General features: G+C 32.5%; 3 long non-coding RNA genes across 3 annotated transcripts; all 3 read left to right on the plus strand.

The window, feature by feature from the left end:
- Positions 1–346: 346 nt before the first annotated feature.
- Positions 347–20323, plus strand: LOC127720661 (uncharacterized). Its single transcript, XR_007990915.1, has 6 exons — positions 347–1022; positions 1370–1481; positions 13487–13588; positions 14267–14573; positions 18295–18401; positions 20231–20323. It is a non-coding gene; the product is annotated as an uncharacterized LOC127720661 (long non-coding RNA).
- A 1228-nt stretch (positions 20324–21551) lies between these two features.
- Positions 21552–31542, plus strand: LOC127720662 (uncharacterized). The gene is made up of 3 exons (XR_007990916.1): positions 21552–21647; positions 29069–29287; positions 31497–31542. It is a non-coding gene; the product is annotated as an uncharacterized LOC127720662 (long non-coding RNA).
- A 24-nt stretch (positions 31543–31566) lies between these two features.
- On the plus strand, positions 31567–34322 carry LOC127720659 (uncharacterized). Its single transcript, XR_007990913.1, has 3 exons — positions 31567–31739; positions 32994–33101; positions 34212–34322. It is a non-coding gene; the product is annotated as an uncharacterized LOC127720659 (long non-coding RNA).
- Positions 34323–72089: the final 37767 nt, after the last annotated feature.

Consider the following 72089-nt stretch of genomic DNA (forward strand, 5'->3'; position numbering starts at 1 on the left):
TTTTGAACGTAAATATTCATTGATAAAATAAAGGTCAGGTGACATTTTTTAAGGAAATGCAGATGAAAAATAAATATACAAATAGGAATTTCAAGTTATTAATATAATTGTAAATATCATATTTATGTTAGAGAAGTTTGGTGAATTAAAAGCTTTTATGCGTGGGCATAATAGTTTTCAACCTATTTTATCACAACAAGGTATTATTATTGATATATCGTAGAAAATTGTTTTACTTCATTTCATTACAGAAAGCTCTGACACTTATAGTTTTAATACATCATAAAATATTGCACATAAAAAGAAAACAGTATGATTTTTTTTTTTTAGATATGACATCAAAAGATAAAACGAACTATTTCAAGTTGGTTGCATTAACGGTTAATATTGCATATAATGTAATCTGGAAATATATAAGCGAAAGAATACTTGATTCCTTAAGTTTTGAATCATTTCTGAATGTAAAAAAGGAAAAGCACAAGTTGGTTCACTTGTATGAAACAAAAGATTGCTGTGAATGTTTGTCGGAAAAGATAAATGGACAAAGATTGATATCAAGAAAACAATTACTCCTATTATATAATTCAGATGAAACACAGCAGATTAAAAGTCACATTAAATATACTGGCGGGAAAATGTCCCAAACATGCATCTGTAATTATTCTGCAATAGAAAAAATTAATGTGAAAATAGTTGATATCACACTCGCCAACCATATAATTCAGCAATGTGGAAAGCACGAGTTAGGGGTAAATAATTGGATAGAACAAATCAAAGACGTGCGAAACGAAATTTTCCATTTATCAGATATACAAAAATTAACAGACGAAAGATTTAGCCGGAAATGGACAAAATTAGAAGGATCCATATTGGGAATAGCGCAACTAATAGACACTCATTATGCCGAGCAAATTAAGAACAATATTCTGCAAACAAAAACGCTTTCTTTTATTCCTGATTACATGTTGAAGTATGAGATACTATGTCGTGACTACTGGAAACATAAATGTGCTGAATTTGAGGTAAGATATTGAGGTATGGTCATATATTAAAAAAATAGTAATTTGTTTTTCACAGGATGGTCCCTAATTGTTACTCAAAAACTATAACGCAAACGCTTAACCATGAAAATTGTATTCTTAAAAACTATGTCGGCTCATGATTAATTTTTTTTCAGTGTAATTTCCATTGAAACTTTAGAAAACATGATAATAATAATGATAATAATAATAATAATAATAATAATAATAATAATAATAATAATAATAATAATAATAATAATAACAATGATGATGATGATCGATATAAACTTGTTTTATCTTTTCATATTACTTGTTTTATCTTTATATGTATATGATACTTTATGAAGAGAGTGCAGATTCTAGAAATTGAACAAAAATCAGCCGAACTTCACTTTCATGTGCCAGAAATTTTCAATAAATCCATGAAAACAGACTGCCAGACAACCATGAACAAAATACGTAAATATGCAGAGTAATAGTCAATAACAAATGAGTTTTTACTTCGAAATGCGATATGATAACGGGACTTCAGATATAAAAGGTTTGAGCTTTTCAAAACACCGCCATATGCCGTACAAGTATATGTCTGTCCAAAGCCAGGTTCATATAATTCAGTGTTTGTCGTTGGTTACTCTTGGCATATTTGTTGTATCAAGATTAAGTAGTTTGTTTTTTTTTAGTTTATATAAAAAAAAAGATGTGGTATGATTGCAAATGAGACAAATCTTCACAAGAGACCAAAATGACATAGAATTTGACAACTATTGGTCACCGTACGTCCTTCAACAATGAACAAATAATTAGATTTTTTTACACGCATTCATGTCACACACAGTATTTTTTTTCCTCATTTCATGGTATGTGATGGTTTTGCGAATTTTTGAAGATCATACGGCGATATATAGTTACTAACATCCACGTACTTGGGTCTCTGGTGAATATCTGTACCTATTTTGGTAAATAGTTTAAACATATTTTTATATAATTGCAATTTACGAATGTTAAATTTGAACAAAATATGATATTCATTTGTCTTGGCTTTTTAGTGAATCATCCAAAAACGTCCTTTTAATTAATGTAAAATTGAGAATGGAAATGGGGAATGTGTCAAAGAGACAACAACTCGACCATAGAGAAGACAACAGCCGAAGGCCACCAATGGGTCTTCAATGCAGCGAGAAACTCGCGCACCTGGAGGCGTCCTTCAGCTGGCCCCTAAACAAATATGTATACTAGTTCAGTGATAATGGACGTCATACTAAACTCTAAATTATACACAGGAAACTAAAATTAAAAATGATACAAGACTAACAAAGGCCAGAGGCTCCTGACTTGGGACAGGCGCAAAAACTGCGGCGGGGTTAAACATGTTTTTTTTAGATCTCAACCCTACCCCTATACCTCTAGCCAATGTAGAAAAAACAAACGCACAACAGTACGCACAGTAAAACTCAGTATAAGAGAAGTCCTAGTCCGATGTCATAGGAAACAAAAGAAAATAAACAAAGTGACAATAATACATAAATAACAACAGACTACTAGCAGTTACTGACATGCCAGCTCCAGACCTCAATTAAACTGATTGAAAGATTATGTCTTCATCATATGAATATCAGGCACAATCCCTCCTGTTAGGGGTTTAGTATTATACCGTCATAAAATATATGAGAAGAACATAACCCGTGTCATGCCAACAACTGGTTTGAGAATAGATGTGTTTAATTCCGATGCAAAGACCTTATAAGTGAATCAATATTAAAGCCAAAATATGCAATCTTTAATGACCTGACAACAGTATCGTAACTCTATCCCTTCTTAATAAGTCTGTTTAAAGGTTTTGTTAACTTTTGAGGGGAAAACTGACATTTTTTGTGCTTTGTAAAGAATATTACCATAAAAGATTTGATGTGAAATACTCGAACGTATAAGATGTCTGCATGTTGAGTTATATTTACGAATGATGTCCTTATACCGATGATAAAATTTAGTAAATGTTTTGACTAGTTTATGATATCGAAAACCCTGGTGTAATAATTTTTCAGTAATACATAAATTTCTCTCGCTAAAATCTAATACGTTGTTACATACACGAGCAAATCGTACAAGTTGAGATATATAAACACCATAAGATGGTGACAAGGGAACGTCACCATCTAAAAATGGATAATTAACGATAGGAAATGAAAAATTATCTCTTTTATCATAAATTTTGGTATTAAGCTTCCCGTTAATGATATAGATATCAAGATCGAGGAAAGGACAGTGGTCATTGTTAGTATTAGCTTTATTTAAAGTAAGTTCAACAGGATAAATTTCTTTAGTATACATACTGAAGTTGTCATTATTGAGAGCCAATATATCATCCAAATATCTAAAAGTATTGTTACATCTTTGTATCAGATGTTGTTTCAATGGGTCTTTGCTGATTTTAGTCATAAATTGTAACTCATAACAATACAAAAACAGGTCCGCAATAAGTGGTGCACAGTTAGTCCCCATTGGAATTCCGATAGCTTGATGATATACGGAATCTTCAAAGCGAACAAAAATGTTATCAAGTAAAAATTCAAGAGCAGATATAGTATCAAAGCATGTCCAATTGACATAGTTCTTTTGTGTGTTGCTACTAAAAAATGACCTAAAAGAGTTTGAACATATGTGTATTCGCATTCCGACTTTTTAAATGCCCATTTAATTAGGTGTGTGAATTTTTTTCTTAATAAGAATATGAGGCAAAGTGGTATATAGGGTAGAAAAATCAAAACTTTGGACAGATTCAAAATCACCAATATATGCATGCAATTTATCAAGTACTTCAAACTAGTTTTTGACACTCCAAAAGTAATTAATTACACTATTTTCAAAGGCTTTATTTGAACAATTTATTATCAGGTTTTTGATTGTACCAAGTGTACTAGTAAGTAGAATAGACAATTTAGTAGTGGAACAATGACTTGAAGACGAAATAAATCTATATTTGTAAGGTGATTTGTGTAGCTTCGGAAGCCAGTACATAGTTGGGACTTTCATTGTATTTGGTTCTGCTCGTAAAATTCTGTGCATTAAAAATGTACAGAATGCACTTAAACTTCGATTAAAAACGTCCAGAGAAACACACGAAAGAGAGCATAAGATACCAAAAGGATATTCAAACGCAGAACCACTAATTCGGACCTGGCCTGATAGAACATACAAGAAAGAAGAACATATTTAAGCAAAATAGTTCCTACGCATAGCTGTAAATTTGTCAATAAATAAAATATTTGGGCAATTTTTGGTATGAAATGAAGCTTAAGGGCTTGGGACCACTGTTAAACATTGTTAAAAGTTTCTAACAAATAAGTAAAAAAATTAAGTAAAGCTAGGAGGGGATATTTGCCCTGTTGTTTAGATCAGAAGTACCTGTTTTTGCGCTCTAATATACAACTAAAGGTATGTTGAATATTTCAGCACACATCAGGGTAATGTCTAGTTTTGACATGCAATGTCACTATATTTGAACTTATACCGGAATCACACATCAACGTAAAGCACCGACGTACGCCGGGCGTGGTCAAAACCATGTACGCTGCCAATACGCTAGTAATTTTGGACGCATTCAACTTGTCAATCATAACTGTATCGTGTGCACAGCGAGCTTTAAGCGTGTTTAGGGCGTACGAGAAGCGTACATACTGTAAACCAACTAATTTTCGCGAGCGATTTATTTTTCGCGACTTTCGCGAGAAGAAAAATAACGCGAATATAAATCGTCGCGAAAATTTAAAACTGGGATCTTTCCTTGTCTAATTACATCAAGTACATGTGAAAATCACGAAATTGAATCGCCGCGAATTGGGCTAGAAAGGGCTAAACGCGAAATAAAGTATCCGCGAAAATAAGTTGGTTTACAGCTAGCGTTTATCGGGAACGTATGTTTGCGTATGTCTGGCGTTTGTCTTACGTAGATGAAATGCACGCTACGAAGGAAAAACGTCCCTTGAACGTATTTTTGACGCGTTCCGGTCGTACTTTGGACAATTATCCGTGCTTTCGGCGTGTCTGGGATGTGTGATTATGGGGTGTTTGTACTACTTCTGGATACACATGGTCTTGTGTTCCCAAATTTTGTATAATAATTCATTTCGAAATGCCACCCAAAAGAAAGAGGCAGAGGTAAATCAGTTCTTGGTCGTGGCTTGGGCCGTTGGATGATGAAAACGTCAGGAACAAGAAAGAGAGTGCAAAAAAAAAGAATACTGGGGACCAGATTCAACAAGTCAGTCAACCAAGTCTTTCATGTTCAAGTCGTCCTGTTATTCCAGTTTGATTTTTGTCTCGCCTGCTTCGAAAGACGCTGGAGGCGAGACATATGTATAGCTATTCCTGCGGCGAAGGCGGCGGCTGCGTTAACAAGTTGGTGAAAGCTTTATAACTCAGAAGGAAGAAGACCTAGACCATCCATGTTTTATCTATATATGTCTTATGTGGCAAGCTTTCTGTCCGTCACATGTCAGATGTCCTTGACCTCATTTTCATGGTTGAATGACTTTGTTTATTCTGCGACCATTTTTCGTGATAAGTTCAGTTTCTCAGCACATAGAATACCTTGAGTTATGGTAATAGGTCTATAGACTCCTCAGTAGGTGCCCATGTCAGTCTGACATATGTCACTAAACCATGACCTTATTTTCATGCTTCAGTGATCAATTAAGAATTTTATATTCCGAAATGCCAGTAAGCAGGCGAGACATTTTAGCGTGTCCACTCTTGTGTAGACTTTGCACTGCAGACTTTCCTCGTTTACCATGTATCGCAATATTGATGTGCATGAAGTCATACTGTTCCTGTGTACATGGGTGAATTAAGAAGCATGAAAGAATGTTTTCAATTATAACCAAGTCAAGTGAGTGTAAACATAACGTATTAAACCATTTTACAGATGTGATCAATTTTTTAATTATTATTCATGTCTCATATCATTCTGTCCTGCCATGCATCTGATACAGGAGGCGAGTTTATCCAGTGCTTGATAAGGTTCCTCTGCATTCTCCCTCTCTTACTGTCAATATTAGCTGCTGTAACATTCTGGGTATCCTGCAGATTCGGTCTCTGCCTCCAAGCTCCTGGAATTAAATTCCTGTTGATGGGTTGTTCACAGTCTAGGTGTTGGTCCTGAAGCCCAGGATAGCGAATTCTCATCAGATTGTGTAGAATAATGCATGTCTTCACTATCGGACGAACTGTTGATGGGGAATGACCCATTGTTGAGAGGAGAATTCTGAATATGTTGGCAAAAATACCAAAGGCGTTCTCACCAACACGCTTTGCTCGTTATAGTTTATAACTGAATATACGTTCTTCTCTGTCCATTGTCCTATGAGAGTAGGGTTTCATCATCGTCGTTCTTAAGGCAAATGCGGGAACGTCTTCGGTATCATTTGGAAGAGGCTCGGCATCGGGGAAGCATATGCTTCCATCTTCAGCTGCTTCTCTTAATTCGGACTCATTATACATCTGAGCATCAGAATAGGCACCGTTTCCTCAAATGTATGGATAATATGAAATCATCGCAAAATGTTTCATATATGAAGAAATATAAAATCTCATGATAACTTTTTACAAATGCATATATGTTAATTCTTGAGTGACTTACATGTATGCTAAAATAAATGTCATAAAAAAGTGAAAGAGCAAAACTACAGAACTCCAAGGAAAATTCAAAACTGAAAGTCCTTTATCAAAGTCAAAATCAAAAGCTCAAACACATCAAACGAATGAAAAACAACTGTCATATTCCTGACTTGGTAAAGGCATTTCCTTATGTAGAAAATGGTGGATTAACCCTGGTTTTATAGCTAGCTAAACCTTTCACTTGTATGACAGTCGCATAGAATTCCATTATATTGACAACAATATGTGAGATACCGAGGTTAACTAATTTTGCCATGGATGACACATGTTTCGACTTTTTAGGTTTCGTCGGATTCGTTCAATATATATATATATATATATATATATATATATATACAAGTCTAAATTGAAAACAACGTTCACACCTATGATTGCGTTGGATAAAAACCGCAATTTTTATACGTGTGCATGCAAAACAAATTTCTTGTTAGAGAGGTCTAAATACAGCACAAACAACATTTTCCAAAAGACCAAAAAAGTGACAAAGTCTATTTTCACAAAACGCATTTGACTAACAGGTCGAACAACAAATGTTCTTAAACCCTGCTGACTGCCTTTGGCGATTGCCAAATAAACGGATCACCGATGTAATAAATGGATCTTTATTATAAATTTAATACAAAACAGAAAACAATAAACTTGCGGAAAAGATGGTATACCGCAAACAAAAGGTGCAAAGGTTTTTGTACACCATATCAGGATTTCGAAAATTAATGTCTCTTCAGTGATGTTAGGAATCGAAACGGTGTTCGGAAAGCCATACAATTTACCTCAATTCAGAATAGACTCTTGAATTTTGAGGAGTCAAAATAGGATGAACGGATTTAAAAATATATATATAAAATATATATATATATAAAAGTCTAAATTGAAACCAACGTTCAAACCTATGATTGCGTTGGATAAAAACCGCAATTCTTATACGTGTGCATGTAAAACAAATTTCTTGGTAGAGGGATCTAAATACAGCACAAACAACAATTTCCAAAAGACCAAAAAATAAGTGAAAAAGTCTATTTTAACAAAACGCATTTGACTAACAGGTCGAACAAATGATGTTCTTAAACCCTGCTGACTGCCAGTAGCGATTGCCAAATAAATTGATCACCAGATCTAACAAAAGGGATCTTAATATTAATTTAATACCAAACAGAAAACAATAAACTTGTGGAAAAGATTGTATACCACAAACGGATCACCACTGTAACAAAATGGATCTTATTATTAGTTTATTACCAAACAGAAAACAATAAGTTTTCGGAAAAGACTGGAATATATACCGCAAACATGAGGTGCAAAAATTTGTACACCATATCAGGATTTCGACCATTAATGTGTCTTCAGTGATGTCAGGGATCGAAACGGTATTTGGAAGGCCATATAATTTACCTCAATTTAGGATAGACTATTGAATTTTAAAGAATCGAAATAGGATGAACGGATCATATAAACCCGAAGGAAAATATGATACAAGCAAAAAAAAATATATATATAAAAGTCTAAATTGGAAACAACGTTCAAACCTATGATTGCGTTGGATAAAAACCGCAATTTTTATACGTGTGCATGTAAAACAAATTTCTTGGTAGAGGGGTCTAAATACAGCACAAACAACTTTTCCAAAAGACCAAAAAATAAAAGGTGATAGATGTATATATATATATATATACACGAGGATATGTTGCTTCGTTTGTGCTGCTCTTTGATTTCCCTTTGTTTTATAGATTGGACGCTTTGCATTTTACGAAGTTGTTACATTAGGTTCTGAAACAGTATTACAAGCAATACAATTTATAAGTTTTTTTCTAACGTTTTAAAGGACTTTTATATAAAATTATATAAATATCTTACCTCCAACATCTGCCCATATAAACTTGTTATCACCATCAACCAAAGCTAGCATGACTATGTAGAAGAATCCCTTATAGTTGTGGTATAATGAACCTGAACGAGCCTGTTTCTTTATGGTAATATGCTTTCCATCCAACGCTCCACAGCAATGTGGGAAATGCCATTTGCGCATAAATTGATCAGCAATTGCTTTTCATTACTCTGGATCATTTGGAGGAGTCACACCATCATCTGTATATTCATCAATAATTGCACTGCATACTGACTACAGACAAGGTGTTACTAGGAACTCTCCAGGAAAATTTCATATCGGCATAGGTCGATTCAGCAGCAAGATGGCGAAGAGTTGCGGCTAGTTTTAACCAAGGATCTAGCGGTTCTCTTTGAATATACAAAACGGAACATTTAAAATTAACATTATAATTGTTTACATTCATTGTGTAATACCATTTTATTTTATTTACTTTTCTAGATTTAATATTGTGTACTTTGTTACGTATTACAGCTTGCAATTGCTTATTGATAATTTATGGACGTTACTCGATTATCAGACAGTCGGACAGTACTATTGCGTACTGATTATTTTACTGTATTCGTAATGACAGAAAACGGACAGTTTTTTAAGCCATAACAAAAAAACCTACCGGATCCATGTATATTGTTTGGAAATCCTATGCTGGATCCTCTGAAGAACTTCATCGTACATTTCTACGGGCATTCACATAAAATTCTTGAAACTGCTTTGATCTTCTTGTCTAAGTTCAAGGAAAATGACATCTGTATCAAACATAAACTTTTAGCTACCTCTTTACAAGCACAACAAAATACAATGAAAGTTCCAACTATGTATTGGCTTCCGAATCTGCATAAACCTTCTTACAAATATAGATTTATTTCGTCTTCAAGCCATTGTTCCACTACTAAACTATCTATTCTACTTACAAGTACACTTGGTACAATCAAAAACCTGGTAATAAATTGTTCAAATGACGACTTCAGTATGTACACTAAAGAGATTTATCCTGCCGAACTGACTTTAAATAAAGCTAATACTAACAATGAACACTGCCCTTTCCTGGATCTTGATATCTTTATCTTTGACGGGAAACTTAATACCAAAATTAATGATAAAAGAGATGATTTTTCATTTCCTATTGTTAATTATCCATTTTTAGATGGTGACGTTCCGGATCCCTTGTCGCCATCTTATGGAGTTTTTATATTTGAACTTGTTCGATTGGTTCTTGTATGTTAAAACGTATTTGATTTCAACGAAAGAAATCTCTGCATTACTGAAAAAATTATTACACCAGGGTTTTTGATATCACAAACTAGTCAAAAAATTTGATAAATTTTATCATCGGTATAAGGACTTCATTCGTAAATATAAATCAACATGCATACATCATATACGTTCAGGTATTTCACATCCAATATTTTATGGTAATATTCTTTACACAAAGCACAAAAATGTCGGCATTCATCTCAAAAGCTAACAAAACCTTTAAACAGACTTATTTTGGAAAGGATATAGTGACGATACTGTTGTCAAATCATTAAGGATTGCATATTTTGGTATTAATATTGATTCACTCATAGGGCTTTGCATCGGAAATAAACACATTTATTCTACAACCAGTTGTTGGCATGATATGGGTTGTGTTCTTCTCATATATTTTATGATGGTATGATACTACACCCCGAAAGGGAGGGATTGTACTTGATTTTCATATGATGAAGACCTAATCTTTCAATCAGTTTAATTGAGCTTTGGAGCTGGCATGTCAGTAACAGGTAATAGTCCTTTGTTCATTCATTGTCATTTTGCTTAGTTTCTTTTGTTACCTATTTTGACATCGGCATGGACTTCTTTTAAACTGAGTTTTACTGTGCGTATTGCTATGTGTTTCTTTTTCTACATTGACTAGAGGTATAGGGGGGGGGGGGGGGGGGGTTGAGATCTCACAAAACATGTTTAGCCCGCCGCATTTTTGCGCCTGTTCCAAGTCAGGAGCCTCTGGCCTTTGTTAGTCTTGTATGTTTTTTTTAAATTTTAGTTCATTTATATGTTTTGGAGATAAGTGTGACGTCAATTATCACTGAACTAGCAGACAATTTTATTTAGGGGCCAGCTGAGGACCACCTCCGGGTGCAGGATTTTTTCGCTGAATTGAAGACCCATTGGTGGACTTCAGCTGTTGTCTGCTCTTTGGTCGGGTTGTTGTCTCTTTGACATATTCCCCATTTCCATTCTCAATTTTATCAACTAATAGTTGGTCATACAATCCGAACTGCTTTCTCTGTGATACCCACGGTTGCTGCCATAGATGTCTTCGCAGACGTCTTCGACGCCTTCTAATACCTTATAGGTATTGGTGCATGTTAAGGTGAATTTGGTCTACATGTTGTAGAGTCATGGCTAGAAGATATACCCTCCTGAATCTCTCCAGGCAATCCATTATAGCAAGTGCCAAACTGAACACTGCTCAACCTTTATATACCATTTTATACATGCACTTGGATATGCAAATTGACGGACATATGCCACCATAAATGTCAGAGCAAGTTTCGTTGAATGTCAGAATACGTTTTTGATACGCCACAGGTGCGTATTATACGTTCATGGAGCGCTGAAACTACTCCAGGCGTATGTTACAAACACTCTCCGCATACGTCCAAGTAAACGTCGAACGATCTCAAACTTATCTGTAGCATTTTTCAACGCGCTTGTAACGTATGTAGTACGAGCGTGTAGCGAACAGGTATACGCTTGACAAACGCTAGAGCTAGATAAAAAATTTTATGCTGCATAAAATGTCCTGGAGTTAAAGCGTTCACCAAGCGTATACCTATGCATTTCGACGTACTTCAAACTTATGCAACGCGTGTCTAACGATTGGTTAGCGTTCCTCTTGCGTGCACCTAACGTATACGGACTAAGTCAATTTTCTCTGTACGTCTGGTGCATGTCGGTCTATACGCCAATGTGTGACGCCGGCATTAAGACTTGAAATTGCAGAATTTAACATAGAACGCAATGGGGCTATGAGTAAGTGGTTTTGTTCCTATTACTGAAATGCACGTGAAATATAAATTTATGAAATTATACCCAGGAGAATCAAAATTTATCACAGTTTTTGTAAGAAATAATGTTGAATTAACATTTATGAAAATCCTAAAACTGCTACAATACGCTATTTCAGCCATTTTGGTCATTTAGCGTGCATACAGTTAAGACTTAACCTAAACTAAAGTTTAACTTAAACTAAAGTTTACATTTTTGCATTACTCTAGACTGATATATAGTAATAAGAAAGCTTTTGGTCAAATTATCTTATGATTTTTTATGTTTATTGGGACTCTTATTGTATCATTTGATTACTTAGGAAATAAGCATATACTTATATAAGAATTCCAACTGTCACATCAAATAAAATTTTCAACCATTTTATGAAGCTTTCTAGTTCAGATAGATAAATTGTTCTTGTTTATCCATGTTATTGCATATTAGTATAGTTTTTTATATATAAAAAAACACCCCACTTCCAAAAAGCAAAGAATTGGAAAAAAAGGGGCGACATGATTCTCAATTATATATGTTATGTTTGGCTACTACATTTATGCTCAATGAACAATATCTGATAAGAATAAGAAATATAGGTGAAAACATTGTTATTTGAGTAAATATTAACACATGAGAACTGGTAATAATGGAAAGAGACTCATATTGGTTACTATTATCATCCATTTGCAATTTTCTTTGTATATCGCATATGTTACTACCAGTCAAATTGAGCTTGAATTCAATTGAATAGTGTTTGGACTAAAGCTTCATGGGGTTTTCTTTGCTAGAAATAGATCATAGGGTCATAGAAGGAAATAAAGTAAAGTAGAAGTCAATATAGCAAGTTTGGTGCTGTTATAGGTATAGAACCACTAACTTAGGCCCGGTCTGAAAGAACACAAAAGAAGTAGTAAACATTGAAACAAAATAACATTGCTGCAATGTTGTCAATAAGTAACATATTTGGGTAATTTTGGTATGAAATGAAAGCGTAAGGACTTGGGATTACATGAGAACCCTTGTTGAAACTTTCTTTTTTATTATAAAAAGAAATATAAAATCAAGATAAGATGTGATATTTGCCCTGTTGTTCAGATCAGAAGTATCTGTTTTAATACTTCTAAGCCTCAGCGAACCAGAGCGCTCAAATATGCAATTTAACCTATGTTGAATTTTTCAGCACAAGTCAGGGTAAGGTATAGTTTTGACATTAAATGACTGTCGCATTAGCTATGAATACTTGAAAATCCAGAGTTTAAGAAAGAAGGCAATGGAGCTATGAATTAGTGGTTTTATTCCTTAAGTCGAAAAAAGCCCTGACATTACCTCACTAAAAGTTAGTATATCTTTCTGGTGGGGTTCGTATTGCTTAGTCTTTAGTTTTCTATGTTGTGTCATCTGTACTATTATTTGTCAGTGTGTCTTTTTGTTTTTGGCCATAGCATTGTCAGTTTGTTTTCGATCTATGAGTTTGACTGTCCCTCTGCCAGGCTCTGGTATCTTTCGTCACCCTTTTTCAAACAATCAATTATTTTTATGATAGGCCTATGCTTATTATTATTATTTAATTGCACTCTGTATATTTCTTTCTCATGTGTATATGTTCTGCTTATTTTATACTTCCCTTAAGAATTTGTATACTACTTTAACAGTTTTCCCTTTGAATACTGCTGAACGTGTCCTCATTTTTATACAGTTAACTTTTATGTGAAAATTACAAGGGACAATTTTGTTAAGCAAAATCTGGGATATTATTTGCATTTGTAAACAAAACAAAAATACGTATAAGTAGAAAGAAATATTTGTAATTTGAATCTAAAGCTTCAAGAAGTGATAATTACTGCTTATAATATAATATTTCATTTTACTTGAACAGAAACCTTTGGAACCATGGTTGACAAGATTAATATAATGATCAACATTTTTGGAAATGAAGAGAACAGGGAAATATTAAAACCCACAGACTTAGAAGGAAATGGTATACATTATCACCAAGGATTAGAATAGATAACAGAAACGGGGAATGTATCAAAGAGACATCAACCCGACCAAAGAACACAAAATATACCAAGGTCACAAATGGGTCTTCAGCGCAGCGAGATAATCCCGCACCCAGAGGCAGGCTATAGCTGGCCCCTTAACAATGATATATACTAGTTCAGCAAAATAGACGCCACTCTTAACTCCGAAACATACAAATGAACCAAAATAATAATAAAAAAAAACAACACAAGACTAGAGGTTCCTAAATTGGGACAGGCGCAAAAATGTGGTAGGGATTAAATATATTTTGGTAGATCTCAACCCTTCCCCTATACCTCTAGCAAATGTGGAACAAACAAACACAGCAATACGCACATTAAAACTCAGTTAGAAATATGTCCGAGCGCAATATTAGAATAAGTAACAGAAGAACCTAAGGAAAATGACAATGATCAACATAAATTAACAAATGACTTCTGCCCAGCTCCAGACCTCATTTAGACTGATCGAAAGATTATGTTTTCATCATATGGTTATTTTAATATTTTAATATTTCTTTGATTGATTAAGAGGGTGCCCTTAGATGAAAAATCTCTAATGAAGTTATCTTTTCAGCAATCAAAACAATTTAAAAACAAACTCTTAATTGTGATCATTATGAAAATTATTTCAGACGTACAGAGAATCCACATACCAGTATTGTTACAACTTGACCTACCAGAATCATGGGATAAACATAAAATTTTTGAAGCAGTAGATGAAATGAGATTAAAAGGAACCCCCGACATGAATATAAGAATTAAAACTATTTTAACTGATGACCTCGACATGATTTCAGAAATAGCTAATACGATACTACGCAATGTTCACGAACTACGTTCAGAAATAAACAAAATTATGTCTAGTATGTTATCAGAAGCCGAAATTACCACAAAGTCATGATGAAGTGGGATTTAACTTGAAAATACCAGACAAAATAGGTAAATGCTGTTTCTATTATTTTAAAAATGTGATCTTCTTTCATTCTGAGAGGTGTAGTTATATACTTTTACAACCGGAAAACCCCCCAAAAAGCGCGTAATAGAAAGGTCCAATTAAAAAGCGCTTTGCTCACACCAACCTGTTTTAAGAGTTGACTTCATCTTAGAACTAAATCGTAGGATCTGACTAAAATCCGATTCAATATGTTGAAATAAATGTTACAAGAGATTTGATTATAGCTATAAGAAATAAAAAATATATCTGTCGTTGCTGAAATAAAGATCAACACATTTTTACTATATGCAATATACAACATGTACAAGCTTTGTTTATCAAAATAATTTGAAAGTTACGGTTTCAAAATTGTCATCAACGATTTAAGATCTCTGAACCACATTGAATCTACATCTCTCCATAACCCGTAAAGTTTTTCGACACGTAGGAAAAACAATATAACTGTTTTGTATTTTAAGCTTGGTCTACGTAAAACAAAAATATTACTGTCACAAAATAGGTTTACCTAACAACTCATAGCGGACCTAATCAAACAGATATTTGAGATAGTAATATTGTAATCTTTGTAATAGGAATACACCTCCGCTAATATATTTTGGTACGATTGGATGTCAAATAACTAAACAATATCCCTAGATTTGTACTTAATAATCTCAAAAGAGAGGCGAAAGATACCAAAGGGATATTCAAACTCATAAGTCGAAATCAAACTGACAATGCCATGTCATGGTGTTCATGTAATCTAGTGATACGTTTTATTCTGTAGTAACATTCGAAGAAAAAAGGAAGGGATTGTGGTAACGACAATTTGATCATATCCGTCGTCATATGTGAAACAGCTGGTATTCCATAACGGTCAACCATCTCGTAAAGGCGTCCGTACAATTTTCGAAGGAATGATATCAACTTCACCACTTGAAACTTTTGATTTAATAGCATCTTTGTCAGCAGCAACCCTCTATCAAAGAAATCATGATAAGAAATGCAAGCTCAAGAATATCGTATAAATCAGAGATATATACTCCATATGCATATGCTACGGGAATGTTGCTACATAGAAATGGATAGTTTACAACTGGGAAGCTAAAATCAGCTTTTTGTCGTAACGTTTTGTTCTCAATCGAACATGTATATGTTGTATCCTTTATTTCAAGTTCGATGGGATAGATGCATTTTCCTTTAATTTTATTTAGATATGAAGAGCACACAAAGCCAACCAAGTTTGCTTGTTTTAACCCGGATGAGACTTTTACGCCAGATATTTTAGACAAATGTTTAGGTAACAATCCTGACTGATAATCATAATCAAGTTTGTTCCTATGTAGATGGTAATAAAAATTTTGGTAGACTATCCTCTCCACTACTTTTACTACAAAGAAAATTAAGGATATAGGTCGATGATTAGTTTGTAGGAGTGCATCTTCTTTCATGAAAATTGCAATTACAATCACTTATTTCCGTGAAGAAGGGTCTTTACCTCCGGAAAACGAATAGTATTATTATCAAAGGTTTTTATTTTTTTATAGGGAGTTGAAAATTATAAGCAACTTTTGACTGATTTTATCTAATGTAGATGGTTTTTATTATTAGAGCAAAGTATTTATTTAATACTTCATGTTTGTCAGTGCCGTCCTTTATGATGTTATCAATGTATTTATTATGTTCGGATGCGTAAAATTGCATTATTTGCATTTGATTTTAATGAAGCCTTTATTATTTTTTACTTCACTTAATATAACCAAATTGGGATATATATCCTTATGTTCTTCTATTGATTTGTCCGTTCGTCCAGACCAATTTCTTTTAAACAAAAGAATGAATATTAACAAAACTTTACATACTTTGTAAGCCGTACTAAACTTGTGCATCTGCTATTTTTTTTTTTAATCAGAATCATTTTCTAGGTTTTCTCATGCCAAAACATTGGATTTTTTAGGGTGAACAACTTCAACTTATGGTTATCCCTTCCGCACCTCATCCTAAACAAGTGTGTGGATTTTAAACTTGCAATGGTTGTTTTGTTTACACCGGTTTTAGTCTTATCTATCCTTTGTCAGGATTAACTGATCATATGTCAAATTATACCTTCTGTCAAGTTTCATGGTTAGAAAACTTACATGACCGATAGTACTGAGTTGGTGATATTTATAGATTAGATAAGAGTCAATTACCAATCCGCAATTTTGTGATGCCTAGTCACCTGATATGATTTATTGTTTAGAAGAAAAAAAAAATGACTGGTGTCATATGTAGAGCTGAATCTGCTTTTAGTGAATTTAGTCTTAGATGCATGAATTTTTTATTAGTTGTTAGTGGCTTTGAACTAGCTGTCAGTAACTGCGAGTACTCTCAAATCTGTACTTAGTGTCTTTTTGTTGTTTGGATGTACAAGTACCCGGCCACGTCCACTTGTAATTGTAGTATTTGTATTTTTATCCATCTGATGAGTTAAGCCTCTTTCAAATGATTTTTATAGTTCGTTCTTATGTTGTACTGTTACACCACTGTCCAATGTTAGGGGGAGGGCTGGGATCCCGCTAACATGTTTAACCCCGCCACATTCTGTATGTATGTGCCTGTCCAAAGTCAGGAGCCTGTAATGCAGTGGTTGTCGTTTGTTTATGTGTTACATATTTGTTTTTCGTTCATTTTTTGTACATAAATTAGGCCGTTAGTTTTTCTCGTTTGAATTGTTTTACATTGTCATTTCGGGGCCTTTTATAGCTGACTGTGTAGTATGGGTTTTGCTCATGGTTGAAGGCCGTACGGCGACCTATAGTTGTTAATTTCTGTGTCATTTGGTCTCTTGTGGAGAGTTGTCTCATTGGCAATCATACCACATCTTTTTTTTTTTTATTTACCCTCCGCAGCACTCACTTGAGATCACCCTCGGTTTTTGGAGTGCTTCGTGTCGCTCAGTCTTTAAATAATGTAGTTTTGTGTATTGTGTTTTGTATACTGTTATTTGTCTTTTGATCGAATTTCCGTTTTTTCTATGACATTGTCAGTTTGTTTTCCAACTTAAATGTTGGACCATTCTTTTGGTTTCTTTCGCCTCTTGTTCATGAATTCTTCATAATGTAGATATGCTTTTATGTTTATTGAAAAAAGGTACCCCTTTTAGATTTTATTGTTGAGGTGACACATATCAGGCCATTGCTTTTTATGAACCGGTTCTCTTATTTTCTCGTTTGAATTTCTCGTTTATATTTTGACATCTCGGGGCGTTTTTATAGTTCACTATATACTGATCGTTTTAATGCCGTACGATTACCTATAAATCTTTAGTTCATGTCATTTTATCCCTGATGGCTATGTATCTCATTGACAATCATACAATATTGTGTTGTTATAAAGTAAAATTAAGCACAAAAATATCATATACATTCATATATCTGATCAAAGGTTATCATCACTATGTTGTGTTTTGTAGACTGCTGTCTGTTGCCTTATATTCATGGCCTTGTCAGTTTGTCGTCGACCTGTGAGTTTCACCATAACTTTGGTATCTTCCGCCCGCTTTTACATGACATAAGTTTAAATAAACTGAGATGCATTATTCATAAATGTCATGCATATCCAAACTACGAAATGTCACATAATCATTAAAAAAGATAAAATGGCAATAATTTTAAATATTAGTTACATTTTGATAATCTTAATTTTTGTTTTCCAAATGACCACCTTTCTACATGATCATTCTAGAAATACCTGGATGGTCAGATTTAGCTGCTGGTATACAAATTGTGGAAGAGAAAGATATCAAAACATGTTCTTTGGATTTTTATAACAAAAAACAAGATAAAAGAAAGGTACTTATTTTTAGTTTCTCTCTCCAATATCTCAATCATTTAGTGCAATCTATTGTCATCACTTATCTATCTTTATTCTATAATAAGTTATGCCATTAAGACATAGCAGGTTATTTTGCAACTAATATTTTCTGTCTCAGAGATTCAAATGAAACTTGTGTTTTACGTGTATTAGTTTATGTATCTCATAAACTCAATTATAATATGTATTATGTTCCCATTTTACAAAAATTGTTCTTCATGAATTCATGAACATTAGTAAATTAAGCAAAACAGTAAAGTTTTAAAATCTCTACATGCACATGATGCAGCAACTTAGTAAAGCCTAATAAGCAAAATAAGCAAATAACTAACTAAATATTGATTAACACAGATTACAACTCTCATCTCAAGTGCTAATTTGAAGACCGAAATAATATATGCGTATATCTTGATCAATAACATCATGGTTACATCATCAAATATTAACCTTAAAATATATATAGATTTATAACTAATGTGTTTAGTGTTTAAAACATGACCTCATAACTATGTTCAATTATGCATTTTAGATGCTAAACATAATAAAGGTTTTACGATTGTAAACAAAAGACAACTTTATCTTTTATTCTTTATTTCATTTCAGTCCATTACAATCTATTGCTTTAGATTAAATGATAATTTGGTTATGTATCACGCTCTTAACATACTAATTACTGCATAAAGATTAACACCACAGATTATTTTCTCATTTCAATCAATCAAACTTACTTAATCTTGCACATTCTGTTAAAAACTCTAAGGCTATTAAAATAATGTAAGGAAAGTATACACAACTGACATTTTAAAGAAATAATGAGGTTTTCCAAGGGTCAGTCATCAATAAAACAACAAAGCAATGCAAAGAAGCAATCTATCATGAAACCGGAATTTGTCTGGTCAGTAAGAAAATTGAAAAGAGAGTGCACAGAAATTTCCCTCCAAAAAAAAACAAGTGACCAAAATAAATATGCATGATACAATTATAGCCTTTGTATGAGGTCGATACAGATACGAATATATCTAACCTGAAAGAAGTTTATCTACTGAAGACGAAGTCTGAAATCGATATACTTCTTTAGGTTTATATATCCTCGTATCGTTCTCATGTAAAGGCTGTAATTGTCATATTAGTATTGCCAGTACGGCTTATTACTCAATCTATACTAGACAAATTAAATACCATTAATCTTTAACTAATTATATAAATAATATAAAATTCATTTTATTCTAATAAATTTAATCAACAACATATAAATATAAATAAATTCATCAGTACAAATTGTCAATTTCAAATGCTTCTCTGCCACACTTAGGCAAGGTCAGCACCTCTTGCCATGCATACATCCCCCGCAATGCGAATCCACATGCTATCAAAAGGTAACAAATGGGGTTAGGACACATTCGTTAAATTACAAAGAAGACGACTGTACCAGTACTTTAAGACCTAAGACTGCTAAAATAACTCACTGGTAAGTTGAGACTACCTATAAATTAGTTAATTACTAAACTTTAATGTCCTTTTGAATTTGAGCTATACATGGTCTTCTCAATCAGTCACTGACTGATTCCAATGAATGAGGAGAACTCACTTCAGCTAGTTTCAACCTGTCTGATATTAAAGTATTGTCATGTGTCGTCAGTAATGTATGTATTGGTTGTAGCTATATCTTGAAAAATTTCATAATTACGACATATATTTGGCTATTTCTTTTTATTTAATTCATATACAATGTCGGAGTTTAGACATTAAAAGAGAGTATTGAAATCAATGTCTTAATGACGAATGCTTCATACCTTCTTTTATCCAGATAGTTGAAATTGAAATTGAAAGCTTATGGAGATCACTTGAAGAATACAAATTTAAATCACCAGCGGCAGATGTTATAGAATCCTTAAAAACAGTGAGTAAGGTTGCCATATTGAAAACGGAACCTTTTAGTTTCCGAGAAACTAATCTCTCTCTCTCTCTCTCTCTCTCTCTCTCTCTCTCTCTCTCTCTCTCTCTGAAGATGTCTTATAGTAACGGAGATGATGAGTCTTATGTAGACGAAACGTGCGTCAGGCGTATAAAATTATAAGCATGGTACCTTTGATAACCCAAGGGAATGAAATCTTACGTTTTCTTTTTCTAAATAACAGTCTAGAAAAGCAGACACTCTGCTGAAACATCTTAAACTATTTTCCTCACTTCACATCTAATTAAGTCTTAAGTAGATATAAGAAGATGTGGTATGAGTGCAAATGAGACAACTCTCCATCCAAGTCAAAATTTATAAAAGTAAACCTTTATAGGTCACAGTACGGTCTTAGGTGTCTGGATGTGCATCAGGTAGATAGCAATTTGAAATTTTACGAATTCCTTATCAAAATGTTTAAATTAATGCTCAGTTCATTTACGTACTATTTTGACCACAATGTTATACCAATTACTTTATATTTGAAATTTAGGAAAAATATTGTTTACCGAATTGGTTGAATTAGCTATTATTTAGATTTTATCTCCATTAATTTTAGTTAATGCAGTGATTATTATGAATGTGTGTTAACATGTGAGGCTAATATTCTAGGAGCACCAGCTATATATATAAATACCAGCACAACAATGTTAAATCTACAACTTTTTGTTCTTCCCTCGCCGGGATTCGAACTCATGCTATTGGGATATCGAGACAACACCGCCTGCACTGTGTGCAGCGCTCTAGATCACTCGGCCACATAGACTGAATTTAAAATTCAGCTTTCGGCGGCCTAGTGTTACCTTTCCTCGTCAGTAGAATGTAGAGTTCTCACACAGTACAGTATATATTAAGCATGAAGATGGAATTGATTGCAGATTAGCTAAATTATCTGTCATGAAGGATCGTAAGATGCAGTCACAGAAATAATTATTTGATTAGTACGTCTACACTAGTGACAACTCTACGACAGATCCATCCATTGGAACACTAGTGAAGGTGATACACGGCTGAAAACAATATAATATTCATAATAACGAATATGAATATAATATGTGTTTTCAGCAGTGTATGACCTCCTTCACTTGTGATCCAAGAGATGATATATGTGGTACTCAAACGGATGAACTCGGTGAATTTCTATTTTATTTTTTTCTTCTTTATTCAGAATGATAAAATTGAAGATTTATGGAGAAAATTTGAGGAAAAGAAAACAACATTTCCAAGTACACATACCGATGCATTAGAAACATTGAAGTATGAAAACAAGGTATTTAGAATTAAGTAATATTCTTTTGTCTATGCACGATACACATGTCCTCTAGAATCGAGTTTTACTAGCTACTGTTAATTTTATACATATATGTTTGTTGTTTTTTCTCTCACTTCTATTGAATACCCTCACCCAGTTTTTGTAATATAGTGGAACTATAAACAACTGTCAGATTTTGCAAGCTTGAAAAACAAGTTTAACCCACTATTTTCTTCGACAAAGGCATGTGTCAAGTCAGAATCTCCGTAGACAAAAAGAGGACTACTGGATTCGACAATTGGGAACTGCGACACCATATGGTTGCAATGACAAAATTGATGGTATAGGTATTCTATCTAGTCCTTCCTGTAGCTCGGTGAATGTGATGAATATTTTCAACTCTACTCCTCGACGTAGACGCAGTCATGGTCATCGTCATTATACATCACCTACTTTGCATGATGTCTCTATTAATGACTTGCTGCCATTTATACAAAAGCCGTTAGGTATTCATCACATTCGCACGAAACTGTATTCATTACCCCTTTCAAAACTTCATTCTCTGTTCAATTTATGTTTGGAAACCACTGTTACAAACCCTCATTCAAACCAATACAAACTTACAGCTATTATTTCGGATATTGCAAGTCACAGACTTTTCAAACCAGTTCGCATTGGAAAAGATGAAAAAGAGAAAAGATCTTTTCTTAAACTTTCCTTTGCCAACAAAGGTCTCGATGGCGTCAACTTAGGCAATATCCTTCATCATAAATTAGTTCAGTCGAAAATACCTCCTTATTTTAAAGATCAGTCTGTACCAATAATTTCTTATACCTATACCAAACCAATTGCAACTAAAATTTTCAATTACAAACACGTTTTGCAGGATCTCAACATTGACGACTTCAAGTCTAAACCTCCTGATTGCACCTGTGCTAGTTCCCAATTCACATATAATCCGGCTGGCCACGTTATTACCGGAGACCTCAACATTGTCAATAACACTTTCCTGCGAAATTTGTTATCCAAAGGTCCGAAATATCGTGAGCCTAAATCCATCAATTGGAAATACAACTTCAAAATACTGATGGATTCAGTCGAGGATTATGCCAGGCAATGGGCTAAACGCGAGAAAGAAGACGTAGATACTCTTTCCGAATGGATTAAGGCTGTGAGGTCGTTGATACAAATCCGAATTAAGAAACTAAATGGGCATATCAATACCCACGCTACATCAATTTTTAAAGACCCAAATGTTGCAAAACACTTGTCCTACCTCCATGACAAATATGTTGTTGTCCCCGCAGATAAAGCCCCAAACAACATCGTTTTTGTGTGTAAATATCATTACATAAACTGCTTGATAAATGAATTAGGTATTGACAATTCACTTGGAAACTCAACATATACCCTCACGACACTTACCAAAGAGGAAATCCTAGATAATCATAGGTCTGTTCTATGTTCCTTTGGAATTTCAACCAAAGACGAAGAACTGGATCTTCCATCACTGTATTGGATACCTAAACTACATAAGTGTCCTTACAAACAACGGTATATTGCTGGGTCTTCCAAGTGCTCCACGAAACCTCTTTCTAAATTATTAACATCTATTTTATCAGCAATCAAAGCCGGGCTCCAAAGTTATTGTGAAACTGCCTATTCTAGAGGTGGCGTGAATCAGATGTGGATACTAAAAAATTCCAAAGATCTTTAAGAGTACATACAATCTAAGACTCTCTCATCTTGCAATAGTATTAAAACATTTGACTTTTCTACACTTTACACAAGTATTCCCCATTCCAAACTAAAAGACAAATTGAAAGAGTTGGTATTACTTTGTTTCATTAAAAAAAATGGCGAACGTAGATACAAGTATCTTGTCTTGGGGAGGGATAAATCCTACTTTGTAAAGAATCACTCTGATTCAAACAAAAAATTCTATGAAACTGACATTATCAAGATGCTTGATTTCTTGATTGACAACATATTTGTTACGTTTGGAGGACGTGTTTTTCAACAGACTGTCGGAATCTCAATGGGAACCAATTGTGCCCCTCTTCTTGCCGACTTGTTTCTTTATTATTATGAGGCTGACTTCATACAGGAGCTTCTTAGGAAGAGAGATAAGAAGTTAGCAATATCCTTTAACTCTACGTTCCGCTATATTGATGATGTTCTCTCACTAAATAATACAAAATTTGGTGACTATGTTGAACGAATCTATCCCATCGAACTAGAGATAAAGGATACTACAGATACAGTTAAGTCTGCCTCATATCTTGACTTACATCTAGAAATTGACAATGAGGGTCGGTTGAAAACAAAACTTTACGACAAAAGAGATGATTTCAGCTTCCCAATTGTGAACTTTCCATTTCTATGTAGCAACATACCAGCAGCGCCTGCATACGGAGTATATATCTCCCAATTGATACGATATTCCCGGGCTTGTGTTTCCTATCATGATTTCCTTAATAGAGGATTGCTGCTCACAAGGAAGCTATTAAACCAAGAGTTCTAAATGGTGAAGTTGAAGTCATCCCTTCGTAAATTTTACGGACGCCATCACGAGTTGGTTGACCGTTATGGAATAACCGTTTCACAGATGATATCGGATATGTTCTTTATGTCGTAACTACAATACCCTTCCCTTTTCACGGATGTGACTTACCGAATTAGACTATTTACCGGATTTGTAATAACATAAGCAACACGACGGGTGCCACATGTGGAGCAGGATCTGCTTACCATTCCGGAGCACCTGAGATCACCCCCAGTTTTTGGTGGGGTTCGTGTTGCTTAGTCTTTAGTTTTCTATGTTGTGTCATCTGTACTATTATTTGTCTGCTTGTCTTTTTATTTTTGGCCATGACGTTGTCAGTTTGTTTTCGATCTATGAGTTTGACTGTCCCTCTGGTATCTTTCGTCCCTCTTTCAGAAATATGACAGTTCTTTTCCATTCGTTCCATTCGTTGATAACGTTTTATTTTGTCAGGTTTGATGGACTTCCCTTTTTGAATTTGCCATGTAGTTTGATATTTTTGTTATTTTTTTTCCCTCCAAGGGTGGCATGAGAATAGACATATGATCACTAAGGTTTTCTTCCGACCGGCAGTAAAGCCCTTGCCAAAGTAGGGCATCCGTTTTGCTGTGCGGAATGTACAAGTACACAGCCACGCCAGCTCAGAATGGGGATATTAAATTCCAGCCTCATGAAGTGAGAGTGTCACGCTCTCTACAGGTTAAGAACCATTCCAAAACTCTTTGAAGGGTCGGTAGGTGGCCTGATGAATGCAAAATTGCTGTCATTATCCAATATACCCTCTTATACTAATGGCAGTCCATATTATCCCGCCATTCATCACGGACTGCTTCTGTTAGTGAACCTACCTGTTTTTTTTGTTAATACGTTCTCGCTCTGAACATGCATGAACTACTTGAAACTAGACATTGAGCAACCAACAAACAATCAATATGTTAAACATGATAAAGGCTTTATGACTAAAACCAGCAAAGACCTATCGAAACAACATCTGATACAAAAATTTAACAATACTTTTAGATATTTGGATGATATATTGGCTCTCAATAATGACAACTTCAGTATGTATACTAAAGAAATTTATCCTGTTGAACTTACTTTAAATAAAGCTAATACTAACAATGACCACTGTCCTTTCCTCGATCTTGATAACTATATCTTGAACGGGGAGCTTAATACAAAAATTTAAAAAAAAACATATCCATTTTTAGATGGTGATGTTCCCTTGTCACCATCTTATGGTGTTTATATATCTCAACTTGTACGATTCACTCGTGTATGTAACAACGTATTAGATTTTAGCGAGATAAATTTATATATTACTGAAAAATTATTACACCAGGGTTTTCGATATCATAAACTAGTCAAAACATTTACTAAATTTTATCATCGGTATAAGGACATCATTCGTAAATATAACTCAACATGCAGACATCTTATACGTTCGGGTATTTCACATCAAATCTTTTATGGTAATATTCTTTACAAAGCACAAAAATGTCAGTATTCACCTCAAAAGCTAACAAAACCTTTAAACAGACTTATTAAGAAGGGATATAGTTACGATACTGTTGTCAGGTCATTGAAAACTGCATATTTTGGCTTTAATATTGATTCACTTATAGGGTCTTTGCATCGGAATTAAACATATTTATTCTAAAACCAGTTGTTGGCATGACACGGGTTATGTTCTTCTCATATATTTTATGACGGTATAATACTAAACCCCTAACAGGAGGGATTGTGCCTGATATTCATATGATGAAGACATAATCTTTCAATCAGTTTAATTGAGGTCTGGAGCTGGCATGTCAGTAGCTGCTAGTAGTCTGTTGTTATTCATGTATTATTGTCATTTTGTTTATTTTCTTTTGTTTCCTATTCTGACATCGGACTCGGACTTCTCTTAAACTGAGTTTTACTGTGCGTACTGTTGTACGTTTGTTTTTTCTACATTGGCTAGAGGTATAGGGGGAGGGTTGAGATCTCAAAAAACATGTTTATCCCCGCCGCATTTTTGCACCTGTCCCAAGTCAGGAGCCTCTGGCCTTTGTTAGTCTTGTACCATCTTTAATTTTAGTTTCTTGAGTATAATTTGGAGTTTAGTATGACGTCCATTATCACTGAACTAGTATACATATTTGTTTAGGGGCCAGCTGAAGGACGCCTCCGGGTGCGGGAGTTTCTCGCTGCATTGACGACCCATTGGTGGCCTTCGGCTGTTGTCTGCTCAATGGTCGGGTTGTTGTCTCTTTGACACATTCCCCATTTCCATTCTCAATTTTATTCAATCTGTATTATTTTAAATAATTGAACTTATACATTATACTTCCTTTATTGCATTTTTTTCATAACCGTTATTAGTAAATTTTGACAGTAACCAAGCTGAGATTTATTAACATGATCATAATATAGTGGTTGTTATGTGTATGTGCAATATACCGGTCAATCACTTTCGACAAAAATATTGTTATATCAGCTCCAATGAGTTATGATACATAGTTTTTATAATCTTTAACAAAAGTAAGCGTGCTTTTATATACAGCAAATCATTCAAATATATCAAAACTATTGTTTTCTTATATATGTCAATAATTTATTTTACAAAATGTATATTAAGCTCGCCAGATTATGTGCTGTAAATCCTTACTGTCCCTACATGGACCGTTATGGAATAACCGTTTCACAGATGATATCGGATATGTTCCTTATGTCGTAACTACAATACCCTTCCCTTTTCACGAATGTGACTTACCGAATTAGACTATTTTTACCGGATTTGTAATAACATAAGCAACACGACGGGTGCCACATGTGGAGCAGGATCTGCTTACCCTTCCGGAGCACCTGAGATCACCCCCAGTTTTTGGTGGGGTTCGTGTTGCTTAGGCTTTAGTTTTCTATGTTGTGTCATCTGTACTATTATTTTTCTGTTTGTCTTTTTATTTTTGGCCATGGCGTTGTCAGTTTGTTTTCGATCTATGAGTTTGACTGTCCCTCTGGTATCTTTCGTCCCTCTTTCATCAAAAATGTGTTCAAGTACTATAAATACTTACAAAAAAAAAAAAAGATTGAAGTAAATAAAAAATGACAAAACCAAGCGCTCGACTATATCAACCAAGATAACGACTGGAAAACAAATATCATATCAAAGCGGTACTTTAAATGTTCATTGTCATGCTGGTTCAGTATCAATATGCATAGGAATTGAAGCTTCCTTTATGAGTTGCTTGAACAAATGTCAATCTGTCCATACAATCTACAGTTGAGTTATGCATAAAAAAAGATTCAAAGGTATATAACATACTAAAACGCCACATTCTCAAATCGGTATCCACAATTTGTTTCCTCCAATGGACGTCCAATTCAAAATTCTGGTATTAACAGAATGACGTCTAAACGGAGACTACTCCAATTGACGCAAAATATGACATCATCATCTATTTCTATTCCAAATTTAATGTTTTATTTAGACTAGAAAGATACAATAAAAGAGTTGACTAAATAAACAAAACGCCAAAGAATACAATATATAATACCCAAAGACGCAAATAAACAAAGTACATCAGTACGAACAAAGTGCAAATCAGACACATGACAGACTTGTTTGATAGTTTAACCTGCGGTAACGTGTTTCTTTATCCTGCTTCCCATATTCATTGTCGTTGAGAAGCGAAGATTTGCAATATATTCCTATACAGGCAATAATATCAAATTTCAAAAAAATACCCTTTTAAATCAACGCCGACACCTGAAATTTATAATAATAACTATTGTAGTCCCGTAGTTCATGAAACAAGTTCTCGATTTGCACTTTGCACACAGGGTGAAGTTTAGGTTGTTAATAAAATTCGTGATCAGCTATTTTGACCAAGGAACACCGACACGTTTTAAAACATTTGCTTCTTATGAATGATTTTCTCTTGATTTTGATAATAAAATTATTTTACTTGAGGTCCTTGTATTGCGGCATGATTTATCAAGCGTTAGAAGTATTATTTAATTTTTCATTTTAATTGTAGCTGAAAATGATGTTAGGAAGAATGAGAACAAAATCAGAGGTCGAATTGTATATCCATAGACGGACGAGGATAAATCTTTCGCAAAAAGAAATACATAAAAGCAACAAACACAAAACGTAAAACGAGTATATCAAACAAACTGATGATAAGGAGACAACCCGATAATGAGGAAAATGGCTGTGAAATAAATATTGGCAGTGTTAAAATCAATTTGAAAGTTTTTTTTCTCAAGAAACCGTCTTGATGAGTGACAAAATAATTGTATTGAATGGTGACTTTAATCAAATATTTTTGTGTCATTGTCATTTGTTCTTTGGTTGTATTATTTTTTTCTTTTGAAAAAAGGTTGTGTGATTTGATTGATTTTTTTCAGTTCTTGAATTATCATTTAACTGTAAGAATCAATTATGCTACCTTCAACTGTCCAATATTTTCAAGAAGAAGAGGGTTATTCTTAAAAATATTGGACATTTAAAGGGAACATAATGGTTTCTTGGAATCTGATGCGACTGTCATACAAGGGAGAGGTTTAGCTAGCTATAAAACCAGGTTTAATCCACCATTTTCTACATAAGAAAATGCCTGTACCAAGTCAGGAATATGACAGTTGTTATCCATTCGTTTGGTGTGTTAGAGCTTTTGATTTTGCCATTTGATTAGGGACTTCCCTTTTGAATTTTCCTCGGTGTTCAGTATTTTTGTGATTCTACTTTTTTCTTACAGGCAAATGATAGCCCAATCATTGAAACAAAGAACGGGTACAACAATAGAATGACGTCACAGCAATGTTTTAAATATATGTATATTCGTACTTTTTCAAGGTACCATTACCAAGTTTAGCAAATAATTGCATCATTTCCATTGTCTTTTAGGTGTACCCAATGAAGAGTGTTAACCGAGGAAAATTTATTCTCATATCAAACGTTCAAGTGAAACCACTATGCACAAAAACCCAAAACGAGGAAAAGAAGGCACAAAGATATGCAGATTATCTTCGGAATTCAGACTTTGATCTGGTCAATGTATTTCAACTTTTTAAATTCATGGGATATGATACAACAGACGGTAAACACTTTGGGAAAACAGAAGAGGTAATGTGTGATTGAAAGGGGCATTGGCTAACATGTAGACAAACAATTATATAATAAACTTGTTTTTCATTGTTGTTACATACATCAGTAAAAGAGAAATATTGAAATAATAATCTGAAAATAGAAGATTGATTGTTTCAAATTTGTTGTAAAAATACTCTGAAAGAATAGATGATAACTGATTGTCTTGTAAGACAAAGATTCGGCTACATTTTGGTCCATATGCATGCAACTTTTAAACTGACCCTTATTTAGATGGTACAAAACCACTACCTGTATACATCCTTGGCTCTCAATTAATCTGCTTTGAGTGTTCCTTATGATAAATCAAGAAAAACGAGTCGGTTCCATGGAAGTATTTTAAGTTAAGGTATATTTGTTCTTGAGATAGCTTCTCTTATGTGTGCTACATCATTCTTTCAATGAAGGGAAGTTTGTGTATTAAAATTTAAATAAGACATACATCACATATTCTTGGTCCCATTGCTTTTTATGTTAAGTTATTTCCATCTCAGGCATTTATTTGGGGCGGGGTCAATGTGCCGTTATTTGCACATAAGACAGTACTTGTTACCAGAACTTTAGATATACCAAACGGTACTCCATCATGTTCATATCTGGGAAACAGCCAATGTATGCCCTACTTTTTAAGATTTCATCCATACAGTTTTGTATTATTCCAAATCATCAATCAAAAGGTGTTCTACAAGGATCACCATTCCTTCACCTTTCAATTTGATATCTAAATTACCAATATATATTCTTAACAGTTTTATATTTACCCCTATGCGCAAGAACTTTTTTGTTTAAAATATTTACTACTTTCCGGTTTGTTCATTTTGCCAGGCACGAGTTGGTGGTGTTACATCTGACAAAGGTCCAAATCATTTGCCCTATGCATACGTGTTTTCCTGTAAAATATCTTATGTTTATCTTGATGTGCCCTGTGGTTGTCTAAATGTTTGTATTGTTTTTGCACGATTCAGTGTGATTGTCAGGCTTAATTATGAGAGTGAATGTTTGATTCCTTTGCCAGATTTCTTTGATTGATATTACCACACGGTTTTGTTCTTCAATTAACAGTTGTGATGTAATTTCGCTCAAACCAGTGCGAGAGGCCGTTTTAAATTTGAAGAGAATTATTTTGCTCCGTGCTGAAGGCCTGCCTGTGACTGTGGGATAAAGAACAGCAATAAGAACGTTTTTCCCTTGATTTTGATTTATTTTGCTGTGCCTGGACTGATTTTGTGTCATATGGATACCACATATTCTTTATTTCTTATAATTTTCATATTTTTTTTGAATATTGGTTGTGGTCTGCGTTATTTTTTATTGTAAAAAAACAATGTCAAAAGAGAAAAAATGATCCTCAAGGAAGAACTATTTCGTTGACTGATTATGCCCACAAGAAAAACAAATCTTTTAATAGTAAAACGACTATTTATATATTTTTTTATAACATTATATCAAAGACCTAGAAAATGTGTTTTTATTTTATTGCACATACTTCATGTACTTGTTTGTGTATTTATAATTATAACAATTTTGGGTCGTATGGCCACCGACAGTCAAGGGAGGTAATCTTGATTCTTAATTAGGTAGTGTAAAGCACCTAGATACTAACGATATGCTGATAGTGTTCAACGACTAATGCATTTATGATTGTCTTCTATGTAATTCTTGTACATGTTGTATGTTATAAAGTAAACAGTTCATTTGGTAGAAGTTAATTTGACAGTTTTAGACTTTAAAAATGTTTTTGTTTATTTAAAACAAAAGAAATCATGTTCAAGCCACCATATTCACCCCAATAGTCTTTATTACACTTTCCCATTCATGATTATTGTTCAACACATAGGCAGAACATATTGTGATTTTACTCAATACTGTTATTTCAGCACTGATCTGTCAGATTTCAAATTCATAAGCATTAATTGGGCTACAGAAGTAAATTGCCTTTGTGATATTTTAAAGAAACAAAGTATTTTTACCGATAACAGGCCAAATGCCTGAACAGTGCCTAATATACAGAGAGGAACTTATTAAAAAAAATTACCGAGAGACTGACATAACTTAATTTACACGGTATCATTTATAAAATATAATAATATGTTTTGTAAATATAAAAATCTATTTCAGATTATTCCAAGTCGTCAATTCAAATCAACAAGATTGGTATGAAATAATTTGATGTAATTTTTCGTTGCAGGAAATCAAGGAGATATTGAAACAAAAATTAAATGATATAGACAAGGATTCGTCTTCTATATATATAAGTATGATAGCCTTATCGTAGTTTTCTTGTCAAGTAAAATTGACCCTCAGACAACAATGATTTATGACATAGATGGAGAAGTTGTTCCAAAGGATGAAATTTTAGAAATCATAAAAGGCTGTCAAGGTTTTGAAGGGAAACCGAAAATTATTATTGTCCATACTTACAATTTTAACGGTATGTTCGTTGTTATACTCCATTTATTCATACACATATCTAGTAATTAACAAAAAGTAAAATCACAAAAATACTGAACTCCTAGGAAAATTCAAAAAGAAAAGTCCCCAATCAAATGGCAAAATCAAAAGTTCAAACACATCAAACGAATGGATAACAACTGTCATATTCCTGACTTGGTACAGGCATTTTCTTATGTAGAAAATGGTGGATTGAACCTAGTTTTATAGATAGCTAAACTTCTCACTTGTATGACAGTCGATGACAAATGTCGATGTTGATTCATCCAAAAAAAACCAATGCTGTTTATGGAATTTATTTACGTAGTCTTTAAATCGATATGTCGTGTAATGATACTCGTAATCAGACAATCATTTTGAACCTATAATATGTATGATAATTGGCGTCCAAATCAATTCTCATGTATGTGTAATTAGATGAAAACCATTCATATTAAATAAGGGGTACAAGCAATTTAAAGATATTCAAATTTCAGAAATCCATTCAAAACGTGCAAGACAAACTAAAAAAAATATGACGGATTCGCATGAATTACAAGAGGAGTGAAACCGCGTGGGTCATCATGGTAGGCGTCTCTTTCTATGTATGCACACCCCATTGCGAATCCAGGTACTGTCAAAATGTCACAGTACATGTACGAAATAGAACACAATAGGTAACCTCGTTAATAAAACAACTATTATTATACCTAAAGATATAATACGCTAATATCGCTAGTAAGCTTAGACACATGCACAACGAAAAAAACACAGTGACGAAACCTTTTGTCAGAAGCCTATTGTTTAGTAGTTGTTGGTTCATGTCTGTCATATTTGTTTTTTTAAATTCTTTGGTATAAATTATGCTGTTAGTTTTCTCAATTGAATTTTTTCATATCTTTCATGTCAGGGCCTTTTATAGCCGACTATACAGTATGGATTTGTGTAATTGTTGAAGGCCGTACGGTTGCCTATAATTGGTTACATCCAATTCATTTGAACTTTGGTCAATAGTTGTCTAATTGGCAATCATACCACATCTCCTTATTTTTTTATACTGATACATGTGTTTTATTTAGTTTCGAATAAGTACTTCATTGACATATGTCTCATTTCTTCTAGGATTATTATTACAAAATACATAGAATACAATAGGATGTAATGTCATTTAATGTAGATAAGTTTATAGAACGCTATTATTGCAAAGTCCTTTTATTGGACAGATATCTATACAGCTTATCACATTTGATTTGAGAGGAAAAAGAATATTTTGATAAAACCAACTCTACACCAAAGGGCATCATAATGGAGAAGAAATCAAACACAGACGATATATTTGTGGTATCAAGTTATTCAAGAATAGGTAATATTGAATTTGGGAATATATATTAAGGACATCAAATGGTTTCCCATGTATCCGTTTCCAATTTAATCACAGGAAGCAGTCGAGCTAAACATGTATTTATATTTTGACCTGACTATGTTTCAATTCAATTTCATCTCTGAATGAATGTAATCCCGTTATACATATGATATGACACGTCGTCTTCAATGACTTGAAAATATAATGAATGCATTTAATTGTTACTTACATCAGTTTTAGGAACTCTTTGTACGACTCCCTAACAATTAATGTGATTAATTGTTAAACTCTATACTGATCGAATATAGTGGTTTATTTTTTTGTATGAGATTATGATTAACACGGATATATTGAAAATGTTAAGTTAAAAAAAAAGTCGTGCTGTTTTTATTTCAGAATGTTTCTTAAACACGTATAGCAGAGGGTAAAGTAATGTTTTTATTATAAATTACTATGTTGGTGTAAAAAGAAAATCTATTTTATTTCTTCTGACTTAAACAGACTCACTGGTAGGTAGAAAATAGAGTCTATTTTGAAATTTTGAAATGTCTACCCAAAAATATCAAAGACATCACTTATATGAATTTAAATAGACGATGCATTTCAATTTTGACATTGCTCACTGACACATCAACATCAAAGTTCCACTTTTAAAAGTATTTTTCACTTATATACATATGTTCATAAAAGTTTTTCTTCACCATTTTGATCTTATTATTTGCAACTATTTGTTTTACTGAAGCAGTGATCGAGGAGTAGGACAGGAATTAGCTGTTTTATATTATGTCAAACGTACCTTTATCACAAATTTTATTTCTTATTTTTATAGAAATTGGACATATAAACTTGAGTTTCAATTCCTCATATACCTCTTTATTTTGAACAATTTGAAGGATGTTAATAAAACATCACAAACACCAGGCTTAAAATTATGTACACCAGTGTTTCATATACAAGACTGATCAGTGACGCTCGATTTAATCTTGAAGAAATTGATATTTGAACAGGTACATTTTTTGGCGATTTAACAAAAAAGCGAACGATCACGTGCAGGTTCTGCAATATTTAATAATCAGAAAATATATTTTTACAACTACTTTTCATAAAAAGGTCCATGGATGATTGGAGATAATATGGTAGGATCATACTTTATTCAGGCACTCATACATGCCTTCAAGAACTTTGCCTATCAAAAATCTTTTATGGATCTATTAAAAGAGGTGACTATTGAAATATGCTAATACTGCATAAAATATCATATTTTTCTTCTGAAGTTTGTCTTTAAGTAATGCAATAAGTTATTTGTTTGTTTGTTATTTCTATGATACTTATTTTGATGATGGTTGTAAAATTTGGTTTAAAAGTAGAACAAACTATTGTAATTACTTTCTAATTCTTTTAAGTAGTGCTAAACCATATTATAAGTTTCTGGAATGAGTAAATGACTTTATTAATTATATAATAAGCTTTCTGTTCTTGAAAATAAAACCTCAACCTGTCCCGCTTTGCTTCGTAACTGGCTACATAACCGCATACTGCAAGCAACCAAAATGGTGATGGAAACTAGCAGGACATGTTCGTACATCCGATCATTACTCATCATGTTACATATGTACCTACTTGATCACAAACATAACCATCTTTGCTATACTATTGACATGTAATACATGATACGTTTGATATGCCTAGAGGTGAACCCATTAGACACCGATACAGTTCTCATAAAAAAGTGAACAAACAAAAAAATTTCCATGAAGAAATACTTTTTTAATGGAGGAATTAAATTTATAGTTTTGAAAAATTGACACCTTAGTAGATGTAAATTTAGAAATATATCATTTGTTTTTCCCAAACTACTATTTCTCATTGACACAATTATATACTAGAATGAGGTAAATCCATTTAGCTTTCTGTTCTTATGTTCTCATGCGTTTAATATGTTATACTAGAATGAAATAAACCCATTTAGCTTTCTGTTCTTATGTTCTCATGCGTTTAATATGTTATACTAGAATGAAGTAAATCCATTTAGCTTTCTGTTCTTATGTTCTCATGCGTTTCATATGTTGACTTTACAACTTCTTGTCTTTAGTTTACATAGTAAAGGGTTTTCAAGAAATAAGTTCCTTGCTTACTGTTAATAAGCAATATTTCGAGATGAAAAACAGTAGTTTTTTCTTTTGTTTTTCTTAGTATGTGTGGGAATATTTTTGTCATGAATTACTATTTGCATGAATAGATATAAGAAGATGTGGTATGAGTGCCAATGAGACAACTCTCCATCCAAGTCACTATTTGTAAAAGTAAACCATTATAGGTCAAGGTACGGTCTTCAACACGGAGCCTTGGTTCACACCGAACAGCAAGCTATAAAGGGCCCCAAAAAATGACAAGTGTAAAACCATTCAAACGGGAAAACCAACAGTCTAATCTATATAAAACGAGAAACGAGAAACACTTATAAACCACATCAACAAACGAAAACCACTGACCATCAGGTTCCTGACTTAGGACAGGTGCAAACAAATGCAGCGGGTTTAAATGTTTTAATAGGTACCAACCTTCACCCTTACCTGATACAATAGTGTAACATCACAACATAGAAAGACATATTATAAAATAGCCATTATCTCTTTTCTTCTTTTTATTCTGGTACAATTCTGCAGACATTTTAATTGCAGCAAATTGAAATGAAAAGTTTTTTATTTTATTTTCATTCGTCTCATTTAGATGTATAGATGTATAGATTTGTTGATAGCTTTATCTTTGTTTCATAAAAAATTATATTTTATTTGGTTTTACCTACTCTTTTTTACACCTATACAGTATTTATGAAGAGTTTATTTACAATCTGATTAAAATACAGATCTTTACATTGATCTGACAACGCTCAGTTCGGACGCATGAAATTATTAAACGTGTTGTTTTCAATTTTTTACTTTCTGCATGTTAAGAGATCTTTTTGAATCCTCTAATGTTGTCGTAATTAAACATACCTTCAAAAAATGGGAAGGCTGAAATTTTAGAAGCTGATACAAAAGGTACCAGAATAGAAAGTAATATTCTTGTAAGCGAAAATTGCGATGTATAGGTAACATGTAAGATAAGATAAGATAAGATAAGATTTATTTTATTTAAGTGGCACTATCCATTACCGTATCTATCTATATATTCATCCTATTTCGACTCTTTCAATATTCAAGAGTCTATCCTAAATTGAGGTAAATCATATGGCCTTCCAAAGACCGTTTCGATTCCTAACATCACTGAAGAGACATTAATTGTCGAAATCCGGATATGGTGTACAAATTTTTGCACCTCATGTTTGCGGTATTCCAGTCTTTTCCGCAAACTTATTGTTTTCTGTTTGGTAATAAATTAATAATAAGATCCATTTTGTTACAGTGGTGATCCGTTTATTTGGCAATCGCCAATGGCAGTCAGCAGGGTTTAGGAACATCAGTTGTTCGACCTGCTAGTCAAATGCGTTTTGTTAAAATATACTTTTTCACTTTTTTGGTCTTTTGGAAAATGTTGTTTGTGCTGTATTTAGACCCCTCTACCAAGAAATTTGTTTTGCATGCACACGTATAAAAATTGCGGTTTTTATTGAACGCAAGCATAGGTTTGAACGTTGTTTTCAATTTAGACTTGTTTATAATTTTTCGTTTGGGCTTGTATTATATTTGCCTTCGGGTTTATATGATCCGTTCATCCTATTTCGACTCTTTCAATATTCAAGAGTCTATCCTAAATTGAGGTAAATTATATGGCCTTCCAAATACCGTTTCGATTCCTAACATCACTGAAGAGACATTAATTGTCAAAATCCGGATATGGTGTACAAATTTTTGCACCTCATGTTTGCGGTATTCCAGTCTTTTCCGCAAACTTATTGTTTTCTGTTTGGTAATAAATTAATAATAAGATCCATTTGGTTACAGTGGTGATCCATTTATTTGGCAATCGCCAATGTCAGTCAGCAGGGTTTAAGAACATCAGTTGGTCGACTTGCTAGTCAAATGCGTTTTGTTAAAATATACTTTTTCACTTTTTTGGTCTTTTGGAAAATGTTGTTTGTGCTGTATTTAGACCGCTCTACCATGAAATTTGTTTTGCATGCACACGTAAAACAATTGCGGTTTTTATCCAACGCAAGCAAAGGTTTGAACGTTGTTTTCAATTTAGACTTGTATATATATATATATATATACGGATCATATAAACCCGACGGCAAATATAATACAAGCCCAAACGAAAAAATATAAACAAGTCTAAATTGAAAACAACGTTCAAACCTATGCTTGCATTGGATAAAAACCGCAATTTTTATACGTGTGCATGCGAAACAAATTTCTTGGTAGAGGGGTCTAAATACAGCACAAACAACATTTTCCAAAGGAACAAAAAAGTGAAAAAGTATATTTCAACAAAACGCATATGACTAGCAGGTCGAACAACGGATGTTCTTAATATATACATAAAGTCATAAGAACGTAACATTTAGTAAAAGGATGCCAGCCAAAAACGACTTATGAGACACTATCATTAAAACAGACATCTAATACATACATAAAAAGACAACTTTTTTATCATGATTACATGTAACTTAATATTCAAAGTATCAGAAACTTCACAATAAACTGTCAACAACAAAATATTCACTATAGAAATGAGAATATATAATTGAAAGAAGACAATGAGCAAAATTCCAAAAAATACAATTTAAGCTGATACCATAATTAAAGATGGTTTGAATAATTTAAAAAAAATTCTTGAATATTTTGGTACTTTTGGAAAAGAAATAGTATATGCATTACTCCTGGTACTACGTGCTAAATCTATTTTATTGGAAGATCATTCCTAAATCAACCTTCATCGGGAATTCTCAGGACTGTTTTTGAAAGTAAAAAAAAATATGCATTTGTGACAATGAGAAAACAGATCTGAAATAAACTTATGTAATTCATACAAGTATATTGTAAAGTTACCATTGACTTTAACAGGCACATAGCTGTCTAATCCAGGCTGTTGTACCGGAAATGACAGACGGGGAAAACAGTGGTTCAATAGTGAAAAGAACTGTTGCAGAAATTGTATTATTGGAGTTTTGTGAAAGGAAAGCACTTTACTTCTTTCCAGGACTGACAAAGCTCTGCAGATGTAACGGTATAAGCTTGTATTAAATTAATATAACAACAAAACTTGGTGAAATTTATGCACTGGTAATGTTTTAACAATTTTGTTCTTTAAATAAATAAAGCTTTCATTTTGTTGCGTATTATCACATGAAATTACTATGAACCATGTTTTCAAATAAGTTACTGGACTGATGTCAGATGTGGTGCAAATACTGTTGACCATTCCGTAGCCCTATGTTCCCCCGCTTTTTTTCTGTGATTTGTGTTGCTAAATCGTAAGTCGTATATGTACTGTTTGGTAATTTTGTTTTGGTCCTTTTGCTATGTGTTATCGTTTTAAGTGGACCAATCATTTTCTATTGCCCAGTTGGTATTTTCTCTCTCTTACTATTCTATTAATATACATTCCTAGCTTTTTATATGCCATCAAAAAATAATTTTATAAAATAATAGTTTTAGTGTGGTTCGTGTTGCGTAGTCTTAAGCTATGTTTACTGTTTCTTTTGGTCGTTTCTCGGACGGTGATGATCCCTTCGCACAATCTTATGTATCCCAACTCCTTCGCTGTCTGTAGTAAAGTTCTGGATTTCAATGAACGTAATTTATGTATTACTGGTAAATTATTAAGTTAAGGATTTTGTTACCATACATTACTTAAAACCTTTACTTAATTCTTTCATTGATACAAGGATTTGGTTTTGAAGTTTGACTAAAATAACAATATATATTGAATTGTTAAAACATATTTTGAATATAAGGGTGCTATTGGACTATAAAAAACAACAACATTGTTTATACGTACCCAAAAGTAGATTACATGTTCCTTTTCTCAGAAAGTATATGTTTTAGACGCTTTTCTACCCATCTTAACTTTTATATATTTTTTAGTATTTCATTTGGAGAATTGTGTGATTCATGTTCAACGAAAACAAAAAGGTGATCTTTTACATTTCTGGCAAAAAAGATATATATGTATGGTTATTTTTCATGAATTTGTATGTATCACGAAAGCCAGTACAAATACTTGTTCCAAGAAATTAAAAAAAAATAGAAACTTAAAATACTAGGGCTTCAATCAGTTAAAAGAATGAAAAAGGGGAGAATAATTTACCCGATCTGACTTTCGAGCTAATTATGTTGATGTCATGTTTACACTACCTTTTGGAGAAATTCCTGCAATGCTTGTGGGAGTTTGACGTCGAAAATAAAAACGAACTATGATTTCGGACATTAATATTTCTAATCAAATACGCAACATTGTAACAATTGAGAATGGAAATGGGGAATATGTCAAAGAGACAACAACCCGACAAAAGAGTAGACAACAGCCGAAGGCCACCAATGGGTCTTCAACGCAGCGAGAAAATCCCGCACCCGGAGGTGGTCCTCAGCTGGCCCCTAAATAAAATTGTGTACTAGTTCAGTGAAAATGGACGTCATACTAAACTCCAAAACATATAAATGACGTTTTAGAACTTCTTAGATTTATTGTTAATACAATTTTGAATTATTAGCAACAATAAATTGAGATAGCATAAGTCAGATTGGACGTAATTGTTTGTGATTTTTGTTTTCAATAGTCTTCAAATTTGGGTTTGATTTTTCCGAATATCAGTTTTGATTCGAGAGCTAGTGATGCGTGTGGTGATTAAATAACAACAGTTCGACGTTCAAATGGATATAAACTTAACTTTAAAGGCAACAGTAGTATACCGCTGTTCAAAAGTCATAAATCGATTGAGAGAAAACAAATCCGGGTTACAAACTAAAATCATTGACAGCCAAAGCTTCCAAAAAGCTGTGACAAATCCGTTTGTGTAGAACATAACTCTGTTTTTACATCTTGACCATGCTGGGAAATCTGAGATCAAACCAGGTTTTCTGTTGGTTATGCGTTTTGATGTACACCGTTGTATGTCTTCTCGTAATTATTTGTTTTTCAAACGATTTCTAGGTCTCGTTTCGACGAATAAATTATGATTCTTTTTTTGTTTTTGTTTTTTTGCCATGGCCTTGTCAGTCTATCTGGCCACAGACCACAATTAAAATTCCTATCATTTCTTTATAACGTTTTTTTACATTAAAAAAAATTACCCTTTGAATTTGCAATATTTTTGGTATGTGTAATGTACAGTACATGTCTCACATTATATCCAACCTTTAGGAAAATCCCTTCAGTTCAGGTCATTAAATTAGCCAAAACACATCCATACTGGTATGGACAAGTCAAGAGATGTTCCGAAAACTATAAATGTTACCTTTTGCAACTGTCCTAATCACTCATTCCCACTACTGAATAGTTAAAATAATGCATCTTAAAATTTATTTCAACTCTCTTCTTTCATTTCAACCCTATAAAAACTAAGAAATGAATCAGGAAGACGGAGAACAAAAATAAAGAAAAAAGACACTATAATAACAAGGAACTATATACGGGACAACAAAACGCGGGGTCATTAATTGTGGTCTGGGGCCTTCTATACATTATAAATGATGCTGTTATCTTCTGTCGCCATTTTAAAGAACTTAGTGTTATATATAAATTATTTAATCTACCATTTATAAACAAACTTGAAATATATTAATACCAAAAGTGTAACAATAATTGACTGGATAGAGTAATATGAGGATGAAGTCCTCAATAACAACATTAACATCCATTAATAGAAAACTCAACAAACCAATGACTGCAAACTTGTTTAATTTTTTCATACTTTCGCGTAGAAATGGGTACATGTTTTTTTTCTTTCTCTTCCGTTATCGTTCTTCTTGGAACTCTGTGTAAAACATCAGGAAGGAGAATAACCAGATATTAATAACGACAATACAATTGGGACATTTTAATTGACCAGTTGGTATTTTAAGAGTTATAAATGTGTGCTCAATCATGCGTTTAGAGTCTATCATGATGCTGTCTGACCGCTTTGCCTGTTCAATTGTCTCAAAACACGTCATTTTGTTAAAATTCTGTCTTTTCACGGCTAAAACATTTTTACACTGAAAAAGTTTGTATTTCAATTTGTTTAATTATACCCATTGACCAGAAAGACGTCTTCTGTACTTGCAACCTTAAGGAAAACGTGCGAAACATTTAAAAGTTCCGCTTGTCAGTGTTTGAATGTCGATTCTTGCCACCTTGTTTCCCATTGGTGTGGCCTACTATGATTTTTTTCTGGAGGAAAGATGCTAAAAGTTTTAAGTTTTGCCTTTCATTAACTCTGCTATATTTTGCAATTAAGATATGTTATATTAAACAATTCAAGTTCATGTCTGCAGTTTTTATTCTTGTTCTGCTTGTTCTTGTATATATTTTCTAAAGGTGAGACGTATTGATATTTATCTCAATGTAGTAAAATTCTCCACCCAAATTGTTCATGCTTTTGTTAATAGAACACTGGTATGACTATTAAAAAACTAAAGTTTATATTTTGTAATTTTGTTTGAATTTGCATACCTTTTAGAATTGATACACAAATCTTAACATTATGCAACTTATACCGATTAGGAAAATATTTTGTTTTCCAAAATCTTAATTATTTTTGTATTGTTTATTTGATCTTAATTTTTTAACATGATATATAAATATATATGTAGAAAAGCATTGTCTTTCTAATCTAGTCGTCTATCTTTGACATTTCATTTCTAATATAATACTGAGTAGATAACAATAACAATATAACCTTTGCAATTCAGACTTATGGTTTCTATAAAACTATAAAAATAAGAAGACGTGGTATGGTTTCGAAGGGACAAATCTTCAAAAGAGACCAAATGACACAGAAATTAACAACTGTGGGTCATCGTATGGCATTGAACAATAACTGAAAACCCATACCACATAGTCAGCTGTAAAAGGTCCCGAAATGACAAATGTAAAACAATTCAAACGAGAAACCTAACGGCATGATTGATGAACAAATTAATGAACGAAAAACAAATATGATATACAGCAACAAACGACAACCACAGAATTACAGGATCCTGACTTGGGACAGGCACATACCGAATAAGTCGTGGTTTTATGTAGACGAAACGCGCGTTTGTCGTATTAGATTATAATCCTAGTAACTTTGATAACTATTTACACCACTGGGTCGATGCCACTGCTGGTGGACGTTTCGTCCCCGAGGGTATCACCAGCCCAGTAGTCAGCACTTCGGTGTTGACATGAATATCAATTAAATAGTCATTTTTATAAATTTCCTGTTACAAAACTTTGAATATTTCAAAAAACACTGAAAAGGATTTTCTTATCCCAGGAATAGATGACCTTAGCCGTATTTGGCACAACCTTTTGGAATTTTGGGTCCTCAATGCTCTTCAACTTTGTACTTGTTTGGCTTTATAACTATTTTGATCTGAGCGTCACTGATGAGTCTAATGTAGACAAAACGCGCGTCTGGCGTATTAAATTATAATCCTGGTACCTTTGATAACTATTTACACCACTGAGTCGATGCCGCTGCTGGTGGACGTTTCGTCCCCGAGGGTATCACCAGCCCAGTAGTCAGCACTTCGGTGTTGACATGAATATCAATTAAATGGTCATTTTTATAAATTTCCTGTTACAAATCTTTAAATATTTCGAAAAACTAAGGATTTTCTTATCCAAGGAATAGATTCCCTTAGCCGTATTTGGCACAACCTTTTGAAATTTTGGGTCCTCAATGCTCTCCAACTTTGTACTTGTTTGGCTTTATAACTATTTGACGGAGTCAATCCTTCCATAAACTGGGACAATGGTGTAACAGTACAACCTAAGAACAAACTATAAAAATGAGTTGAAAAGGGCTTAACTTATCAGACAGATACAAAGCCGAAATATATCTACACAATGTAGCATAAACACAGAGTCGAAGTGGCATGGAACTACTTTGCTTGTTTTTTGTAATTCAACTTCTTCTATAGTCATCAATATCTTTTTTTTTGTATTATCATAATTATTATTATCCCAATTTTTGTTACTGATGGTTTATTGTTATCAGTATGATGATTGCTTTGAGTTCTCAGCTTTTAAATGTTTGCATATATGCAAGAATAACGCATAAACAACCCTATAACATACTTGAATGTTATAACATTTTCAAGGAGATAGTTAAGTTGTGCTGTAGTATCAATACATTTATTAATTTGTGTCATTATAACAGGTTTGCACTTTATAACGAGGAGTAACATATTTTCTATTTTTTCTCCACTATGAAAAACAAGAAAACTATAAAGTGTTTACTGCATTTGAAATCATTCATGAATTAAAAACTTTATATGTTTCGTGAGTTAGAAGCACTTTGTCGGTCTTATGTTCATCACGGATACACACACTAAAACATTTGATAGCTAGGGAAGTGTAATTATGTTGAGACAATAGAAGCTATATAACCATAAACTTTTAAATCGAGGAACTAATCGCAGCGTATAACCTTTTAATGTAAATTTGGTAATTTCCATTTTCTGAAGTTGGCTGGGATATATAATATGCATGCAGCACTACAGTTGTGTCTGTTGAGTAACAGGACATTATCCATAGATATTAAAGTAGCAAGAAAAGCTTACCCTGTTGGTGCATCCCGTTGGTACACACAGTCTCGCTGTATTTTCAGTTCATGAGACTTCCTTAGTGTTTGTTTGTAAATTGATTTTTCAGCTCAATAAATTTATGAGATTTGAAGGTCGGTAAAGTAAACTTGTCTTAAATTATAAACAAATTTCGTCAATTTGAAAGACGTACAGGTGTGCTTCAAATTTGTGATTGTATTGATGTTCAATGACATTCAATTTAAGTTGATATTATCAATGATTTTAAGTGTTTACTTTTGATGGATCAGGTACTTTTTCAAACACTATACACTGTGTAAACAAACATGACACATTGTATCATGTTATGATAACAATAAATTTGAAAAAGAAATTTCTCAAATATTCAGTGCTTTGGAAAGTGTTCAAATTTGGAATAGAAGATATATAGTTGACGGCTATTTGTTAGGCTGATTTTATTACTTGTTTTGAAGTATTTGAAGGGCTTGGCATACTCTATGGACAGCTGTTTATAATTAAAGATTTTATATAGACTACTTGATTGTTTGTTTCTATTGCATTGAACTATTCATTGCTAATTATTTTAACTACAATATATATATATATATATATATTTTATCCAACGCAATCATAGGTTTGAACGTTGTTTTCAATTTAGACTTGTTTATATTTTTTCGTTTGGGCTTGTATTATATTTGCCTTCGGGTTTATATGATCCGTTCATCCTATTTTGACTCCTCAAAATTGAAGAGTCTATCCTAAATTGAGGTAAATTATATGGCCTTCCAAATACCGTTTCGATTCCCAACATCACTGAAGAGACATTAATTGTCGAAATCCGGATATGGTGTACAAAAATCTTTGCACCTTTTGTTTGCGATATACCATCTTTGCCGCAAGTTTATTGTTTTCTGTTTGGTATTAATTTATAAATAAGATCCATTTATTACACCTGGTGATCCGTTTATTTGGCAATCGCCAATGGCAGTCGACAGGGTTTAAGAACATTTGTTGTTCGACCTGTTAGTCAAATGCGTTTTGTTAAAAAATACTTTTTCACTTTTTTGGTCTTTTGGAAAATGTTGTTTGTGCTGTATTTAGACCCCTCTACCAAGAAATTTGTTTTGCATGCACACGTATAAAAATTGCGGTTTTTATCCAACGCAATCATAGGTTTGAACGTTGTTTTCAATTTAGACTTGTTTATATTTTTTCGTTTGGGCTTGTATTGTATTTGCCTTCGGGTTTATATGATCCGTTCATCCTATTTTGACTCCTCAAAATTGAAGAGTCTACCCTAAATTGAGGTAAATTATATGGCCTTCCAAATACCGTTTCGATTCCAAACATCACTGAAGAGACATTAATTGTCGAAATCCGGATAGGGTGTACAAAAATCTTTGCACCTTTTGTTTGCGTTATACCATCTTTGCCGCAAGTTTATTGTTTTCTGTTTGGTATTAATTTATAAATAAGATCCATTTATTACACCTGGTGATCCGTTTATTTGGCAATCGCCAATGGCAGTCGACAGGGTTTAAGAACATTTGTTGTTCGACCTGTTAGTCAAATGCGTTTTGTTAAAATATACTTTTTCACTTTTTTGATCTTTTGGAAAATGTTGTTTGTGCTGTATTTAGACCCCTCTAACAAGAAATTTGTGAACAACTGATGTTCTTAAACACTGCTAACTGCCATTGGCGATTGCCAAATAAATTGATCACCAGATCTAACAAAATGGATCTTAATATTAATTAAATACCAAACAGCAAACAATAAACTTGTGGAAAAGATGGTATACCACAAACATGAGGTGCAAAAATTTGTACACCATATCCGGATTTCGACAATAAATGTCTCTTCAGTGATGTTAGGGATCGAAACGGTATTTGGAAGGCCATATGATTTACCTCAATTTAGGATAGACTCTTGAATTTCAAAGAGTCGAAATAGGATGAACGGATCATATAAACCCGAAGAAAAATATAATACAAGCCAAAACGAAAAAATATAAAAAGTCTAAATTGAAAACAACGTTCAAACCTATGATTGCGTTGGATAAAAACCGCAATTTTATACGTGTGCATGCAAAACAAATTTCTATGTAGAGGGGTCTAAATACAGCACAAACAACAATTTCCAAAAGACCAAAAAAAAGTGAAAAAGTCTATTTTAACAAAACGCATTTGACTAACAGGTCAAACAACTGATGTTCTTAAACCCTGCTGACTGCCATTGGCGATTGCCAAATAAATTGATCACCAGATCTAACAAAATGAATCTTAATATTAATTAAATACCAAACAAAAAACAATAAACTTGTGGAAAAGATGGTATACCACAAACATGAGGTGCAAAAATTTGTACACCATATCCGGATTTCGACAATAAATGTCTCTTCAGTGATGTTAGGGATCGAAACGGTATTTGGAAGGCCATATGATTTACCTCAATTTAGGATAGACTCTTGAATTTTAAAGAGTCGAAATAGGATGAACGGATCATATAAACCCGAAGGAAATATAATACAAGCCCAAACGAAAAAATATAAAAAGTCTAAATTGAAAACAACGTTCAAACCTATGATTGCGTTGGATAAAAACAGCAGTTTTATACGTGTGCATGCAAAACAAATTTCTATGTAGAGGGGTCTAAATACAGCACAAACAACAATTTCCAAAAGACCAAAAAAAAGTGAAAAAGTCTATTTTAACAAAACGCATTTGACTAACAGGTCGAACAACTGATGTTCTTAAACCCTGCTGACTGCCATTGGCGATTGCCAAATAAATTGATCACCAGATCTAACAAAATGGATCTTAATATTAATTAAATACCAAACAGAAAACAATAAACTTGTGGAAAAGATGGTATACCACAAACATGAGGTGCAAAAATTTGTACACCATATCCGGATTTCGACAATAAATGTCTCTTCAGTGATGTTAGGGATCGAAACGGTATTTGGAAGGTTTTTATCCAACGCAATCATAGGTTTGAACGTTGTTTTCAATTTAGACTTTTTATATTTTTTCGTTTGGGCTTGTATTATATTTCCTTCGGGTTTATATGATCCGTTCATCCTATTTCGACTCTTTAAAATTCAAGAGTCTATCCTAAATTGAGGTAAATCATATGGCCTTTCAAATACCGTTTCGATCCCTAACATCACTGAAGAGACATTTATTGTCGAAATCCGGATATGGTGTACAAATTTTTGCACCTCATGTTTGTGGTATACCATCTTTTCCACAAGTTTATTGTTTTCTGTTTGGTATTCAATTAATATTAAGATCCATTTTGTTTGATCTGGTGATCAATTTATTTGGCAATCGCCAATGGCAGTCAGCAGGGTTTAAGAACATCAGTTGTTCGACCTGGTAGTCAAATGCATTTTGTTAAAATAGACTTTTTCACTTTTTTTTGGTCTTTTGGAAATTGTTGTTTGTGCTGTATTTAGACCCCTCTACATAGAAATTTGTTTTGCATGCACACGTTTAAAAATTGCTGTTTTTATCCAACGCAATCATAGGTTTGAACGTTGTTTTCAATTTAGACTTTTTATATTTTTTCGTTTGGGCTTGTATTATATTTTCCTTCGGGTTTATATGATCCGTTCATCCTATTTCGACTCTTTAAAAATTCAAGAGTCTATCCTAAATTGAGGTAAATCATATGGCCTTCCAAATACCGTTTCGATTCCTAACATCACTGAAGAGACATTTATTGTCGAAATCCGGATATGGTGTACAAATTTTTGCACCTCATGTTTGTGGTATACCATCTTTTCCACAAGTTTATTGTTTTCTGTTTGGTATTTAATTAATATTAAGATCCATTTTGTTAGATCTGGTGATCAATTTATTTGGCAATCGCCAATGGCAGTCAGCAGGGTTTAAGAACATCAGTTGTTCGACCTGTTAGTCAAATGCGTTTTGTTAAAATAGACTTTTTCACTTTTTTTTTGGTCTTTTGGAAATTGTTGTTTGAGCTGTATTTAGACCCCCCTCTCTCTCTCTATATATATATATATATATCAACAATCAATACAAACGAGGCATTCATTTTGTATGACTTGCAATGTATTAAATTCCTTTTTAAAAAATTGATACACACAATCTTTTGTAACTAGGATAACTATTACTTCGTTTAGAAGATAAAGTGATTTACAAATATAAATATTTTATTTTAATTTGTTTATACAGTTATTCAGAAGATTGCGAAATACGCTTAGTAAGGATTCGTTTCGGTGGGTTGTTAATTAAATTTAGATCCTGTAACAAAAACAACATTGCTAAGTATGATGTACGCTAGAGATTATTAGATACATTTACTCTAGATCCAACTAAACATCGAAACTAGTAATCCAATTTTGATCTGGATCGGTCATTTTGCCCTGAATTGCTCTGACTAAAACTTAATTATGTAGACTTGTTCAGTCTTAGAGTCCAATTTCAGACTTATCCTCTGTGGTACATTCAGTACAATTCACCTGCAATCATTCGTATATATTTTCAGTCTATATTCAGACCGTTCAGTTGTTGTTATTATCTGTTCGCATTAACACCATACTAAATTGTTCATAAAACTACTGAACATTAAGTAAATTGTCCGAACAGTTCTGAACTTACTGCAGATGTCTGAAAATTTACTAAAAAACTGAACTTGACATAATAAAAGTCTCTTCAGGTAAAGTTATGATAAACGTTAAAGACTTGAATTCCTGATTACCTGATAAATCCGGAAAGTATTGGAGATAAACCTCATGGTAAGAGCCAATCCGCCAGAAAACCATGCAATATTTAGAGAATCCTCCAAATCAACAATCACTTGACAAATTCTTATTTATCATCTTAATCCTTGACATAAAATAATTTACCTCTTAATTTTTCCCAGAAACGTATCTATTTTTAGTAACAGACACATTTGCATAATGCTGTATTTTCATAATGAAACCAATGAAAAACATGAAAAATGCAACCTTTTTATGTCTTTTAAGAATGACCCAGAAGCATATGTTAAATGGGATATTTGAGTTTTAAGGGTAATGTCAGCTGAAACCCATCAATTTTCCTATGTTATGATCAATAAAAATTATAATTTAAACGATTTGACACATTGCCAGGAGCACGGACACAAATGCGGGGTTTGTCATACATGAATTCACATGGTCATCATTTGCATTTATCTTGCAAGACCTATTCCTGATATGTTTGCAATTTATATCGGTTTTAACTATTGGGTATGTTTTATTTCATAACAAAAAAATAAGCTTGGCAAATGATTATTAGATGCTCATTTGTGCCTTGGCAGAATGGTGATTTTAGTGCTAAATTTACACTTTTTTATTCTGATTTGAATTCAATTCTAAACACAATTTGAAATAAAATGGCATATAAAATAATTTAAAAGAGTATAATCAATTTGTTACAAAATGTAAATAAGACATTTATGTACTACAAGTGCAAAAATCAATAAATTGTCTGATACTAGGGAGTCCATCTTTTATGCTTTCCCTTGACTTATCTTCCTTGGGTAAGATCTCAAACATGTCAGCTTCCAGTGATGGTTTGGCAGAGGAACGTCTACAGTGAAGTTTGCGACTTTTTTAATTTAGGAGGAGCATGTGGGCTTTTCCAGCATTATACATCCACATATTATTAACTATTCATAATATCTGAATGCACTAAAGACCAACACAGCATTTCCTAAAAAAGAAAAATTACTGCCAAGAAATTTGACAATAATTTAGTGAATAAATATTGATTTGAAAAACATGTCCAAGAACAAAAAAAGAGTTTTGAGATTTCAATGAGCAAAACATAACAATATTCTAAATCATTCTTAGTAAAAACAGTGATCGAGTGAAACCACCTTGCAGACACTGTATTACGTATATGCTAGCACCAGGAATTGAGATTTGAGATTGTCAAAACTGTTTTGGCGCACCGTCAATATATCAACGACACTCTCTCTACCGTTGTAATAAAACCAGTATTGGTAACCAAACATATTCATACAGATACTACAGACTGCCGTTCATATCAGAAATCTGAATATTACTGAAAACTATGGTGTTGAATTTCCTCTAGAACTGGTTTATTTTCCCATGGTTGTTACATCATCTTGTCTTAGAATATGTTCGAAGTACAGGAACTTTTATGGAATTCATAATGACATTGGTATAATAGTCGAGCAAGATGCCAACATCCCATCCAACCCTCTTCCAGCGAAGCCAAGGCTGATCGAGGATCTTCACCCTTCATAACGGGCTGTTGACAGGAAGAATTATTTTAGTAGAAACAGGTACAAATCTTACAATAAATTTTCATTTGTTTCTTATAGTCAATCTGAAAAGAGAATTAAGGGACCAACATTTGATACACTAGATTAAAAATGGGTGTGGGTTGGGTTGGGTTGGGTTGAACGGACATGTGGAAATTCATTTACACTTGACCTGCTTCTAAGACATGTTATTCATTTCCTATGAAGAATGTTCAAAATCTTTATGTCCTTGTCAGCTTGGAACAGAATATTGATTTTCAAGCTATTGACTAGGGTACAATATTCATTTTCTGATTAAAAACAGGTTGTAATTAGAATTATTCAATTTCTAGACAGAATAATCAAAATTTATTTCAACATGTTCAACATTTAGCAGGACAGGTTTTTATTCCCTTCCCCTAAGTTATATTTTCAGTTCTTACTGGAAGTTATTCACCTCTTTGTCTACTAAAAAAAACTTTCATTTCGTGGAAAAGCTTCATACAATTACATGTGTTACATACAACATACATGTAACACTAGGCAACTTTGACAGAGAATAATCTTTTTTAATGAACGGAGACTGAAAAAAAAATCAAAAACATTGCAAACTTTTGTAAAGTTGTTCTATTTTAGACCCTACATGTACACATATGTAGATTACTTATTGAGCCCTTTTTAGAAGAAAAAAGTACATTTAAACTACATGCACAGTAATGCTACACTATCCTACATTTCCTGTCGGATATATTTTATTTCATATAAAACAAAATTGAATAATTATTTTATCTTGTTTATAGTTTTACACTTTTTTGGTAGGGCTTTGCAAGCAATGCTCAATGAAGATGAACAGTAAAAGTGACAATAGCCAGGTCAAACTAAATATATGTATAGAAAAAGATATTGGTAAGATATTTTAACTCGTTAATTTAACTGTTTGTATAATATGGTAATCATACAAAGTATATGTAATCACTAAATATACTTACATAATTATATAGATATATAAGAAGATGTGGTATGAGTGCCAATGATACAACTCTCCATCCAAGTCACAATTTATAAAAGTAAACATGTTATACATCTGTTTTATTGAACAGGTCTTTTTTAACTGGGTTTTCCCATTGACAAATCACTTTACTAATTTGTAGTACTAAAGTGGGCGGCTCCTGTAGTTTCCATGCAATAACTAATCAACTCATACATTCCATTTCAAAAAGACAAAAGTGGGATGTTTTATTGGTACTTTTGAAGATATTTCACCTGTTAGATTAATTGATTGGTTGTTTGTTGCTTTATGTCCAATGGCAAATATTTCATGCATGTTTAGGACAAGAAAAATAAAAAAAAACAACATTATTTAGGATCTTTAATATGCTATATTACTACCATGTATTTAAATTTTAGATGGTGTAATTGGGCCCCATTTTAAATTGGTCCATTTTTAAATTTTCAATTTTGGTCCGGTTTTCAAATTTTTTCATTTTAAGGTCCAAAGGGTCCAAATTTTAACTTAAATTTATTTAAACAAAATATTAACTCTAATTAGGGTTCTTTGCAATTGATATCTAGTAATCAAATATCATAATATAAAAATGAATTTAGATTTTTGATTTTGGTCCCAGCTTTCAAGTCAGTTCAAAATGGGGTCCTAAATTTAACTGTGTTTAATTTCAACAATAATTCTATATATGCTGAATCTAATCTAGTCTAGCCTGTATTTATTTTTTGGATTTTGGGTCCTGTTATAAAATTGGTTCACACTGAGGTCCAAACGGTCCAAATTAAACTTAAAATTTGATCAAAATTTGAATTCTTAGGGTTCTTTGATATGCTGAATCTATTAAAACATCTCATTACAAATTCAGAGCTGTATCATGCTTGAATGTTGTGTCCAAACTTACATGTTTTCTTCTTCTTCAACAACATTTGTCCATCTCTAAGATAACTGGTCTAGTCTTTTAAAATGAAAGTTTAGTGAAAAGATGAGCACAATATGTGGATGATAATTTGATGTCAAACATTTTCAAGATGGCCACCAAGAAGGGCAAAAATAGCAACACTGGTTGGAAATTGTTATCTAGGAATAGTAATGGCAGTTTAACATGCTAAACAAAGTAAGGTTTTTTCCCTCCACAATGACAAACATTTTCAAGATGGCATTATATGAAAATTGACATTTAGGAATTATTGCACTTTTGACATGCCATCAAAACACGGACAATTATTAAAAGATAGCCACAAAAATGGGTAATATTTTCAACTTTGTTGAGTTCGATTTTAAAGAACATTAAATTTAGCTGCACTTTGACACAGAGAACAGATATAAAGATGGCCATCATTTCCAAGAGTGTCACTAAAAACAATCAAATTTTCACCATTTTCTGATTTTAAAGTAAAATTATATTTAGAGGTAGTTTGACATGCCATAAAAAACAAGAAAACTAACAGTCTGATTTATGTATATATGTTTTGTGGATTTCAGATCTAGACTCACTGCTAACCTTTCTGTCAACAACAACTGAACTTTCACAGCAGTCAACATCAGATTGGGAGACTGGTAATTTTTCTGACAGAGAACCATTGATATTCTCGGCAATGGAAACTTTCAAATTTTCCAACTTTAAAACATCAGTTAAATCTTGCATGGGATGATGTCTCTTAAAATAGCAGTTCATTTATGGAGATTTCAATGTTATGGATTTTCTTTTACAAGAAAGTTAATGTTCACTTGTTTTAGCCCGGCCGTTCAAGTATTAAAAACACATTTAGCTTTATTGAAATTTGAAGATTCATCTGACTTATTTCAATACTGTTATTTCCGAGGATGTGATGTAGGACCTTATAGTTACAGTAATTTTAAAAAATATCCAATTTCATTCAGAATTCTTTATAAATTTTGCACTTGTATATATACACTAAGTAATAAAATTTGTAAATATTTTATTTAAGCAAAATAGTTTGCATGCCATTAAATAAAATGCATGAGTTTGGATATTTTACATGTTCTAGCCATGATTTTGAAATAGGGCAAAAAGGATGATTTTCAATGAAAACAAAATATAAGACAAGCTGTTAAGCATATATTATATGACAGAATTATGAAGTGTCTGTGTAAATTAAATGAAATATGTGTATCGTTACAACATTTTCTACATATAAGGTGTTAACTTCTTGTCATATCATGTCTTGTTATGGGACATTTTTAGATGCATTTTCATGTTTGTATTGACCACATTGTACCAACTTAGATATAGGTATCTGGCATATCTTGCCTTGTGAGCATACCAGACTCAAAGGGCCATAAAATATTTTCCATCACTAAGTGTCTGTCAAAATCATCTCTATATTGTAGCGGTTTACAGTTTTCTTTTTTAAACAATGATCTTAATAACTTTAAAAGAAGTGTCATACATATATATATTGCATGCACACGTATGAAAATTGCGGTTTTTATCCAACGCGATCATAGATTTGAACGTTGTTTTCAATTTAGACTTGTTTATATTTTTGCGTTTGGGCTTGTATTATATTTGCTTTCGGGTTTATATGATCCGTTCATCCTATTTTGACTCTTTCAAAATTCAAGAGTCTATCCTAAATTGAGGTAAATTATACGGCCTTCCAAATACCGTTTCGATTCCTAACATCACTGAAGAGACATTAATTGTCGAAATCCGGATATGGTGTACAAAGTTTTGCACCTCATGTTTGCGGTATACCATCTTTTCCGCAAGTTGATTGTTTTCTGTTTGGTAAAAAATTAATAATAAGATCTATTTTGTTACATCTTGTGATCCGTTTATTTGGCAATCGCCAATGGCAATCAGCAGGGTTTAAGAACATCAGTTGTTCGACCTGCTAGTCAAATGCGTTTTGTTAAAATATACTTTTTCACTCATTTGGTCTTTTGAAAAATGTTGTTTGTGCTGTATTTAGACCCCTCTACCAAGAAATTTGTTTTGCATGCACACGTATAAAAATTGCGGTTTTTATCCAACGCAATCATAGGTTTGAACGTTGTTTTCAATTTAGACTTGTTTATATTTTTGCGTTTGAGCTTGTATTATATTTGCTTTCGGGTTTATATGATCCGTTCATCCTATTTTGACTCTTTCAAAATTCAAGAGTCTATCCTAAATTGAGGTAAATTATACGGCCTTCCAAATACCGTTTCGATTCCTAACATCACTGAAGAGACATTAATTGTCGAAATCCCGATATGGTGTACAAATTTTTGCACCTCATGTTTGCGGTATACCATCTTTTCCGCAAGTTGATTGTTTTCTGTTTGGTAAAAAATTAATAGTAAGATCTATTTTGTTACATCTTGTGATCCGTTTATTTGGCAATCGCCAATGGCAATTAGCAGGGTTTAAGAACATCAGTTGTTCGACCTGCTAGTCAAATGCGTTTTGTTAAAATATACTTTTTCACTCATTTGGTCTTTTGAAAAATGTTGTTTGTGCTGTATTTAGACCCCTCTACCAAGACATTCGTTTTGCATGCACACGTATAAAAATTGCGGTTTTTATCCAACGCAATCATAGGTTTGAACGTTGTTTTCAATTTAGACTTGTTTATATTTTTGCGTTTGAGCTTGTATTATATTTGCTTTCGGGTTTATATGATCGGTTCATCCTATTTTGACTCTTTTAAAATTCAAGAGTCTATCCTAAATTGAGGTAAATTATACGGCCTTCCAAATACCGTTTCGATTCCTAACATCACTGAAGAGACATTAATTGTCGAAATCCGGATATGGTGTACAAATTTTTGCACCTCATGTTTGCGGTATACCATCTTTTCCGCAAGTTGATTGTTTTCTGTTTGGTAAAAAATTAATAATAAGATCTATTTTGTTACATCTTGTGATCCGTTTATTTGGCAATCGCCAATGGCAATCAGCAGGGTTTAAGAACATCAGTTGTTCGACCTGCTAGTCAAATGCGTTTTGTTAAAATATACTTTTTCACTCATTTGGTCTTTTGAAAAATGTTGTTTGTGCTGTATTTAGACCCCTCTACCAAGAAATTTGTTTTGCATGCACACGTATAAAAATTGCGGTTTTTATCCAACGCAATCATAGGTTTGAACGTTGTTTTCAATTTAGACTTGTTTATATTTTTGCGTTTAAGCTTGTATTATATTTGCTTTCGGGTTTATATGATCCGTTCATCCTATTTTGACTCTTTCAAAATTCAAGAGTCTATCCTAAATTGAGGTAAATTATACGGCCTTCCAAATACCGTTTCGATTCCTAACATCACTGAAGAGACATTAATTGTCGAAATCCCGATATGGTGTACAAATTTTTGCACCTCATGTTTGCGGTATACCATCTTTTCCGCAAGTTGATTGTTTTCTGTTTGGTAAAAAATTAATAATAAGATCTATTTTGTTACATCTTGTGATCCGTTTATTTGGCAATCGCCAATGGCAATTAGCAGGGTTTAAGAACATCAGTTGTTCGACCTGCTAGTCAAATGCGATTTGTTAAAATATACTTTTTCACTCATTTGGTCTTTTGAAAAATGTTGTTGTGCTGTATTTAGACCCCTCTACCAAGAAATTTGTTTTGCATGCACACGTATAAAAATTGCGGTTTTTATCCAACGCAATCATAGGTTTGAACGTTGTTTTCAATTTAGACTTGTTTATATTTTTGCGTTTGAGCTTGTATTATATTTGCTTTCGGGTTTATATGATCCGTTCATCCTATTTTGACTCTTTCAAAATTCAAGAGTCTATCCTAAATTGAGGTAAATTATACGGCCTTCCAAATACCGTTTCGATTCCTAACATCACTGAAGAGACATTAATTGTCGAAATCCGGATATGGTGTACAAATTTTTGCACCTCATGTTTGCGGTATACCATCTTTTCCGCAAGTTGATTGTTTTCTGTTTGGTAAAAAATTAATAGTAAGATCTATTTTGTTACATCTTGTGATCCGTTTATTTGGCAACCGCCAATGGCAATCAGCAGGCTTTAAGAACATCAGTTGTTCGACCTGCTAGTCAAATGCGTTTTGTTAAAATATACTTTTTCACTCATTTGGTCTTTTGAAAAATGTTGTTTGTGCTGTATTTAGACCCCTCTACATAGAAATTTGTTTTGCATGCACACGTATAAAAATTGCGGTTTTTATCCAACGCAATCATAGGTTTGAACGTTGTTTTCAATTTAGACTTGTTTATATTTTTGCGTTTGAGCTTGTATTATATTTGCTTTCGGGTTTATATGATCCGTTCATCCTATTTTGACTCTTTCAAAATTCAAGAGTCTATCCTAAATTGAGGTAAATTATACGGCCTTCCAAATACCGTTTCGATTCCTAACATCAATGAAGAGACATTAATTGTCGAAATCCGGATATGGTGTACAAATTTTTGCACCTCATGTTTGCGGTATACCATCTTTTCCGCAAGTTGATTGTTTTCTGTTTGGTAAAAAATTAATAATAAGATCTATTTTGTTACATCTTGTGATCCGTTTATTTGGCAATTGTCAATGGCAGTCAGCAGGGTTTAAGAACATTTGTTGTTCGACCTGTAGTCAAATGCGTTTTGTTAAAATATACGTTTTCACTTTTTTGGTCTTTTGGAAAATGTTGTTTGTGCTGTATTTAGATCCCTCTGACAAGAAATTTGTTTTGCAGGCACACGTATAAAATTGCGGTTTTTATCCAACGCAATTATAGGTTTGAACGTTGTTTTCAATTTAGACTTGTATATATATATATATATATTGATAAAAACTATCAAAATGAAATGATCTAAATACCTCAAATTTTTCTGAAAAATTGGACATTACATCTTCGAGTTGTTGTCTCTGGAATCTGTGAATTTACAATTTTTTACAGTTTTATCCACCAACTATATCAATACATTATAAGAATAAATTGCAAAAGTGGTCAGTAGAAACCGTTTTTTTACACTCTGAGCTTTTTCCGAATTGTTCAACTTCTTTTACATTTATTGCTTTTGAAATGTGTGTTTTTATCGTTTTTAGGTGCACAATTTGTCAATGCAAGCTACTTTAGCTCCTGGGAGCATCTAGATTAATTATGAATAAATTAAATTTATTTTTTTAAAGTATTAAATGAAACATTAATTATTCTTTTCCATGTGTTGTTATATCTATTTATAAGTCCAACTCCTATTATATGTCACAGTTACAAATTAGGCCGCCAAATTGGGAAAATTTGAATATGCAGTTTACACCATTTTATTGTGGCATCTACCAGACACCAACATTATTTGTCGAGCTGGATATTTTTCTCAATTGGGTATATATAGATACACTTTGCCAATATATATGTTGTTTTACAATAATAAATAGGTCTTTGGGTATTTTGGCTCTGAAAGATGATCAAAATCAACCATTTTGGACATTTAGCTATATAAAACATATTGAAACAGTTAGATTATACGTACACTTAATAGACAGCATTGTTAATTCTATGCATTCGTTCACTTAAAGTGATTTATTGCTAGGACCAGCTATCAAAAAATTATTAATGTTGCCATATTGTTTCATGTGAATCAGCGAAATATGCCAAATAAGGCTGATTTTTGATGTTTTCGAGCAATTTCATCTGTGAAAAGATGGCGCCAAAAAAAAAATAAAAAAAAATCCAGAACGGTTCAATATTTTCCGAAAAAAAAATTGTGTGGTTATTTACATTACGGAGGTACACCAATGTGCCAAATATGAACTCATTTGGCCAATGTGACATTCAGACGGTTATGCATTGTTTTATGCCAGATTGGCTCGTAAAAACAGGCGAAAAGGAACATTTCAAGTCTACTTTGTCAAACAATATTTTAGATTACAGAAAAGCACTCGCAAAAATATTTTTAAAATGGTTTGTTGCGTTAAATAATATGGTCATTGGGTTGATAAATCAAAGACACTATATCCATCAGATATGTATATAGAATGAAATAGGGACGTCTTGTGAATCAATAACTCCGTCAATTTGAAACAAGCCGAAAATGGAGGGATAAAACTTCCAGAAAATATATAAAAAAAGCTAAATATATTTGCTGCCAGTACTCAACTCTTTAATAAAACGTCTAACGAAGAAACATTCATAACTCTAAAAATTGACGCTTCAGCAATGATAATGAATATGGAAAATATGGTGTGTATGTATTTAGGCAGATGGCGCAATAAACAAAACAAAATTTACCAAAATTGAATGGTCTAATCGGACTATGAAGGGTTGTCTCATTTGCACTCATACCACATCTTCCTATATCTATGAAAACATGAGAGGACTAAAACGGATATGGGTTGGATTTAGTTTAAATTCGGTTAATTGTATAGAGGTTTGGAAATCAAGAGATACATTTACGGGAACAGTTCTAATTATTAAATCATTTGTACTGTCTATGATTAGATACGAAATTGAAATGAATGGTATTCCAAATATATACAAAAAAAAAAAAAAAAAAAAAAAATAATATATCATGGTCTTTTATATGGGACGGGAAAATAAACCAACTTGCAAGGACAGTGTGCTGTTTACCGAAAAAAAGGGGGATGGGAATGCTAAACTTATGAGTTTTTAAATGAAAACAGGTAAAAAGTATGTACAGTATTGTAAACTCAGAATCATATAAATGGATTGCAATAGGTAAACATTGGTTAACTTGACGAGACGAAAATATGATACAGACTTTTTCCTATGTTCTTATTGGGACACTATAGGTGTTGGACTAATCAAAATGTCTATATATTATCAAAAATCTTTTGACTTCATGGACCGACTTGCAGAAAACTCAAAATTCTGTCACGAAAGAGGATTATATAGAAGTCAATATATTTGGCAATTGTAAATTCAAGTTCAAGGGTCAGGTTTAGCAACTTTTGCCTCCAGTGGAATAACAAAAAGATATGTGGGACTTATACAATCAATCTTTTAAAACTGCTTTCGAAAATTTTCAACAAGCTTACAGATAGAAGGAACTGAATAGCATAATATAGCCGCATCAAAGCTCGCTCCTTTAACACCTGAACAAATTGACTACTTAAAAACCTATCGTTCAATGTCAATCTGGTAGACCTATCAAAATAACAAATTCTTATCAATTTATCATTAGAAAAAAGGGAGATGTCAAAAATTGTGCGTGAAAGATAGTCTTTTTTATGAAAATAATACAACTCACATAAGTCAGTTTAAGTGGGATTTATATTTTGGGAAGGAACTACCGTGGGGATATATTTGGGATAATTAGGATAAGAATTTCGCTAACAGGGAAGCGAAACAACTTCAATGGAAGTTTCTTCATAACATAATTTACACGGAAGAAAAATTACAAACAGATGAATCGTGCATACGGGAAGTGTCATTTTTGTAATGAAAAAGAATCACTATTTTAATTTTTATATACTGTAAATTGGTAAAAGTTTGGCGGGAAATATTTGAGAAAACATGGGAATTTTGTTCAAAATTAAGTTTACAAAAAACAGAAATGAGTATCATTTCTGCTGTCATGAATGCAGATATAACTCATTTTTAAACTCTAGATACGATGCTTTACATTAAGAAATGGGTTGTATGGAAACTAGAAACATCGCAAAATATCAAAAGAAATGGAAAACAAAATTGATGATTTTGAATATGATAAAACATGAAACGGAAATTTTGCTAAAATATTTTAAATAAAATACGAACAATGAATCCTTTCATTATGTGTGAGACTTTTTGTAGATGAAAAGTTAAATCACAAAAATTCTGAACTCCGAGGAAAATTCAAAACGGAAAGTCCCTAATCAAATGGCAAAATCAAAAGCACAAACACATCAAACGAATGGACAACAACTGTCATATTCCTGACTTGATACAGACATTTTCTTATGTAGAAAATGGTGGATTGATAACTTTATGTTTTTGCATGATCAGGTCACCACTTCAATATTGTATAAATTATCATATACATTGTATTCAACACTCCCTAGGAACTTCTCCTTTTCTATTGTATATATAAACTACGTAAACTATGTCTATATTATGCTTGTAACAAAGATAAACTGTATCAACAGGTACATATTGAAAATAAATATTTACTTTGCATATTTCTGAAATATCTCCTTTTTGAAAAAAAACCAAATTATAAATCCTACTTTTTACACAGTTCCTTTCAAATAAATTTTAACGTGTAGCTCGTGACAAGATTATTTGACCGAAATGTATAAAAATTAGCATCACAAAAGAAAAAAATGAAGTGTTTGAAACAACTAATATATAGATAGCTCTTATAAGAAAGCATATACAGATAAAACAAATATTGTGTTCAAATGATTATATCTGGCGTAATGTATACATATATAGATATTCTCATATGCATTTACCCCGACACACGAGACTGTTATAATGCGGGGTCCCCTTAGTTGCTTCCCTGGACAACTTCATCCAATCCTGTTTAGCTGGATACTGAAAACAGTTCTGTATGATTTGACTATATATCACCTACAAGTATATATTTTGTCAAAGTAAGGTCAAAACTGGGTTCCAAAATATTTGCAACTGATAAGAAAATAATCCATATCATAAATTAAAAAATCAAACTGAAAGTAAAAATATTGCAGCAGCAATCATTATAAATATTTATGAAAGCGTAAACTCATACACTAACTTGTATTGTGAATTGAAAGACATTCAATACTGTTAAACTATTTTGACTTATTGTTATTATGCTGTGGGATTGCTTTGCCTCCAAAACAATTCTCAGTGATAATAAAGGATTCCAGATACACGTTTAACAATCTTTTAAATCAAATTGAAACTCAGTATATTAAACATTTCAATACTTTTAACTAAAATATGGTAAACAATTAGGGACACAGTTTCATTAACTCGATTTTGAGACAGACAGAATATGACCCTAAAATCTTAGAAAACATTAGTCTGTTATCAATATGAAAGGTATTTTCTCATGGATTTAGCTACTTGAGTGGTTACAAATTAAATCAATTGATATTTGCGATAACATATTTTCTGTTTTCAGTGTTCATACCAATGCAAACGCAAGCAATCTCTTACTGGCAATACTCAAACAGATGTGTCAGGATCGTATGAAATATTCTTTTAATTGATCTCAAAACTATAAGTTCATGATAAGGTCTTTGATTTTAGTTAGTTAATGTGCCTGTGAACTTATAGTATGTGTATTAACCCGACATTTATGCAATTCATTCAAATCCTGTTAGAATCTCTTTTTAGAAAATCTTTTGTAACTAGTATGGATATAGTATTCGTTTAAAAGATAATGTGTCTTTTCTATGTGATTTTCTTAGATATATGTTCTTATTGCAAAACTAGCTAGATGAGTATTCGTTTGAATGGTTTGTTATTCAAATGTAGATGCTAAAATCATAAACAATGCTAAGTATCATACACGCTTAAGATTATTAAATACATGTACCGTAGATCCAACTTATTATCATTCTGATATGAACAATACTGTTCAGACAATTTACCTGCAGTCATTTCAAATATGTTCAGTCTATATTTCGAATGTTTAGTGTTTGTTATCACCTGTTCACTTTAATAATCATACTGAATTGTCCGAAAAGCTGCTGAACATTAAGTGACGCAGGATAATGGAAATAGTTCCGTTTGATTTGACTGTTTTTTACCTACAAGTAGTTTTTTTTCAAAGTAAGACGAATCTTTTGTTCAAAAATAAATACAACTGATTAGAAAATAATCCATATTTTAAAATTGATAATTTAATTCAAATCAACAGCAAAAAATATTTCGGTAATAATTCGCTTCATTAGCACCCATTACACAAGCTAATATTGTGTCTTAATGAAATGTTAAAGTGTGTAGTTACTTAGTATTGCTTTCGTTTATAAATTTGTTTTTCTCCTTGAATAAAACATATGAAGACATGCAGTATGTGTAAATACCAGATGTTTCTACTCAAATATTGGAATGTTATATCATTTTTGTACCCTTAGATATCGCAACAGTTTTGTGGATAATATTTGAATCACAAGAACTTGTGGAGACGTTGTGGATTATGCTATACAGAAACCACATGTTCTGTAATATTAGCCCTTTTCGTCAGCAATCTTTTAAATCAAATTGAAACTCAGTATTTTGAAAGTTTTAATACTTTCAACGCAAATTTTAAAAACAATGTGTGATACAAAAGCATTTAGTCGATTTTAAGCAGACAGAATTTGACCCAATTCCCTTTTGATGATTGTCTATATAAAACTTTGATATTTTATCCATATGGAAAGTACTTTTCCAGGGATTATGCTACTTACGTGGATAATCAATTAATATTTGTGATAACTCATCTTATATTTGATTTTGCAGATCTTTTATTGGCACTAATCAAACAAATGTGTGACTATCTTAATCAAAAGTAGCTCTGTTTTATTGATATTAACAGTATTAGATCGTCATGTAACCGTGAATTTATAGTTCGTTCATTAAACCTATTGTGGATTAGTTCCAGAATTTATAATTTTATACAGTTTAAACGAAATTAAACAAAGAGTTTTACCAATGACTAAAATTTGAACGGTATAGTTATCTATAAAGGCCTCCGACAAGGCAAAATGTGAATCTATTCAGATGAAAGAACGAATGCCTGCCTTATGACAAAACCATAACAGTAAAGCAGATATAACAATCAGCAACCAGCGACAGTCACTAAATTACTTGATAAAGGTCATAGAAACCAACAGTTACAGCGCTGAATTATGGAATAAACGGAATGTAGGGACGAAAGGCAGTGCAGCCAAAGAACACTAATATATGCAAAGGAAATAGTGAAATAATGATTCGCTTTTAGCGGCCAGTATGGTTCAATTTTGTCAAAATAATCTAAGAAACATTTATGATGAATTATTCACTTGCAAGTGAATAATTCGACCTCATTGAATCCGTATTTATGTGAACTTCAATTAAACCCCTTAGCTAGAGACGGATAACGCATGAACTGTGCGTGTTGAGTTATGAAAAGAATGTCAACATTTAAAGTGAAACAAAGGTAAATCATTTGATTGACTTATTCGATCCATAAAATATCATTCTTATACAGGTAAAAACGATGATAAATGAAATTAAACAGAACTAGAAAAATCCAATTGCACGAGTTCCCTATCTATTTATATCTATATTTATGTTTATATCGCTAATATGACCATCGGAGGTTTTTGGAGGTCAACTCAAAAGTTAATTAGATGGCGTCTAGACTAATATTCACACAAAACGAAGCTACATATTCTCAAGCCTATTCCTTGTAAATTGTTTATTTTAGACTTTTTATAATTTGGATAAATGTTTACATTGTTATAAATCAAATATGATAATTTAAGTCAAATCGGTGAACATGAATTTGACAGCTAGTGCCCCTTTAAGATGTGAGTTAAACATAATAAACATATGAAAAACACAGGGTAAACATAGAAAATACAGGAGTTCTTAGCAATACCATACAACTCTCTCAGAATGTATGTTGAAATAATAACAAAAAAAAAAATAGAAATTTTTAGTTATGTTTTGATTTTCAGTACAACATTATTTGGAAAAAAAGATATGCAAATAAGAAATTATTTATAAACCTGATGCTAAAGATGGTAAATCGCTGAAACATCCTTCTGTAGGAAATGTCATTTCAACAGTTACACTATGATTAATACTTACATATATTCTAATTTTTTTGAGGTTTTTATTACACCAGATTATCATTATCATTTAATCTGTACTTGTAAGGGTTATTTGTGTTAGGATGATGTTATAGAGTTACATGGTTTATACTCAACTGATTTTTTTGTAGATCTTTAATGCATTTAGCTTTTCGTTCATGAAGAAGATTGAGTAGATAAAGAGGAATTTAAAAAATCTTATTCTTTTAATTAATTCTCTCGTGTCGCATGGTCAAATGCAGAATTAAGTGTTATAGGTAGATCTATTAAAGTGTGCCTAAAGTTCTTCACATTATTTATACACCTGTATTACATAAACAATTTTATATCGACGTCTTGATTTGTTTTGTTTTTGTTATTTGGTTTGTGTCTCTTTGAAATATTCTTTGCACTTATTTTTAATTGAACATACCTATATCTCTAAAAATTCGATACAAACGAGATGTTTGGTTGTATGACTTGCAATTTTTTCAATACCTTTTCAAACATTGATTTGAACAATCCTTTGTAACTATTATGTATATATATCAATTTAGAAGATAATGTATGTTTTCTAAATAGATATTTATTTGAAATCTATGACAAAAGTTATCAAGAATTTTGAAAGTAAGCAAGGTAAGATACCGTTTAGTTGATTTTTTAATATAAAATTTAACTTAACAACAATTGTTAATTATCATTAACGTTAGCGGTTATTAAATACAAATGCTGCAGATTCAACTAAACATCTAACTTATCTGGACAAGAAAAATGATACTTGTGTTTTACTTTATATTGAAAGTAAGAGCATCATTTCAACCCTTCGTGGTCATCACAATGCAGAAATACACTAAAATTCCTGCATTTGAAATGTTATGTAATGAAAACAATGTAAAAAATCTCTAGACAGTCATTTGAATAAAATTATGAATACTGTTGATATTCGTTTATCTCATTTTGAAAACAATTCTGAAATTAATAGTAGGGTCCATGATATACCCATTTTTAGAATGAAAAATAATCTCCAAGTACTCGCAAAGCGGTTTGTGTTTGTAACGGCAGACAGAGCAGCCAATAATGTAGTGGTGGTGTGACGCATATACTACACGGAAGTTCTACAAAACGAAACTATCAATTCTTCTACATTCAGGTCCGTACGCTCCACAGAGAGTCAAATCGTAAACAAGCATATCACTGCCACTACCCAGCTTAAAGCCTCTTCCAAACATTTGAAAGTCCCTACTATGTACTGGTTACCTGAACTGCACAAACTGCCATTTAAATTCCGTTTCATCTCCGCATCTAGTAAGTGTTCAACTACTAATCTATCAGTGCTTCTAACTACATCCCTTATTACTATCAAAGAACTTGTTATTTACTTTTGTAATAAAGCTTATGAAAATAATGATATTAATTATTTTGGAGTGTTAAAAATTCTTTAGAAGTTTTAGATAAAATACATGCTTTTTGTGGTCCTTTTTATTCTGTTGACAGTTATGATTTTTATACTTTCTACACTACACTTCCACACAATCTTATCAAGAAAAAGTTTTGATATTTAATTAAATGGTCTTTTGAAAAATCTCATTGCAAATTTATTTGCTGTAACTCGTTTAAAGCCTTTTTCTGTGACTAAAGAGGAAAATATGTTAGATACACTTACTGGAAATGTGAAGATATGATTAAAGCTTTAAATTTTCTCCTGGACAACATATATGTACGTTTCGGCGATAAAGTGTATCGGCAGGTAGTAGGTATTCCTATGGACACTAACTGAGCCCCTTTAATAGCAGATTTATTCCTGTATTGCTATGAATCTCAGTGTATGATGAAACTCAGTAAGGACTCGTCATTGATACATTTGGTTGATACATTCAACAATACCAACCGTTATCATGATGATATTTTTTCGTTAAATAATCATCCTGAGTACTCTAAATATACTACCGAAATTTACCCAAAGGATCTTACTTCAACTAAATCTAACGTAAACAGCAGTAGTTGTCCTTTCTAGATTTAGACATTTCAATTTCTAAAGAGAAACTCCATACTTAAAACGACAAAAGAGACGATTTTTCATTCCCTATTGTTAATTTTCCTTTCTGAGACGGCGATGTTCTTTTGGCTCCATCATACGGTGTTTATATATCCCAACTCGTTCGTTAAGCCCGTGTGTGTAGTGATGTCATAGATTTTAACGAACGTAATCAATGCATCACTGGTAAATTATTAAGTCAGGGATTTCGTTACCATGAATTACTTAAAACTTTTACTAAATTATTCCATAGATACAAAGATTTGATTAGTAAATTTGGCTGTACCTGTGAAAACTTATTAAAAAACGGTATTTCACATCCCTAATTTTACGGTAATATTGTACTAAAAGCGCGGAAATCACTATGTGATCCGTGTAAACTCATCGAACCTTTAAACACACTTATTAGTAAAGGTTATCTTAAAAATGTTGTAATTAGATCTTTGAATATAGTTTACATTGGCACAAATATCGATTTTGTCATCAGCAAATTAAAACATAACTATATTTGTCATTATTTTCTAGCGGGATGTATAAATACACATCCACGTTCATTTTGTCTATATAGAGGTTAACTCCTAACTATCCTACAGCCTGTCGATACTTTTATTTTTGGCATTGCACAAATCATGTATTCTTTGACTGTCCATGACGTTGAAATACTAAATCCCTGGGATGTGTTTTAGTTGATTTTTGTCTCTGATGCATGATTTTTTTATTTTTAATTGATTTTGGCTTTTAACTAGCTTTCAGTAACTGCGAGTACTCTCAAATCGTACTTTCTTGTTAATTTGACCAGTCGATACATTTGTCATGTTTTTGTTTATTTAATGTTTACTTATTTAGGGTTATATCTGGTCTCTCTATTTTTAATATATACCAGCTTTGATAAGTGTTTAGTATGACTATAAATTTTTACTTCTGTTTCTCGTACTATGAACAACAAAATTATTTATTTTATAAAAAATATTTCCGTTCTCAATTTATACTGTATACCTTACAACAAAATTATTTTCTTTTACCTGTGTACATTATTATATTTGGCGGCAAGGTTATTTGTTCAAGGTTTTTGGTAATATTCTGAAATTATTTAACATCTCATAGCGGTATACTACCGCTGCCTTTATTTATTCATCCCTTATTTAATTGATTTTGTATTTACATTGTGTCATAGATCAAATTTATTCGTTCAGTGTATGTTCACTTGTGTTAATATGTATTTTGATTGAGTTAAGCCATTTCAATTAATATTTTATAGTGTGTCTTTCTATGTTGTGATGTTACACTATAGTTTCGGGTAAGAGTAAAGGTTGGTACCTATTAAAACGTTAAAACCCGCTGCATTTGTTTGCATCTGTCCTAAGTCAGGAACCTGATGTTCAGTGGTTGTGGTTTGTTGATGTGGTTGATAAGTTTTTCTCGTTTCTCGTTTTTTATATAGATTATACCGTTGGTTTTCCCGTTTGAATGGTTTTACACTAGTCATTTTTGGGGCCCTTTATAGCTTGCTGTTCGGTGTGAGCTAAGGTTCCGTGCTGAAGACCGTACTTTGACCTATAATGGTTTTTCTTTTAAAAATTGTCTCATTGGCACTCATACCACATCTTCTTATATCTATCGATTGTTTCTTTATTAATTATTCAAAGATAATATATCAATCAGGTAAACATGAGAACTTCTTTATTGTGTGAACCCAGATCTTTAGAAAATAACTTTCATCTCTACGTCAATATGTTTACCTTTGTGTAAAAGATTTTAACCAGAAACAACCAGTCCATTCCCTTCTGTATACATTTATACTACTGAGGTTGTAATAATTTGACTTAATCAATATTTGTGCGAAAATAAAATATGTTTTTTTTTTATACAAATACTGATGTTCTGGCTGCAAACACAGAAAAACAAATAATAAAGATGTGTAAGAAACTGATCATACATGTTAAACATAAGTAATTTTGATACTTTTTTGCACTTTGTTTTTTTTGAAATAGGTGACTTTCTCATGGATATATCTTTTTAAAAACTATAGTGAGTTTGTAACTGATTGTAACATTGAATGCAGTTTGAAGGATCTTGTCCAATTCTATAAAAACAAAGATGTGTAATGATTGTCAATAAGATAAGTATCCATCAATGCAAAGCGCATAGGATAAATCAATCAACGGCCTTCAACAATAAGCAAAATTCTTACGGTATAATCAGCTAATAATGGCTACGTCATCACAAAATGTAAAATAATTGATACGAAAAAGTAACAGCTTGATTTTTGAAAACAAAATCAACGAAAAACAAATGCAACAAACATCAACCAGTGACAACCATTGAGTTACTGGTTGACGGTTAATTATGCCAAAAGTCATAGCATTGGATAAAGGTTACAGTTACGGAATACAGAGACAATAAGTAGTTCATGTCGAAAACGCTCACAAAAACTGTTATATACTGCCAGATGTTAGGACAAGAGTGACACATAACGAACATATAACATAAACAGGGCAAAGTTAAACTTGGCTGCAAACGTTAAATTATCCCACATTGACTATAGTTCTTTACATTTCATATGCTGTCTTCTTGATCTTTCAAAAGCGGTGTGTATTCATATAAATGTCAAGTACAGATTAATGCAACAAATATTTACACAGTAACGTAATGATTTTTCAAAGTATAAAAGTGTCATTGTAGTTGGATGGTTTCTGTTCGCCTTTACACGTGGCAAGGAATAAAACAAATACCCGTAGGAAATCCTCGCTCGCTCACATTTTTGCATCCCTCATATGTTCAGTATTTTCAAAACACACCGAACAAAGAATACTGTTTCTACTACGTCTATCAAAATGCACATATTTTACGGCATTGTGATTTTAGTTGCATGTAATGGATTTCATTTTAAATGCCTTTCAAAATTCAAAAATAAACCTTTAAACTATAAAAAAACATCTTGTTGGAATATCTTCTATTCCAAATTTGTACACTTCCAAAAACACTAAAAGTTTGAGAAATTTCTTTTCTTATTGTTATCATAACATGATACAATGTGTTATGTTTGTGTTCACGGAGCATAGTGTTTGAAACAGTACCTGATCCACTAAAAGTAAACACTTGAAAGTATTGATAATAGCAACTAAAATTGAATGTTATTGAACATCAATACAATCACAAATTTGAAGCACACCTGTACGTCTTTCAAATTGACGAACTTTGTATATAATTTAAGACAAGTTTACTTTACCGACCTTCAAATCTCAAAAATTTATCGAGCTGAAAAATCAATGTTACAAACAAACACTAAGGAAATCTTATGAACTGAAAATGCAGCGAGACTGTGTGTGCCAACGGGATGCACCAACCTGGTAAGCTTTTCTTGCCACTTTAATATCTATGGATAATGTCCTGTTTCTCAACAGACACAATTGTAGTGCGGCTTGCATTTCATATATCTCAGTCAACTTGAGAAAATGGAAATTACCGAATCTACATTAAAAGGTTTTATACGCTGCGATTGGTTCCTCGATTTAAAAGTTTATGGTCATATAGCTCCTATTGTCTCAACATAATTACACTTCCCTAGCTATTAAATGTTTAAGTGTGTGTATCCACGATGAACATAAGACCGACAAAGTGCTTCTGACTCACGAAACATATAAAGTTTTTAATTCATGAACGATTTCAAATGCACTAAACACTTTATAGTTTTTCTTGTTTTTCATAGTGGAGAAAAAAATAGAAAATACCAACACAACTTAACTATCTCCTTGAAAATGTTATAACATTCAAGTATGTTATAGGGTTGTTTATGCGTTATTCTTGAACAAATGCAAACATTTAAAAGTTGAGAAATTAAAGCAATCATCATACTGATAATAATAAACCAACAGTAACAAAAATTTAGATAATAATAATTATGATAATACAAAAAAAGATATTGATGATTATAGAAGAAGTAGAAGTACACAAAACAAGCAAAGTAGTTCCCTGCCACTTCCACTCTGTGTTTTAGCTACATTGTGTAGATATATTTCGGCTTTGTATCCATCTGATGAGTTAAGCCCTTTTCAACTCATTTTTATAGTTTGTTCTTATGTTGTACTGTTACACCACTGTCCCAGGTTATGGGAGGATTGACGCCGGCAAAAAAGTTAAACCCCGCCTTATTCGGTATGTGCCTGTCCCAAGTCAGGATCCTGTAATTCTGTGGTTGTCCTTTGTTGCTGTATATCATATTTGTTTTTCGTTCATTATTTTGTTCATAAATCATGCCGTTAGGTTTCTCGTTTGAATTGTTTTACATTTGTCATTTCGGGACCTTGTACAGCTGACTATGTGGTATGGGTTTTCAGTTATTGTTCAGTGCCATACGGTGACCCACAGTTGTTAATTTCTGTGTCATTTGATCTCTTTTGAAGATTTGTCCCTTCGAAACCATACCACGTCTTCTTATTTTTATAGTTTTATAGACACCATAAGTCTGAATTGCAAAGGTTATATTGTTATTGTTATCTACTCAGTATTATATTAGAAATGAAATGTCAAAGATAGACGACTGGATTAGAAAAACAATGCTTTTCTACATATATATTTACATACCATGTTGAAAAAATAAGATCAAATAAACAATACAAAAATAATTAAGATTTTGGAAAACAAAATATTTTCCTAATCGGTATAAGTTGCATAATGTTAAGATTTGTGAATCAATTCTAAAAAGTATACAAATTCAAAAAAATTTACAAAATATAAACTTTAGTATTTTAATAGTCATACCAGTGTTCTATTAACAAAAGCATGAACAATTTGAGTGGAGAATTTTACTACATTGAGATAAATATCAATACGTCTCACCTTTAGAAAATATAAACAGGAACAAGCAGAACAAGAATAAAAACTGAAGACCTGAACTTGAATTGTTTAATATAACATATCTTAATTGCAAAATAAAGCAGAGTTAATGATGGCAAAACTTAAAAAGTTTAGCATCTTTCCTCCAGAAAAAAATCATTGTAGGCCACACCAATGGGAAACAAGGTGGCAAAAATCGACATTCAAACACTGACAAACGGAACTTTTAAATGTTTCGCACGTTCTCCTTGAGGTTGCAAGTACAGAAGACGTCTTTATGGTCAATGGTTATAATTAAACAAATTGAAATACGAACTTTTTCAGTGTAAAATTTTTTAGCCTTGAAAAGACAGAATTTTAACAAAATGACGTGTTTTGAGACAACTGAACAGGCAAAGCGGTCAGACAGCATCATGGTAGACTCTAAACGCATTATTGAGCACCCATTTATAACTCTTAAACCCCAGACCACAATTAATGACCCATCTTTTCGTTGTCCCGTATATAGTTCCTTGTTATTATAGTGTCTTTTTTCTTTAATTTTGTTCTCTGTCTTCCTGATTCATTTCTCAAGTTTTTATAGGATTGAAATGAAAGAAGAGAGTTGAAATAAATTTTAGGATGCATTAATTTAACTATTCAGTAGTGGGAATGAGTGATTAGGCCAGTTGCAAAAGGTAACATTTATAGTTTTCGGAACATCTCTTGACTTGTCCATACCAGTATGGATGTGTTTTGGCTAATTTAATGATAATGTGAGACATGTACTGTACATTACACATACCAAAAATATTGCAAATTCAAAGGGTAATTTTTTAATGTAAAAAAAACGTTATAAAGAGATAATAGGAATTTTAATTGTCTGTGGTCTGTGGCCAGATAGACCGACAAGGCCATGTCAAATAAACAAAAACAAAGAAAGAATCATAATTTATTAGTCGAAACGAGACCTAGAAATCGTTTAAAAAACAAATAATTACGAGAAGATATACAACGGTGTACAACAGAACGCATAACCAACAGAAATCCTGGCTTGATCTAAGGTTTCCCAGCATAGTCAATATGTAAAAACACAGTTATGTTCTACACAAACGGATTTGTCACAGCTTTTTGGAAGCTTTGGTTGTCAATGATTTTAGTTTGTAACACGGATTCAATTTCTCTCAATCGATTTATGACTTTTGAACAGCGGTATACTACTGTTGCCTTTATAGTTTAGTTTATATCGATTTGAACGTCGAACTGTTGTTATTTAATCACCACACGCATCACTAGCTCTCGAATCAAAACTGATATTCGGAAAAATCAAACCCAAATTTGAAGACTATTGAAAACAAAAATCACAAAAAATAACGTCCATTCTGACTTATGCTATCTCAATTTAGTGTTGCTAATAATTCAAAATTGTATTAACAATAAATCTAAGAAGTTCTAAAACGTCATTTATATGTTTTGGAGTTTATTATGACGTCCATTTTTACTGAACAAGTACACAATTTTATTTAGGGTCCAGCTAAGGAC

Source organism: Mytilus californianus, unplaced genomic scaffold (assembly GCF_021869535.1).
Source record: "Mytilus californianus isolate M0D057914Y unplaced genomic scaffold, xbMytCali1.0.p SCAF_11, whole genome shotgun sequence".
In the NCBI taxonomy this organism is placed as follows: Eukaryota; Metazoa; Mollusca; class Bivalvia; order Mytilida; family Mytilidae; genus Mytilus; species Mytilus californianus.